This window comes from Hyalella azteca, unplaced genomic scaffold, assembly GCF_000764305.2.
Source record: "Hyalella azteca isolate HAZT.00-mixed unplaced genomic scaffold, Hazt_2.0.2 contig4954, whole genome shotgun sequence".
NCBI lineage: Eukaryota > Metazoa > Arthropoda > Malacostraca > Amphipoda > Hyalellidae > Hyalella > Hyalella azteca.
In genome coordinates this window covers 50,039-122,127 of record NW_025935162.1, presented here as the reverse complement: position 1 = coordinate 122,127, position 72,089 = coordinate 50,039, and positions in this window count along the sequence as shown.

Sequence of the window (72,089 nt, the reverse complement as noted above, 5' to 3'; positions counted from 1 at the left end):
AAGACGATGAGATATTTTTGCGATATGGAGATGCGTCTAGAGGGCAAGCCCCGAAGAATCTGTCGTCAACTCGTGAGTTCGAAAGCCGAGAAAATGTGACAACTGCAGTAAAAAATGTCAATGAATCAGACGAAGGCAATGATAAGTTAACGGGTAATTTAGTTCAAGAAGAAAATTTGTCTCAAAATCAACGAAGTCAATTTCACTCAATTCGTCAAAGCTTCGGTATTGAGAAAATTTCAAAGCAAACAGAAGCTACCTTTGATGCATTCGCCGCCGGGGATGAAATTTCCTATTCAGCTTCCAGAATTAGAGGCCCAACTGGAAGTCGTTTGTTCAGCGCAGGGAGTTCAGTGACGAGGAAGCGACGCACTGGAAGAGTTACGTCCAAAAATGGAGGAAAAAAATCCGATGCGCCATGGAGCCAAAAATCCATCGATACAGGATTACTGTTCGGATCTCGGACCAGTGAGCGTTCCTTGTCAAGCACGAGTCTTTTTCTAGATAACATGACACATCTTGCTCATCGTGACTTGCTTACTCACAAGCCGATTTTCCGTGACAAAAGATCTCAAAAGTACGATTCTCCGGTAAACAGAACTTTAGATTCCACCTTCAAGGTACTAGAAACTTTTGAACCAGCCTTTGAGGAAGTAGGGAGTCCTAACCCAAAAGTGTTCAACTCGGGAACTTCGTCCCAAGTTGCGGTCAAAGAAAATACCAAAAAGCGCCGGTCTCCCGCACCTCAATTGGGTCGGAGTCATTCACTTCGGCCAGACGAACGTCCCGGGAACGCCAGTCTTCTGCCGGTGCACAAGCGTACCTCGGTACAGTACTCGTCCCTCGTCGGCCCCTCGTTTGTTAACACCTCATATCATGAGAACGTGAGGGCACTAGCGGGACAAACTGCTCTTCTTGTTTGTGCCATTAAAAACCTTCATAACCACACGGTGAGCAAACGGCAACAATGTCCATTTAAGAATCCAGTTGCTCAATTTTTTCACGTTTGTGCTATTCCTCAGCCCTGTTTATTTTTATTTATTGCATCCTATATTTTCAGATGGAAATATTGTCTTTTTTATAAGTACAGAATATCATGGATATGAAATTTCACAAATTATGTTTATTTTAATATTTTGTAAGCGCCATGATGAGACAAAAAGTCAACAAGTATCCATATGTGCCTAGCGTAATATTCAGTTTTCCTCCGATTAATAATATTCAAAAATAATCTGATTGCTCCATCAGCCAATTTACAAATCAAATATTTTTACGAAAATATCTTCAGTCAATATTTCAGCAGCGGTTCGCAGGTTATGGTCACGATTACACAAAAAAGCAGCGCGGTTTTTTTATCTTTACGAAAATTTTTTTTTTATTTATAAGCCCGATGTCGAGAGCAGGATTTCTTCCTCGTTAATTATTCGGAGTTGTTGCTGGAAATAGAAACATAAATAGTCGTTAATCCTATTAAAGAAAGCTGCAGTTTACTTCATTCAAAGCTTTTATGAAATTAATTTTAAAAAAGTACTGATTCTGCCAATGAGACTGAAAAAAATTATAAATTGGACGAAAAAAACCTTATATCGGTGGAAACTGCTGATAAGAAGATATTTTTCTTTGATAACTGCGCAATTAAAGTTTCTTAAAACCTCAAACATTCAAATGAAACCTTATTTATAACGATATTAATTTCTAAATAATTGTAACTTATTTACGATGATAGTTCAATTTCTTATATTTTGAATGGATGATATATGCTGGAATTCCGCACAGAAAATACCCAACAGGTATCGTGGGTACGAGCAATAATTGACATTAACCTGTTATACCCAACAGGTATCGTGGGTACGAGCAAGTGACATTAACCTGTTATACCCAACAGGTATCGTGGGTACGAGCAATAATTGACATTAACCTGTTATACCCAACAGGTATCGTGGGTACGAGCAATAATTGAAATTAACCTGTTATACCAAAAGGTATCGTGGGTACGAGCAATAATTGACATTAACCTGTTATACCCAACAGGTATCGTGGGTACAAGCAAGTAATATTAACCTGTTTCGCCCAACAGGTATCGTGGGTACGAGCAAGTGACATTAACCTGTTAACTGCTGATGTCAACACCTACAGCTCCGACACTCGGTGAGTGACGTGTTTGGTACGTGTTTGGTATGTGTTGGTACGTGTTTGGTATGTGTTTAGTACGTGTTTGGTATGTGTTTGGTACGTGTTTGGTATGTGTTTGGTATGTGTTTGGTAAGTGTTTGGTGCGTTTTTGGTACGTGTTTGGTACGTGTTTGGTACGTGTATGATAAGTGTTATGTACGTGTTTGGTACGTGTTTGATTCGTGTTTGGGACGTGTATAATACGTGTTTGGTACGTAGCACATTTGAAACGTGTTTGGTACGTTTGGTACGTGTATAGTACTTTTGGTAAGTGTTTGGTACGTGTTTGGTTCGTTTGGTACGTGTTTGGTACGTGTTTGGCACGTGTTTGATACGTGTTGAGGATTACATCGTGTTTATTGTATGGTGATGAACAATTAATATGCAGCAATTGGGCCATGGTATTCAATCAACAAATCTGCAAAAAATGTGTATCAAATCATATAACTGCTTGTCAATGTTTGTTTATGTGTTTTAAGACTGACATCACAGATGTGGAGGAGCTAATTTTTTCCAGTCTCATCGCCTAGAAAGAATGCTGCCTTTGTTATACGTTTGGCAGTTACTTTGCAGACTGAACAAGAACTCGTTGCAGACTCGTTTCGAAACTGAACAAGTTAGAAGAACTATTTCTTAAGCATAGTTGTCGTGAAGCCATTTGAACTCAGTAATCTCGTATAAGCTGACGTTCATCGTCAGCCTTGAAGAAATAATGTCGCAATTATCTTTTTATCTTAGCACTGCAGCGCCGAGCCGGGACATCATTGAAGCTCAGTAATTAAGTTAGAGATGGGAACGTGAGCTCTTTTACGGCTCAAGATCTCCCTTCTTTGCTCAACTTAGCTGATTAAAAGTTAGTGAAGCACGGCGCTTAGCAGGGCAAGGAAGACTGCAGTCACAGATTTGGCACAGAACTAACGGAATTTTTATGGCAACGTTTCATGAAAAAAATTCCTTCAGGGAAACTATTACTGTTTGAGTTCATGAAGAGAAAGGCAACAGACAACTACTGCATTTTTTCGATCATTTCGATTATGATTTGTTGCCAATCATAAAGGGAAATCACAGATGTGAAGAATATTTATGGATAGTTAGTTAAGAGCGAGGTTTCATCCTAGTGAAGAACGGTGCAATTTGAAAAGATTAAAGACTTCCGTGCAGATTTGTAATGGATTTCCAGATTTAAACAGTAACGTGTGGAAGAAAATAGGTTTCGCTATTAATAGTAATTATAAATATTTTACTTACACATTTACTGTTACTATGCACCCTTAATGCTACACTCAGAACAATGAATGGGTCATATATCGTCTAAATAGTGACACACTTTCTCACCTACAACACGAGCAAAAAGCAGGCGCAGCACTGATATGCTGGGCCTAATACCCATGGACCATAGGATGCCCATAACGTGCATCATTATTTGGACAAAGTATGATTAATTTCTGTGAGTGATCATGCCATGGTTGTCATGTAACCAGGTTCGTGTCGAGCAACCCAGGCGGCGGGGTGCGGTGGCACCTCAAGATACACCACGTGAGGGCCTCAGACGCAGGGGTGTATCTGTGTCAGGTGTCTGCCACGCCACCCATCACCACACCCGTGCACCTCACCGTCACGGGTGAGTCACTACACCACACCCGTGCACCTCACCGTCACGGGTGAGTCACTACACCACACCCATGCACCTCACCGTCTCACCCGTGCACCTCACCGTCACGGGTGAGTCACTCCACCACACCCGTGCACCTCACCGTCACGGGTGAGTCCCTCCACCACACCCGTGCACCTCACCGTCACGGGTGAGCCCCTCACAACACCCGTGCACCTCACCGTCACGGGTGAGCGCATCACTATACTCGTGCACCTCACCGTGCACCTCGAAGGTTCAATTTCACCGTCATATTTTAAACATGTCACAACATTCACTTTCAAGCTACGATATTTCAAATGTCTCACATCCGTTTCTCCAGTTGAAAATACCAGTATTAGTAACCCTACTAATTCATTATTAATGTTAATAATAAATAAAAAAATGTCTTAATTAGTAGCATTACTGATCAGCTGACGGAAGTTTTCACTATGTATGACAGAGGCGACAGTGACCGTGGAGCCTGGCCCCGAGGTGTACGTGAAGGTTGGCAGTCCCGTGCTGCTCACCTGCACAGTGCACGGCTGCCCGGCGCCCGTCAGACCGATGTGGTACAAGGCCGGTCAGGTCAGCTCATGGTGATCAACATAATAAATAGCGTATAAAAATATAAATTTTAACGTTCTGGAACATTTAAACTAGACGGATAATCGAGAGACGGAACGTCGCCGCCAACTAGAGACGGAACGCGTTTCTAGACCGTGCACCGCGTTCCAAGAATGCCTTTTGAATGCTCGATCTAGAACGCCTTCTGGATGTACGGTCTACATCGCCTTCTGGGAGCACGGACTAGAAAGCCTTTTGAATGCTCGATGTAAAACGCATTCTGGATGTACGGTCTAGAAGGCATTCTTGTGGCACAATCTAGAACGTCTTGCAAGAGCGAACTCGGGAAAACTTTTTAGAGCATGCCCCGCCCCGTCTTCTAGGTCCTAGAACGCTTCTTCGGAGCGCATTCTAGAACACCTCCCAGAAGCATGCCCTAGAACGCCTTATAGGAGCCCACTCTGAAATGACTTCAAGGAGCGCATTTTTGTAACGCCTTCTAGCGACACGCTCTAGAACACCTTCTCAGCGGAGAATAGATTTTCCAGCGCTGCAGCTTGCATGGCCATGGCAATAATCCGATTTGTGTTTACTCCGACAACTGACGTTATGATGTCTTCAAGTTCCAAGGCGACCTTAAAGCAAGTGCTTTACAATTTATTTCCCTTAGGAAGATGAAGTTGGCAAGCGAGAAGGAACTTTGCTGGAATAATATAAGAATTAGAGGAGTGACGCCCCGAGATGCGCCTCAGGCTCGTTAAGTTTGCACTAAACCACGTGCTAAGAGTGATGCACGAAGCCACGAACTATTAACTATGCCGTTTACTCTCCATTTACCTGCAATGAATTAGAAAATAAAAAGTTCGTCGGTCATTCATATGCGATATTTTGCTCCATAAATAATATGTGAGTGATAAGAAATAAAATCTGCTACAAGACATATGAAGTTAAGAATTTAAAGTAGAAATTCGGAGAAAGAAACCTCTGACTAAGTCATTTAGCCCAGCTGAAGTATAAAGGTGTTTCCCAAATTTTCAGTTTTATTTGAATCAATAATAAGTGATCGCCTCAATGGATTTACTGATTAACCGATAATTCTTGATGTATAGATAACAATTAAAATTAAGTTATTACGCAACGCACTAGAATAAATAACATATCTAAGAAAAATTTAAGAAAATCTATCCTCCGCATCATTTTTTCTCTCAATACAATGAATGGGTTCTGTGTAGCCCATTTAGTGACATATTTTATGCACGTAGCACTGATGAGCCCTTTATTTGACCTGACCAAACTGGATCAGGAAGACCCACTCAAGAGGTAAGAAGTGTGTCACTATTCGGACAAAGTCTCACTCACTTCCCTGAGTGAACAGACACGGGAAACTTTCTCACTTGAAAATCAGCTTGATTTAACACGTTTGTTTAAGCAAATTCCTGGGACATCGAAACAAAAGCAGCTGCTGCCAGCCCTCCAGGCTCCTTTTTGTCCCGGCTTGCTCTCTCCAGGCAAATGACTTTGAAACAACGTTGATTACGAGTTGAAATTGTTGAAACGACGTTTATTCAACATCATTCCAACGTCAGATGCATGTTGGAGGAGCTACTCTATTGTGTTTCCTGACAGTTTCTGAGATGAGGCGACGGGGCGTTCATTCTAACCAGAAAATTGTATAAATTAATTAAGTTTAGAAGTGCATGTGAATAAACCAATATAGAAATTGCCCTTAAAATGAAAAAGTTCCAACCATAAAAATTGGTTTTACAATGAAATTCATAACATATAACTACGGACCACAGAAATCTATCTATAAATTAATTCTGTCTGCATTTGGCCATCGAGATGAAATTCATCAAACGAGAAATTATTTTAGGGCTTCCGCGAGTTCCCGCCACTCTAACTTCGCGAAGATTCTTCACCCCCGAGGCGACAGTCCCTCATAATTCAGGCAGGACTTCTTATCATGTTCATAAGTTCAATGTTCAGGTGGCGACGTTACACCAATCCTCGATATCATTGCCCCTTTCTATCATGAAAAAGTGCGAGTCGCTGATAAATGTCCCGATGCTCAATGTATCTCGCTGCTGCTATGGATGCAGCGTTGCAGCAACGCCTGGGGACCTAACACCTTAAGTCAAACGCAAGCCATTTTTCGCTGCCATTTAGTTTATGGCCATAATTCCCATTGGATTTCTATTCTTCATAGATAAAAGCATCGCCGTGCAATACAGAGGGAAAAATGATGAGGTCAATGTGCCAACAATCAAGATCAATAGGGGCAGACAAAAGCAATGTTTACACAGAGGGTATTGGGAACGCTCCAACTGAATAATTTGAATATTCATACGAGCTTGATCTGCAACCTTCAGAAATATTTAAAAAGTGCCGTCGATATTCGAGGGCGTTCACAATAATTACAATTTAAGATCGTTATAAATTTACCAATCATTCATTGTATATTGAATGAAATGACGCATACTCAACTATCCATAATATTCGAATATTTTATCAACTCGAGATGTCCATACAGCCAACACAGGAGCACTTGAGCTTGAAGAAGTCGATCTAGGACTTGGGACTTTTTTATGCAATGGTGATGAAAAGGTATAGGCTTATATAGTCACTGCGGCAGACTCGTCTTTACCTTTTATTGAAATACTCATGTCAAATTTCACAACAGCTGTGTTATCACAAGGGTATGATATTTGATCCTATTTTAAAAGAAATTAATTGTTGAAGCAACGTACTTGATCCATTCGTTGTAGCCTCGATACGTTAAATCGTTGTGGAAGGAAACTTAAAAATCACGAAACTAATTTATTCTCAGAATCGAATTAAGATCTCTCATCTTTATTGTGGTTTTTAGATTTAGTTCTTTTGCTGCTTTAGGCATAATAACTTCTATTTCATATATCATACAAGCCCTGTGTCTCCATTCCTCCACTTACTTTTGATAGGTTTAGAAACAGTAACTTATATTTCAGTTACAGTTATTTTAATAGGTTTTTAGCGCATTTTCTCATTTATGGAAAAAAGGCGCTATTGTGCTCGCCATTTCCGTACGTCTGTCCGTCCGTCTGTCTCTCTGTCCATCCATGACTTCACGTTTTTGTCGACGTGAAAATGCGCTCTCTATCCCTGACTGCAGTGAGTACTGAGTTATAATATTAGTATATATATTCACATATACATTTTAACCCTGGACCTCCAACCCCCCCAGTTACTAGACGGGGTTCGGGTGTTGGAGGAGACCCTGAGTCCCACCAACACCTCATCTGCGACGCCGTCAGCAGGCCCTCAAGGTCCCCACCACTCCCCTCGGGGCCCAGCCAGCCCCGGGGGCGGTGAGGGGGAGGAGGCTGGGGATCAGGAGTGCTCGGCGAGGAACTGGTTAGCATCATCAAATTTAAACATTAAAAGCTAGTTTACTTCTGGTGTCAAAGTGTAGCAATTATCGTTATTATAAGAGTTATTAAGAAATTAAAATGAATAATTCATTTATTAAATTTTCCTTCTATCATTACTTGAATATTTATTACATATATGATCCCAACATGCTCATAACACGATTTCAAGATGACCATAACATGACCATAACATGTTCACAACCTGAACACAAGATGACCATAACATGACCATAACATGTTCACAACATGAACACAAGATGACCATAACATGACCATAACATGTTCACAACATGAACTCAAGATGGCCATTGCATGATCACAACATGTTACCATATAAGCATGACATATTCATACCAGTGTCCTGCGTTCATTTAAAAAAATATTTCGAGAAGAAAGCAGGATATGAATCTCACAAGACCAAAAATCAACATTTATTTGTACTGAATTAATTCACTTTCGTCAGTTTCTCGGGTGATATTCACGAATCTTGTAGCTTAACTCAACATTGTAGTGTATTAATTTAGCAGGATAGTTTCCGCGTGCAAACCATAGAAGTGTCCTTAAATTTTCTTACTGACAACGATACCTGAATATGTTGAGTTATGAATACTTTCTTAGCAAAATCCAAGGTCGATCATAAGTAATTAATATAACCTGATTTCATTGTGCAGGGAATAGAAACTTCTCGACCTCGATTATGCTCAGTAAAATCGTCCATAAACAGCCGAATATTTTTGCCTGAGCTAATCCCAAGATCAATTGGATATAATTTTTTCAACAGTTGGCGTGCGACGACCGTTGTTTACGAGCGTTCTAAGGCGAGCACCAGCCACTCCGGCGTGTACACCTGTAGGAACACCTGTACAGCTCCACTGAACCTGACACTACATGTACTTCTAGGTGAGTACCGCTGGAAAATAGCTGGTGGATCTGTGAAAAGTGGTGAGTCCCATATTACAATGAGTGGGTACCAAATGCAATAGGTGGGTACTGCTAGAAAATTTGTGAGTACCTCTATAGAAAATAGGAGGGTACCACTGAAAAATTGTACTTGTACGCCCGCTTTTAACTTAACGCTACATGTACTTCTAGTTACACACCACTAGAACATAGATCTAGGCTTGTGTAATATGTATATATTGTGTAGCTATTGACCAGGCAAGGCCAGGTATCATGAGCAGGTAACATAGTTGAGCAGACTATACAGATGAGCAGACTATACAGATGAGCAGGCAACACAGATGAGCAGACTATACAGATGAGCAGGCAACACAGATGAGCAGACTATACAGATGAGTATTCAAGTATTCAAGGCGAGTCAGTGAGTTGTTCGTTCGCCAAGTTTAACAAGAAAACTTCCTCCAGCGCTCAAGTTTCCCGACAAGCCCGTCTTGCAACTTCAGCGAGATGACCGCTGACGTGAACTGATTATATTTTCCTGCACTGAAAATTAATGTCGCTAATGGAGAGCATTTTTCAGTATAATGAGCGCTACACTTCAATCAACTCATTTTTTGTGAATAATATCGAAATGTTTCGCGTAGTACTTTGCAATCCTAGAAAATTTGCTTATGAAACGTATTAAATTCAACTCAAAAAACTTAGAAAATGTGTAATACTGATTTTAATATAATTTATATAAAATAATGCTAATCGGACTGACGATAAATTTATGCATCAGAAAATTTATTTTCTGAATGAACCCAAAGTCGTTTTCATACAAAAAATTTAAAAATACTTACCTGGAATACTCAAATAAATTACGCTTCCAACTAAAAATAAGATTTCAGCTAATTCTCGTCACAGAGACGTTTCATCATTTAAAACAAGAATTCAATAAATAAATTTTTCACCATCACCTATATTTAACAGAAAATCTCAAAAACCCTTAAAACGCAAAGAAAACAAAGAACATACATTGTGCATCTGAGCACTCAACCAGCGAACTCGCATGCGAAGCCGGCGAAGTAATCCCAGCTTTATTTTTGTACACACAAATACACGGTCGCTTGCTATCCAGAAAAGTTCTCTTTAATAACTATATCCAGCACACTCCAATATCATGCCGTGCATGACTGTTCAATATCATGCAGTACATGGCTGGCCAATATCATGCAGTACATGACTGGTCAATATCATGCAGTACATGGCTGGTCAATATCATGAATTACATGGCTGGTCAATATCATGCAGTGCATGGCTGGTCAATATCATGCAGTGCATGGCTGGTCAATATCATGCAGTACGTGGCTGGTCAATATCATGCAGTACATGACTGGTCAATATCATGCAGTACATGGCTGGTCAATATCATGCAGTGCATGGCTGGTCAATATCATGCAGTACATTCCTGGCCAATATTATGCTGCACGGTTTGGAATAAATTCTTTCCTAATCTCAAAGCAATTCTGTAATTTGAGTTCAGGACTATCACCGAAATGATCAGTGTTCAGGGGTCGGCTGCAACTCAGTTCTTTACAATTTGCCTCCAACTTTGCATTCTCATCAGCTAAAGTTATATATTTTTGGAACACACATCATCTACCGGGGGTAATAATGCGTGGGAGTTAATCTCCTCTGACTGACATTCTTTCACATTCCGTTCCGCTTGGTTGGAATGTGTAACTGAGGAACATTCAGAGCATCACGCTACACCAATGGTAGTTGTTGAACGTGTTCAATCTATACAGGGTGTTTCAGAATTAAGTAACCCTTTTAATTTGTTAATAAATAAAAAACTAAGAACGTTATGAAGTTGAAACTTGTTTTATTTAAAAGAAGAACATTTTCATGGTAATATTGTATCATAGTTACGTCATTATCCTTTATAGCTTGCTAAATTTGTGTTTAATTATCAAGCCTTAAGTTTTCATCTGATTCGCTACAGCAAAGAAGAAAGAACAAAAATTATCGCTACAGTCAATAACGATGTCAATAACAGAAGTTCAACGTGATTACAGGATCCATTTCAAAACAAGGATCCTTCAAAAAACACATTTAAATATCTTTATCGAAAATTTGCGGATATCAAAAATTTGCACTCTCGTCAGAAACACTAATGAAGGTTATGAAAGCAACGAAGAGAAGAGCCCTATTTTGTCAAAACAATTGTGGTGGGCATTTAAAAGATATTATATTTAAAAACTAGGATACAATATTACCATAAAAATGTTCTTCTTTTAAATAAAACAAGTTTCAACTTCATAACGTTCATAGTTTTTTATTTATTAACAAATTAAAAGGGTTACTTAATTCTGAAACACCCTGTAGTACCATGTATTTAATCTTCAAGCTCATTCATATCGTCTTTACTTTGCCAGCTCCTTCAGAGAAAAATTTTTTACTCACACCCGTGAACTTGGATCGAACTTGCGAACTAAATTAATATATTGTCAGATGTGTCGCTCCAAAAAAATTATTCGGAAATGGTAGATTATTTTATAATTATCAAAAACAATCGACCGACCTGAGGTCAAGGAGCATGAAACACAACACAAGTGACAAGCAATGAATGGAGGAGGTCATGTTTAGTTCTGTTACAGCACTGTTGTAGGATGGGCTGAATTTATTATAACCTCATTTTGATCGCATTATCATAATACCTATTTTGAGTATAATCAATCAAACAATCGTTGTAATTTGAATTAACTCATGAATTTAAAGTAAAATATCTAGATTGCTCAAGAAACCTACATTCAAAATATTTTTCCCGACGCAATCCTGCACTTCCTTCAGGACCGTCAATATTTTTCCCTCAAAACAATCAACGAAATGGAGTTTCTGTCACTACAATGCCAGCACAACCAATACAACGTTGCTGCACCAATTCTCTGCTACAACATTATCATCACAACTTTATTGAGTTGATATATGTTGATAGTATTGAGATAAAACAATTGGTATTGCTTGTGACACTTTCCTGTCGACTGCAATCAAAAGAAATGTAAGGGAACTTTGAAGAAAAATACATGGTCTTGTGTTAGCGTTAAATACCGGCCGCATTTAATGAAGGAATGTGCTGGAAAAACTAATTATTTTTCCAATAAATAAATTATTTTTAGAGTGCGTCTGGTGGAACTCAATCTCTTACTTTCTTCGCTCTGCTCGAACGAATTTAATGCTTTATAAGTTTCACATATACTGTTTTATCTTTAAATAAAAGTATTTTTCATGCAGATTGCATTATTTTGCTTTTATTTGTATCATATGAATTTTTGAACGTATGATGGTGCTGGTCTCCGAATTCTTCAATTGAAGATAAAATGAATTTGCTTGACACTTTCCTTGCTTTTAAATTATTGGTAAACTTGAAATTTGAGCAGACTAATGATGTCACGGCTTATATTTATTTAATATCCATTACCATGATCAACCAATATTATTTTGATAAAATTTACGATGATATCATGAAATAATTCAAGTTTTTTTTGATGTTCGTACAGACGAGGAGACGGCGGCCATGCAGCACATCAACGCGGCGGCGGCCCTCGCTTGTGACGTCAAACTTTTAGTGATCATCCTCACCATCGCCGCCCTTCTTGTGAGGTGTGAGGCAGGGAACCTCACGAAACTTGACTTCCTCTCAAGCCGCAGCCTCATGAGCCTCTGCCTCTCAAATCGCAACCCTATAAGCCCCAGATGCACAAGCCCTAAAATTTCAAGCAACAGTTACGAAATTCAACCAAGTAACGGAAGTCAGCCAAGTAACGGAAGTCAACCAAATAACGGAAGTCAACCTAGTAACGGAAGTCAACCAAGTCACGGAAGTCAACCAAGTCACGGAAGTCAACCAAGTGACGGAAGTCAACCAAGTCACGGAAGTCAACGAAATAACGGAAGTCAACCAAATAACGGAAGTCAACCAAGTAACGGAAGTCAACCACGTAACGGAAGTCAACCAAGTAACGGAAGTCAACCACGTAACGGAAGTCAACCATGTCACGGTTGCACAAACTTTCAAAAACTGGTTTCCCTTATCTTCAGATCCAAAATGTTATTCATTAAATCCACTGTATTGCAAACTAGGCAACACTCGTAACTTACTTCGAAAGTCTACTGTGGAAATTTAAGTAGGTAGTTCTTTGATGTCGTAAGTTTCGCCCTGTAGTCTTCAAATTCGTGATATGAATATTTCTTATGTCATGTGGGAAAATAAAAAATGTGTCATCATTTATCATACTGCTGAATGTTCCGTTGATTACTTGATACGAACTCGGGTGTCTTTGAATTCCATATGATTTATCGCATTTATTCGATTAAATTAGGAGCTAATAATTATGCGACCAACCATCGTATGGCATGCAATTATGAGATAAATATACTTGTACATACACTTACTTGTACATATTTGTAAGAAATGTAAGACGTTAGTTGTGGGTGAACAATAAAAATGTTATCGCGTTGGCAAAGATGCTAAGACGAGCTTGCGATCGGGTTTTAAGGAATAATCATTCCACGAATAATAATATATACGAAATGTCGTTGTAAATAATGTAAAAAAACACACACAAAAGTAACCCCAATGTTTTAACTGTATACAGCATTCGAATGATTTCTACCACTAATATATGAGCGCTGCACTAGGAGAGATTTGACCAAGTTGTGATAAACTCTTTTGACAGAATTGTTATCATACAAGAAATTATCTGTCATTATAGGCAACAAATTGCGGAGAATTATATTTTTTGAATGCCTACTGATTATGGAATTTATGAATTATTGATCCGTGAAGTATTGATCCACATCATTAGGACCAATTTTAACAAATTTTGTTAAATTTTCTTACTCAACATTCGAAGACTTATTCATGAAGTAAGAAAATAATAAAGTTGATATTCAGCAGGATAACTCATTTATGTAAGCAAACAATGATTGTTTTACTTTCACTAAATACTAGAAATGACTATTTGACATTAATGTTAATTTATTATAAAATGACGTTAAAGTAAATTGAGTATCAAAATGCCAGAAACGTAAACGGAAAGTAGCTCCTTTTTTTATGTGAGTTGCGTGCCGTTGATTGCTCGTTAAGTTATGCACTAAAATCTTAGCTGAACATCAATTGAACGCAAATCAGTAAGTGCCAGACTTAACATTTCAGACATTGGTAGGAATAATACTCGTCATAGTAGGCAAAGAAGCTTTTAGCAGAGAATGAATTGAACGAGCCAAGCTTTACTACTATATCATGCCTCAATTGATTTATGTTCTGGTATAAATAGCATTGTGAATCTAAAAGAGACTGTGTGTTTTAGCAGTCAAATCCTAACGCAATTCTCTTTGCAAGCTGCGATGAAACGAAGGCTTCGAAGCCAATGGCTTCATTAGTACGCAGTCCGAACAATGGCTCAATGAGGTAGCAATCTGCCATTTTGGACGAGAAAGATTGAGAATTTCGTCGGGAATCGTAGAGAAAAATGGCTTGGTTGAGGTGCAGCTATAACGTTTTCTGTACGAGGAACTGGAAAAGAAAGATTAAACTGTTCCGATGATGGCGGCTGAATATAATTCATGCAACCATAAGAAAATTTGCTGAGTGAAATAAAGAAATAGCCAACGCACGCATATAGGCAGTGACCGCAATCAAAGTTCGCAATAGCGATCTTAATAGGAACCAGTATTTCTTATTTAGTTTAATAGAAAATTTATTTTTCGTTATTCATTTCAGGTAAACATTACTGTAAATTTAAATTTGTGTTAGAATACCTACATCATCACATGATTTCTAAAATTGTATAATCTGTACATATGACTTAAGTCTATCCCACTCGAACTGTATTGAGACATAATAATATTTAAAATAATATCGATAAATAATACTAAATAATACTGATAAAGAGAACAATATTTTCTTATCCTTCATTGTCCACAAACTTTATCGGTGTGGCATATATAACCGCCATGGCGAGTGTAGAACTGCCAGTCTCTGTCCACATCTTTGGTTTTTAATGAAATGTTCTACACGAATGTAGGAAATGCTTTCATCATTTTGCTTTATTGTTTTTATACTCTGAGTTTGTGACTTTCCTCTGACATGGAATTTGCTCTCTGAGCTCACCATATCGTGGTAGTGGGCTGGACAAGGCGCTGCATCATCACACAGCTCACCATATCGTGGTAGTGGGCTGGACAAGGCGCTGCACCCACTGCTCACCATATCGTGGTAGTGGGCTGGACAAGGCGCTGCATCACCACACTGGTAGTGGGCTGGACAAGGCGCTGCACCCACACACTGCTCACCATATCGTGGTAGTGGGCTGGACAAGGCGCTGCATCACCACACTGCTCACCATATCGTGGTAGTGGGCTGGACAAGGCGCTGCACCACCACACTGCTCACCATATCGTGGTAGTGGGCTGGACAAGGCGCTGCATCACCACACAGCTCACCATATCGTGGTAGTGGGCTGGACAAGGCGCTGCATCACCACACTGCTCACCATATCGCGGTAGTGGGCTGGACAAGGCGCTGCACCACCACACTGCTCACCATATCGCGGTAGTGGGCTGTATATGATGCCGTGTCATTACACTACTAAGCATTTTCAGCGCACCAAAAGACTACCGAACTTTTATTGCAGAATTGGTTTCGGAATTCCATTCAGGGTACGAGAAACGAGCGCCATTACGACGTCCTTACGACGGCCCTGTTGATTAGCTGCGTGCGAGCGGCAGCGTTGAAATCGCGCCAATTATTTTTATTGGCCCGATGCCTGAAGCCCTGAATTTTTTGCTATTTTTTTAGGGCTTTTGACCCAAGGGTCGCATTATTAGATATTTAATGATGTCTGTGGCGAGGATTAACGAGGATAATGAAGAAATATGAGTAGCTGCTTTCCCGGAACTCTCTTTTGTTTAGTGGTCAATATCATCACAACGCGATATATTGCTTGGCTGAATCAATGGAAAAAATGCACAAGCTTCGGTGCATTTAGACAGAAAAAATGACAAAATTTAAGTTTAGTTTGGATGGAGTTTAACTTCTTTTGGGAAAAATTAAAAACAATGCGAATAATTGTCAAAATTTTTATGACTAATAATAGATTGAGATTGATACCGTAACTTCAACCTAAAAAAAGTTTATCTATGGACGTGATCCTAAAAAATCTAACAAATTCCAAGGTATGAACTTCAGTGTTGAAATTCGATGGCTTCGTCGGCTTGCGACACCTGATTAGAATTCAGCCACTTAACCTGCTGAAGTTGAGCGCCTCTAAAAGATTTTCCGGTGAGTTTGTGATGAAAACTTCGAGTGTTGCTTTTTTTAGGTGAGTTTGTTGAACGACTTGAGCAGTGCGACGTTCGCCGTGAACTTCTACCGCTAACACCAAGTTAGGAGTCGGTGATGCCGGAGTTATGTAAGCCTCGCACGTTCGGAACGTATAGTGACATAAAAAATTTGTCCAGCCAATTCAATACTTTACGTTTCGGTTTACAACTGACTCAATCAGCTTATATTGTAGTCCATATTTTGTCCTGTTTTTTCAGTTCCTACTGGGTATTTCTGTAAGAAAATAAGTTCGAGCTTCATGCTAAAAGTTTGAAAAATTATGAGTCATCGCTGCTCATTCATGAAAACGATTAAACAATGCTGAAGAAGGGCTCTTGCTCTTCAAATAATTGATTTAATACTGCATGTAAAAAAAGTTTGATATTTAATAGCAACCATTTTCCTGCACCCGCGACGTTTACTTCCGTTTTATGCTTAGTGTGATGACCTGATGTCGCTGCGACATCGTGAGTTGTGGACGGCAGCGGCCCAAAGACGAGCGCTGAAACTGTCCGCGCTGGGCGCCGCGTATGGATATAAAGTGGATTATGCAGAACTACGCTCATTTTATGGGATCGATTTGGTAGTTCTTCAAACCAATTTGATAAAATTTTAATTGTGGAAGGAACTACGGAATCGAATAATTCCACGGCAATTGATATTAAAAGAAAAATTTCGTTTTCATTATTGACAAAAAAATACAGACTTTAAAATTCATATTAACTTCGGCCACTCTCTTAACTGAATCATTTAACACGAACTATCTCATAAAAGCTTAAAAATATTCACACATTCCTCGCTTCAAGTATGTAGTTGACTGCAATTTATTGAAATAGGCTGCGAAGCTGCGAAGTGACTACGTTGCCATCACAAAGAATCTAACTACTCGCTCCATGGCAAGATCTTGTCTGAATAATTCTGGCGCTACCAAAGAATTAAGTAGACCTGATGTGGTCTTTACCGTAAGAATTGAGATTTCTTAATGTCGAGACTCTCAAGAGTCTAAGTTGCAGTATTCTTGCCAACCATGCAGAGGTCTGAACTACTTCATTACAGCATCGTTGATGTCGGCATTTTTCGCAGCGAGGTCTTTTGTGTGTGCCTGAGTGAGAGCGGCAGCACAGTGCAAAAGGACGAACTTTTCAAGATAAATCATTTTAAGGCTCAGTTTTACGACCACCAAGCCTCTGCTTGTCTGCACAGGCTTCTATGGAATCTCTTTGCTGGATTGTTTGAACGAACGTTTACAAGGAAATGAGCAAAGACCTTCACTTAATTCTGAAAATCTCTTAATCACTTCCAGAATTCCTTTCAGTGACTATTGCAATCATTTCTATCATTAGTGAAAATGATATCGCACATCAAAATAAATGTCTCATATCATCAACTAGAATGTTTACAAATAATACGTATTAATTGAAGTTGTGTCTTTTCTATTTAAGTTCATTGATGCGACTGTAGCGGCCGCTTTATGACGCACAGGCAACAGAAAATGTTGCTTGAATAACAATAAGATTTAATGCAATTAATTTATATGAATGGTTCTGATCTTGCATTGTGAGCAACATTCAGTATAGAAAATTTTTTGTTGTAATGATGTTTTTCATCATTTTCAAAATAGTATAGACTACTGTTAAGATTGCTGCTGACAATGCTGAAATACATGTATACTGAAACTCAGAGGCTAGGGAGAGGCTGGAGTAAGGTGTGAGGCAAGTTTATTGTTTACAGGTGCAGGGCTGGTGATGAACTGACAAGGAGCAATACGGGACATTAACGGGTATGACAAAGTTAACACAAGAAATTTAAAAGCGAAGAAAACTCCACAAAAATTCTGCATTTCTCCATTGAAAACGTTTCGGAGACCAGCTCCATCGTCAGTTCGATAAATCTAGAACACAAATACAGTCAGAAAATTAATAAAGTTTGGAGTCATAAAAAAAACAACAGAAGTTAAAACCTAAATCTACAGGCAAAGGGCAGAATAATAAAGAAATACCTATCTATTCACAATTTCTAATGGATAAGAACTGTATGCAGCATTTAAACTAGGCTTCTCTTTAAAAATATACAATGATTCCAAAATACGCAGATCGAAAGCACCAGAACTATAAGCTAAAATCTTAAAGTCAGTGTCGGACACCGGAACGTTGCACTGTTCGGCGTGAGTGCGCACAGCCGAATGAGGAGGGTGCGATAGTAACCGCCCAGTCCTACCCTGTCAAAATTTTCGTGCCGATTAAGGTTGTTTTAGAGGAACTATATTCGGCTTAGGGGTGAATCAGGAGCAAGTCGGCCACGTAGGGTGTTTTGCTTCTATTTACCAGCCTCTTTTGGAAGTCAATTGCCCGGTAGGCCAAATCCTGTCTCTTATACACATCTAGATGTGTATAAGAGACAGATTAAAAGTTTTGTTTATGAAAATATAGGTTCGTTTTTTAGGTACAAAGATATCCTTCCTTCTCATATGCGATCGTCCCTAGTTTATAAATTTAGTTGTGCACGATGTGCATGTGCAACTGTACTTTGCTGTACGTTGGGATCGGCACGCAACTTTTACATTAGGGTCGCTGAGCATAGAGGGAGGAGTTATAGGACTGGGCAGTTACTATCGCGCTCTCCTCATTCGGCTGTGCGCACTCACGCCGAACAGTGCAAAGTTCCGGTGTCCGATACTGACTTTAAAATTTTAGCTTATAGTTCTGGTGCTTTCGATCTGCGCATTTTGGAATCATTGTATATTTTTAAAGAGAAACCTAGTTTAAATGCTACATACAGTTCTTATCCATTAGAAATTGTGAATAGATGGGTATTTCTTTATTATTCTGCCCTTTGCCTGTAAATTTAGGTTTTAACTTCTGCTGTTTTTATTTTTTTCTTATGACTCCAAACTATATTAATTTTCTGACTGTATTTGTGTTCTAGATTTATCGAACTGACGATGGAGCTGGTCTCCGAAACGTTTTCAATGGAGAAATGCTGAATTTTTGTGGAGTTTTCATCGCTTTGAAATTTCTAGTGAATCTGCGATTCAAGCAATCTAGTGACATTAAAGTTAACACAAGAATGAACTGTTTCTTGGGTGGTTTGATTCAAGAAGTCATGCGGGATGTTGCTACACTACCCTCCAGTGATTTGTTGCATTCGACTTTTTACCGACCTCCTCTGTTCCGAAGATAGAACACTCAGAAGAATGAATGAGTCACGTAGACCAAATAGAGACATATTTTCATACTCACAGTACAAGCAGCGAGCGGACGTCGGACTGATACGCCCTTCTTTAAGTGGGTCAGAATGCCCCACACAGCTTCAGAAAGTGCATCGCTATTCGGACCAAGTCTCACTCATATTTCTGAGTGAATAATGCAAGCGGCTCTCAGTGCCAGTTTTATTGACATTAATCCTCAGGTGAAGAGAATTGGAACAAACTCGGGAAATCATTCATATCCAAAATATGCTTTATATTCCTTCTCTGAAGGGCAAATTTTTTTTCTATTTTCATCCGGTTCAATATAATAAATAATTTATTAACTAGTTTTTCTATCTTAACAATAAATAATATAAGTTATGCCTTAAACGAGTGAGAACGCAAGGGAAAATATTTTGGAACACCTGCGTGGATTGGTTGCGCATTTACTGACATATTAACTTCACTAAATTGAATGCAAAGTTTTGCAGAGATCAACTTGTGGGAACAGTTGCCACAGGAACAGTTGTCGCAGGAACAGTTGCCGCAGGAACAGTTGCCGCAGGAACAGTTGCCATGGGTCAGAAAATTGTAGACAAGTCCTTGACATGAGCTTCCATTGAAGTTATAAGAGATCGAAATGAAAAGTTATTGTCATTAATTAATTAACTAAAATTGAAAACGTTCGATAAAATATTTATAGCATTATCACGCCAATGGTTTTCATGCCAAAGAACTGCAGTATGATGAAATTCCGACCAACTGGAGGTTAAAAAACTGCTTAAATTGCAACGAACAAACCATCCTCATTCATAAGGCCATTCGTTAATTCCCCCTCCAAATCTAACTTGCCAGGGATAACTTTAAAGAAATTATGATCATGTTTAAGAGCCAAGAATTGTTCGTGGTCAGTGATAAAGTCTTAGCAAATCTTATTGCCGATAATATCGACAATCGCTGTAACTTCTTGCTGGCGACGAGGCTGCCCAGTTAAAATTTTGAGCCGAGACCGGCGCCGGGTTTAGCCGGGCTGGTCGCGCTTTAGCAGGATGGAGCCGCGAAACTAAAACCGGCCATCTATCCCTAAAACTGCGCTGCGCCATGGCTGATATAGAGACAAAATTCTAGCTGCTCGGCAGGGACGGAACTGTGCGCTGTTTTAGCGCTGGTACTTGGGATTGCCCGGCAGGGAGCTGTACNTCCAGCACTACAAGCTCCACGGCTCCAGCACTACAAGCTCCACGGCTCCAGCACTACAAGCTCCACGGCTCCAGCACTACAAGCTCCACGGCTCCAGCACTACAAGCTCCACGGCTCCAGCACTACAAGCTCCACGGCTCCAGCACTACAAGCTCCACGGCTCCAGCACTACAAGCTCCACGGCTCCAGCACTACAAGCTCCACGGCTCCAGCACTACAAGCTCCACGGCTCCAGCACTACAAGCTCCACGGCTCCAGCACTACAAGCTCCACGGCTCCAGCACTACAAGCTCCACGGCTCCAGCACTACAAGCTCCACGGCTCCAGCACTACAAGCTCCACGGCTCCAGCACTACAAGCTCCACGGCTCCAGCACTACAAGCTCCACGGCTCCAGCACTACAAGCTCCACGGCTCCAGCACTACAAGCTCCACGGCTCCAGCACTACAAGCTCCACGGCTCCAGCACTACAAGCTCCACGGCTCCAGCACTACAAGCTCCACGGCTCCAGCACTACAAGCTCCACGGCTCCAGCACTACAAGCTCCATGGCTCCAGCACTACAAGCTCCACGGCTCCAGCACTACAAGCTCCATAGCGACATCTTACATAAATATAATTTAGAACAAATATTATACATATGATCTCCAGCGAAAATATAGGCTAAAAATGCATCAGCGTTGGCGGTAGCGCTCCATTTATAACGCGATGAATTGTTTATGTTTTGATCCGCTGAATGGATGTTATGTTTTCACTCAAATACTCAAATAAATGTGGGTCGCTATTCGAACAATATGATTCACTCAATTTTTGATTACAGAGTCGAACAACTTTTCATATTAGGTACAAAGCCCAACTTTGAAAATACTCCCTCGCCAGCTCATCAGATTCACAATCAACCATCATCATCATCAACCATCATCATCAACCATCATCATTATCAACCATCATCATCATCAACCATCATCATCATCAACCATCATCATCATCAACCATCATCATCATCAACCATCATCATCATCAACCATCATCATCATCAACCATCATAATTAACTGAGATTAATGGCTTAAGATGATGATTTAAGGAAGCAGCAATTAATGCTGTACCAATCAGGCTGGCATGAACCTGAAAGAAGACAATGTATTAGAAATACAAAGTATCTGGCTCTTTGTTCGGGGTATTGTTCGGAATGAAAACTCGTAGTTCATTGTAACGGTTTCTGAAAACAAAGAATGAACAATTTGAACACAAAGTTGAGGTTATTCGAAATTATAAAGAATTTAGAGGAAATAATCGAAGCAAACAAGCAGTAAAATGGTCATAACGTATTTAAATATAATAACGTACTAAATTGCTGAACAATCTAGGGCAAGTTAGGTTAGAAACTTAGTTTTGCCTAAGCTCGTCGACTCTGGTCCTATCTATAAGGTTCAAATCTTACGTGCATGGGAGAAGTATGCTCCGTAAAAGATTCTTTAAGAGAAATGTATAAAATAAAAAAATTCGCGTTGCTAACATCGATTTACCTAGCTGTATAAATTATAGTTTTAAAATAAATCGCAAAAGACATCTGGAGATATCAGAATGTTCGAGTATTCCCTGATATTCAATCAAAGCATTGAAGAGCCGGTTTCTTGGGGAAAATTGTGCATATTTTTTTTTGCTTAGTAATTTGTTCCATGTGTAATTATTTGTTAAACTTCTATTAATTAATATGAATTGCAAACTTATATATTGTAAACAATCAAAAAATTTCCTAATTCTTTTACGTTTCATATTATTGTTTACGAACTCTGCATTTCAAAGATTCATTTGGACCGAATAATAATAATACTCGAGGAGCAACAAATACATGAGTTATTCATGCAAAAACCGACTCCATTGCGCTGTTTTTTGAAAGCTTCATTGAAACCTAAAGGCTAAGACCATTTGTTCATTAATTCCGTATAATTAAATTACGAACAATTCGTTCTAGTTCGGTGCTCTAATTTTCTAGGAAATGTTGAATAATTGAAAAGCATAACTTTAATTTAGGTTCGCACATCACTCCGCTTACTGCGCGCCAATGAACAACGTTCATGCGATAACGAGTGAAAGGCTTCCGCATCGATGGTTCATTGTGCGATATCAGTGTTAGCACAGAGCGAATATTCAAATATTAATATAAGAGAAATAGTATTCACATTGCCATAAGGACGCATTAATTTAACAAATTTTTTAATTAATAAAACTTTTAAACTGACAGTTAATAACGTAACTCAAATATACTTAGGACACAATAATTAGTTTGAATTGTTGAGGAAATAAACTATGACAAGCAGAATGTCTCGAAGACGTTCGTAAAACGTATATGTCTTTTTAATTGTACTTGAATTAAATATATGAGACAATCTTCATCCTCCAATCATGTGACTTTTAGCTAAATAATCATTGATGGCTAAATTAGAGATGTTGTCAAGTAAGATTATTGAGTAATTATAATTCAACCAACTATGAATATCAACCATTGAAGTTATAAAAGAGCGCTGTGATCACACAGATGATCACTATAACTACTTCCATCAAACATTTCTCAAACAATATTGTTTTCTATGTTCCCTCTGCAATTGTATTTTGCTGGCTTCGTAGCGAGTCGTCGCTAAGTATACACTTAGCAAAATAAATTGATCATATTGTCGCAGCAATGATGCATTTTTTTACCCATAGCAAGAAACGGAAATTGATCTGCCCATTTACCCGGCTAAACTGGGTCAAAATGACCCACCAAAGGGAAAAACTTCATTGATAATGGGACAAAGCTCCACTCATTCCTCGTAGGCAGGGTCCTTTAATTGTCGACATTTCCCACCTGAGGCGGAGGGGCTTAATGTCATCAACCCATTTGCCGATTCCTACTCTTCTAATCTTAATCCTCAATCATCAATTCTCACTCCTCAATACTAACCACCTAATTATTCATACCCAATCCTAAATCATAATCAATAATCTTTCTATTCGTCCAGTCCTCGGCCCAGCGTCGCGGTTTGCCGCTTAAGTCTGGGACAGCCGCCAGGTGTCGCTAATTACCTCACGAGCCCTAAGCTGGTTCAAAATAAATTTACACGCCTCGTTTTTATTTCAGCAATGTTTTTTTCAATTTTATTCGTTATTTTTCACAATTAATTAGGACAGGCCTATCCTCGTAGCTGTTTCAGGGCACCTATCACCCCCACTGCTGATGAGGTGAAGTCTTGTACATCATATGGGCATATTTTATAATAAATAATATAATATAGCGGTTTCAGCGTTTACTAGGCCGTAAGCCTGTCGCCGATTTTAAACATTGCAGAACATCCACAGCATATTGCGGGCTTGAACTCGCAATTCACTGCTTCAAATTTGCTTTGCTTAACCGCCGGCCTCCTCGCCGATTCTGACCAGAAACTGGCGCACAGAGCTGGGATCGAACCCACACCTCTCTGCTCCACTCTTGGTACTCTGAACTGTAACCACTGGATTTTAGACTCTGCTTATGGACAAAACTTTGGGGAAGAACCTACTAAAAAATGAATTCGAGGGCAGATAAAACACGAGTCAAACCATGGCTTAAATTATCTTTTCTTTGATAAAAAATTTGCTTGATGGTACAAATGGCAATCAGCTCCAAGAATTTGCTTTCTGCTGCCGAGTTGCGATAGCGACTTCTCTTCACGGATCGTGAAGAGGCAAAGGAGTCGCCAACCCGTTCCCGCGAATGCCCAACCCTCAAATCCTGAAGTACTAAAAAAAATCCTTCGCTGGATCGCTGGTGTAGTGCTGATTTTTGGAGCTGGTCCACACTCGCGCAGAGGTAGGTTGCCGGTGCCAAAGAAATGATCGTAGCCAAAACGCCATGCATTAGTGCCACCGAGGTTGGCCGTTGTGCATTCGATATCCACTCTAGCACCTGCCCTCGTTCAAGGTTCCAACCGTGCTCAGGCTAGGCTTCCAACGAAGGCTCCATTACATAGCTGAACTGGTGCCGGAGATTCTTCAAAACTGGAACCTTATTACACTTGTAACGTCGAGAATTGTGGTGGAACAAGATCACACATGAATCTTCAAAGGGACCAAAAGAAGTGCTGCTACGAGACCAGGCATCGAACTGCTCGAAGATTCTTGCAAGAAGCTGGAAGTAAAGCAGGGGCGAGATTAAGGTTTTAAGTAAAATTTGTGTTATGAAACGTCACCCAAATCATATGAGGCACAGAGCAAGTTTTAAATTGAAATTTATGCCCGAACTTCGAGATTCGAAAACTAAATCTTAGTTTTTTTATCAGCGTATCACATTTGATACATATCGGCCAGGATCCTCCTAGCGATATTCTACCTATATGCTATATAAGAAAAGAATTTGAAAAGAATTAGAGTACACGGAGGATTTTTTCACTCGACGGGAAACCATTCGTTACTCACTCTTTCCAATGCTAATTTTAATTTCATCATCTGTTTCAAATGAAATTGGAATATATAGTTTAAAAACTAGCTTCACTTATTGTCCTCTATACGAACAAAGTATAGAAAATAAATAATCAGAGTATCGACTATAACACTAAAGGGATAATCCGCCTGATCCGGGCATCTCTTAGTTAGATAGTTACAAATCAAAAGTTGGTGCTCTCCCGCTACTATATTTTGCCCCTGCCTCCATCGACTCATCGCAGGATGCCATCTTGTCACATAATACTTGAATTAAAGGAGTATCCGTGCCATTTGCCTCGGGTGGCTCTCATAAAAAGTTTCTCCCATCCAAAGTCAAGATAGAGTTCATGCAACCGATACTATATTTTGTCATGTACGTAGGCGGTCAACCTGCCTGGTTATACTGCTGCCAGGGTTAACCTGCTGGTGAACTTTATCCTTAGAAAAAGCGTCGAAGGCTCTATGGTTCACTTGTGACAATTAAGCGAGTTCACTTCTACACATGTTAATTACTTGGGTTCACTTGAGTTATTTACATGAGTTCACTTGAGTCAATTACATAGGTTCGCTCTGGTCAATTACCTGGGTTCACTAGAGTTATTTACCTAGCTGGGTTCACTTGGGTCAATTATGTTCGCTCGGGTCAATTACTTGGGTTCAATTGAGTTATTTACTTGGGTTCACTTGGGTCAATTATATGGGTTCACTCGAATCAATTACTTGGGTTCACTTGAGGTCTATCTCTCGGTTTCTCAAGAATAAAATGAATTTGTCTCATATGCGATATTTGGTTCCAATTTCAATTTGTTTAACGCAGTTCAATGTCATTTTTGCATGTAAGTATTCCTATGCTGCAGCAGTCTCTGCTGCAAAAGTTGATGCTCCACTTCTTAAAACTCCTTAAAATTAACATCCTTTAAGTTCACAAAGTTATGATTATCTAAATCACACGGTTTCCAGCCGCGATGCCACACCAAATTATCGCTCCATGTGAATGCTCAATTCGAAGGAAATTATTTTCTGACCCTTTAACGAAACATTGTATAATAATAGCATGTATGAGAATTATTCCATGCATACCAAAAATTATATGCGATGCAAGAAATACTTAGTGTACCATATTGCTGCAATAAACTGTAATAATCATCTAAATATCTCCAGCATAACTTTTATTGTTTTATTGAACCAATAATGTGCCTCCCTTCTGCTCATCTCCCCACAAACGGGCAATGAAATTAACGCTGCATTGTTTAATAATTAATTCAGAGAATAATTAGCCGTCTGGGATTAAATTAGCATGGCATTAAATTAGCACGGCTCGAGTTCTTAGATGGCTTCCAATTTTCCTTTGCGAAGAATTCAGTTAACTTCCGCTCCGGCTACTAGAATTATTTTTGTTTGTGCTAATCATTGTTTGCTATTCTCTGTTTTAATAAAACTTATATTATTATTGATATATTGTTTGAGGAAGTCGCTCTGCAGTAGCATGGTGCTTGTATGCTCAACGTATTCCAATGTTTAACACTTCTAGCCATTGCATTCATTTCATTTATAGCATCTTTTAAGACTATCATTGATTTATTCTCTTCTGAAGATTCCGAATGAATTCACCGGATGAATAATAAGTGAACAGTTTTCTTACAAAGTAACGTGTTCCATAAAAACGTATTCCAGGTGACCGCACAGTAACTTAATGTTCCAACTTAGTAGCAGGAAACGAACTTAATAATTCCATTTTCTCTCGAGCGCTTCTATGACGGATTAATTTAATAAACATTGTGACATTGATGAGCTCATGAACTAAAAAGTTTTGGATGATCTTTTGTCAACTAACAAAACTTGTCGGCGTTTGCACAAATGACACGACGAGCCAATTATTTGTTTGGTCGAGCAAATGTCCTTTGTGCAAACTTAATGTGTGCGAACGTAATTTGTGCAGGTAACGTCTGCTCAAATGTGATCTGCGCAAACGACATCTATTCTAGTTATGTCTGCTCAAACGACATCTACACAATTGCTGTTTACTCAAATGAGATTCACTCGAATAGCACTTGCACAAATAGCGTCTTCTTAAATAACATTTGCAAAAACTCTGCTTGACCAAATAATGTTTCCACGTATGATGCCAGCTAAAAAACATTTCTACTAATAACATTTTCGCAAATGTTGTTTGCTCGAATAACGGTTATACAAGTGACGCTTGCTCAAATGATGTTTGCTCATGAACAAACTTTTGCGTCTTTTGATTTTTCAGCACGTGAATTTGCAAATCTCGTGCCTGACTTCCTGGACAGATGATGAATATTCAGGTCCTGCTGGGCAAATGCTAACCGACCAGGAGAAACAACTTCATTCTTCGTAAGAATGGAAGAAAATTATTAGTTAGTTAAACAGCCATTCTTTTTGGGTCTCAGTTCATGATTGAGTTCAGGTTTAGTCAACAAGTTTAAAATGAAACCTCCGGAATAGTAAGTGCGAAATCACGGCAAAAATCCCTTTGTTTTTACATGCGTTCTAAAGACAGAAGTTTTTCTGAGGAAAGAAGTTAATTTAATGGATTAGTCACATCTCAACTCTCACTAATAGTTATAATTTTCATCGTATGTGTAGTGGTGTTCAGCGGTAGCTCATATATCAATTGTCATCAATTTGAAAAGCAATTTCTTCCGATGTTAAACAATCCATCCAATTACTTTTATTTTGAAAGTTTCCGTAGTATTTTCTACCAAATGCTCATTTATGAAGTAAATTTGTTGGGAGGAGAAAATAGGAAATATAACAAATTTTTAAAGGAAAGCTGTTAAGATGAACACATAAAAAATGAAATTGAGCCGCCCGCATATCTGCGTTATTCTGCTAGGTTATTGTGTAGGTCAGTCCCTCAAGCCGAAGTGAAAGAAATACAACTGTTTCTCATATATACCATCATCAGCACGTTTCTAAAATGAAGTGTGTTTCTTCAGGAGGAGACCGAAGAAAATGTAGTTCCTAGATCGCAACTAGCGTGCAAGACGGCAAAAGTGAAAAAGATATGTGAGAAACTGGTCTGATAAAAGATCTGTGAGCAAAGAGTTTTGAGAACTGGACTGAGAACATTTCAAAGAATTCCCAGAGAACAGGTATGCGCAGTGAAATTTCAATATGGCCTTTCTAAGAAACACACGTCATTTCCCCAAAGTGAGATATATTGGGGTTCTCGATTTCACCTTGAGTATTATAATTTATAACCGCGAATGTGCTTTCATGCTTTTGCATGAAAGTACAGGACTGTTCTGCTAGGTCGCCACCGCGTTTTGCAAAAAGTTTAGAACGGATTTATTTAGGGTCGCGGCATTGCATATTGTAGAGGAAATTCATCAGGCATGGCAACAGCGGCCAATCTTCATTGGTCCGCTGCGCCACGTCAGCAGATACGTAGCCAATAAGTAAGCGTAGATAGCCTTAGTCATTAGCTCGTTGAAACTCGTGGGAGGTGGAACGCGAACTTCTCGTTTCCACTCTCGGGTAAGGTTTAGTTATGCTTAGTTCTAACTTCGATCTTAATTCACTTAGGCCAGATTAGTGTTGGTATTTTCCGACCCATTAAACTAGGGTCCCTTGTCTGTTCAAAATATGCTAACCTTGGCTCCTTATCACATGCTTGCCATTTGAATGCAAATAACCATAAGCCGGTGATTGTTGACCCCCGTGTTCCTTGCTACAGATAGACCTCCTGACAGGCCACCAACGGGCTACTCATCCACGGAGTAACACGTACTGGCTCCTTCTCCTTATTCATGCCCATATCCACATCCTCGTCCTCGTATTCCTGCCTTGGCGCTCTAAGCTTGGGACTCAGCTGCACCACTTGCATCTTGGTGGAACCTTGCACCTTGGTGGAACCTTGCACCTTGGTGGAACCTTGCATCTTGGTGGAACCTTGCATCTTGGTGGAACCTTGCATCTCGGTGGAACCTTGCATCTTGGTGGAACCTTGCATCTTGGTGGAACCTTGCATCTTGGTGGAACCTTGCATCTTGGTGGAACCTTGCATCTTGGTGGAACTGTGCATCCTGGTGGAACCGTGATACCCCGGCAATCTTACGCACGCTGTTCAAGGGCACCCGTAACCTGCCCTCCTTTACCTTTCCTGCTTTATTTCTATTGTTTATTAAATGTTGAGTAAGTTTCGCGTGTTTCGATTTGCATCCCTTGGCGAGGTCTGGTTGCGGTAGATTCCTTGGCTGAGCTAACCCTGGACCGTAATTGGGATTTTCCAGCTTCTCTGGACTACGGTTGTGGTAGCGCTCCGGAATTCCTTTACACATATTGACCCTATTTCTACGTAAGATTTCATTTGAATTTTGGGATTTTGAAGACTTCAATATGGACTTTTGGAATTTTGACTTTCGACTTTTGGGATTTTGAAGACATAGAATAGGGAAAATAGCGAGGCATAAAGGCTCCTGAAACTGTAAAGAAAAACGTCGAAGGGAAAGCCACCAGGAAGACATCACGATTTTAAATAATTTTAAAATCTCAATATAGGATATGGCATAAACAAGTTGATGCATGAAATGCCATATAGAAACATGCGTGTGACCTGACATACAAAAGCATTCAGTGATCATTTGAAGGAGTGAAAACCATTCCACCTTACAAAAAACTTCGTCCAAAACTCCCAAACGTAAAAAATCGTCAAGTCTATCACGATGTAATGTGGGGAAGCCACCAGTCTTGTGGAGGTTATTGAAATTAATTTTTTTACTTGACTTGAACCTGCATCAGTTCAGCCGTTCAACAATAGCATTAAAAGCACCACATGTAACAACATTTCCCAACATACATCCGCGCACTACAGTATTTCTTCACCCTTACTCAATTATCTCTCGTACGCCATCTTTCATATCGCTTTATATATTAACCTCAGACGGCGATATTATTCCTTATTTTCATGCCAATATTATTGCATAAGAGAATATTTTCAATTGTCAATAATATATTAAGTTTGCCGTACGATCAATATGGCAGTCACTGACGTCAATATTTTTAATGTTTATTCTCTGATTGGACAAAGAATATTCTCGACGATCTATAATCAAATTTTCGCAGATGAAATTATTCCTGCGTTGTCATCTGTTGAAAACAAGGCTCTGTGTTATTCATTATACATAAAATGAGCATACGTAAATGAATTAGCATTAAAGGACCTACAGAGATTCTCTCATTGTGGCTCAAAGGCTCCGGACATTTTGCTTTTATTTCCGAATTTGAAAAACAAGCAAAAAATGACGGTTTAATTTCAGACTAAATTTAAAACTAGCATAATAACAAAGAAACGTTTGTACTGTCAGAATGGAGGCTCTTATATTTAAAGAAATCAGTTTTCTGATAGGTATTCTTTAGGCAAATAAATTTACATGATTTTAATCGGTACTTCGATCATGGAGGAATCGTAAATTATCTGTGCGGTAAAATTTATTCAACTACAAGTTTTAATTCTTCCACAATTCAAAATAAACCTTTTGTTTTTTCCAAACTAAAGTTTGTTCAGCCATGTTGCGGTCTTGTTTGTTTTTAAATGTAATTTTACTGAAACATGAATGAATTTCCAGGCATGGAGAAATTCTGCAAGTTATTGCATCCAGTTTTTTCAATTCAAAATAACTTGGTAAGAACCTCAGACCTTATCATAGAAGATACTTGAGATAAAGATGCTTGACATAATATTATCTTAGATTCCCCCTTCAAGATAAAGTTCAAGCTTGCTCAAAAGTCTTGTGATCAAATGAATAGCCGGAAAAGGTTAACAAATTTTAGCCGTCGCTCTAAACTTGAAGTTTGTTGCATTGTTATCTCGGTCTATTGTGGTTAAAGAGTAAATACATGATAATTAATTGTACGATACAAACGTTACATATAGCAAGGAATGGGTTGATGTGAGTTTTTCATTAAAATAAATGTGAAAACATTGTGAAAAATTTCGCATCAGTCGATCATGATTTCAAAGTCGATAGCCGTCGATGGTTCCATCTGATGAAGCAAATATTTTAGCCATTGCTTAGTATGAACAAACTTCGTATATTCAAATAAACGATTTCACGTGAATAATTTGTATTAGATACTAGAAGTATTGGTGTTCGTTGCAAATAGTTAATATTATCAAAGTCCTATTCGAAACATTTTCTGTGCATTCAGTATGATGATATTGCTCAAGATGATGACATCGTTCCGGATGATGATATGATATCATAAATAAAACACTTTATCGCACCACTCTTCAAATAACAAATTTAATAATAACATGCTGTAAAATATTACGAATAAACACTCAAACGTTAACACTTAAGTGCGTGGCTTCCATTTTCTTGGGCTTGAGGTTTGGTCTTCACGTTTGAAATTCAGTCTTGGCATTTAAGGCTTCCCTAAAAGAACCGAATAACAAAGATGAATGATGAATTGTAAACTTAATCTAATAAACAACCCGTTAACATATTCATTTACGGGCATGAAATCAAAATATTCACAAAAAAATTACATTCCATATTTACACGTTCACATATTCACATCGGATCTTAACTTCGAACATACCTCCGCTCTGGCTCGCCACGGCACACTAATCATAAAACATCAGCATTCCGCCCAATCCTCCTGAAAGCTCTAAAATTAAAATTAAAAACAATATTTCAACTGATGAACAATATCTTAACAAATATTACGGCTCGAGTTGTATTAAAAATTATGTACTCTTTCAATTTTTTACAATATGATTGTCAATATCAAGATGAGGTCGATTTGTGCTATGTAATTCACCGTTCTTACTAACAATCAACCTTCGGTCTCTATACAGGGACAGTACTATCAAAAATTGTAAGTCCGTTAGCCAATAAATGATGGCTTTGAAGCTAAACTCACCAACCACACAAGATAAATCGGCCGCTACGTGTACTTAGGTGACAACGTGTACGTAGGCGGCAACGTGTACATTGGCCGCTATGTGTAATTAAGCCGATACATGTACTTAGGCCGCTACGTACGGTATGGCACCAGACCATAACTTAAGAACAATGCAGTTCAGCTGTGCGAGTTCATCTCTGTTGTACAGCAGCTTAACGTTTAGACCTAAGCTTTAATTACGAGCCTAATGTTCTCTGGTATCCATCAAAGACTGGCAATTGCAATGTTATGAAGCCTTGACTCGACGAGACGCTCAATGAATGGCACTTTATATAGTGCAGCGCATGTCGTTGGAAGGCTTTAAGCTGCGCTGCGATCTGTCCTCGCATGTTCAAGGTTGTGCAGCGCAATAACATGCTAATTAGTTCTCCTTTCAAGCACCTGAGCTCGTAAATGAGGAATCTCTTGAAGAACTCACGAATTTTTCCTTCGTATTTCCCCTCACAAGATGAGGGAATAAAATTACGACGTTGCAGAGGTGTAGGAATAATGGGAATACAAATTAGTACAAATGTTACAGGAATACAACTTAATAAAAAATATATAAATACTGTCCAGAATTCACAATGAGCAAGAAAATCATGATTGTGGAGCATTAGGTTTACAAAAAAATATCATCAACGAATGCATCTGAATAAATTCAGAACGTCACAATAAAAGAGTCGATATCAATTTTATATATGGCTTAATACTCAAATAAAAGTTAATTGAATGTTTTGCCTGCTTAATAACAGTAAACCAATCGCACTTAAAAGGCAATGAAGTGCTGAGAACCTCTCACATCAATCACAGCTCGCTCATTGATCCGGTGATCAATCAAACTCTTTGAATTTTGAAGAAAGTCCTGTTGATACGATGGCCAAATCTCCCCTCAAATTCTTCCCCTCTAAATCTTGCCCAGTCGTGACGCCGCCTGCAGCCTCTGCCCAACTTTAGCCTGATTGGCCGAAGAAATGATTGGTTGCCTGTCAAGTTGGGAGCAGCAAGAATAGGACATTAAATCAAAATACGCTGTCAGAATAGAACAAGTTAAGATGAGCCAATAAAATAATTTCAATTTGGAGTTAATTGTCCTGTGCAACAATATTTCTTTTTTTTACTTTCATTAGCATTCAGTTCTCTATATTTATGTGTCGAAGACACATTGGCAAGACTCTTAGAATCGTTCAATTATCCGCCACATCTTACAGGTGAGTCATTCATGCTAACGGCACCCGCGTCGACATGTCTACATTGCGCTATCTGTTTCAGTCACCCCAATTTCTTACTCTGAAACATTAGCTCGACGTTCACCATGACCTCTGTTATAAGTGTAGTCATATTTATGTTCATTTATTTTGTCTTTATCATACGCAGACCAAACTCAATTTTTCAATGAACTTGCACGCTCAAAGCACACAGGAAACGCTGGTACCTATATTTCACACGTCAGCATTTAGAGAAGTGGGAAAAATCCCTTTCATATGTCATCTTCCGGTGATCCATTTTTTTATGTAGTCATAAATGAAATATTGCTATTTACTAACCATAATATTCCATAGTCAAATCAATAATATCTTTGAACTATTATTTTTAGTTCCAATGTTTGAGTGTTGAAGCCATAAATGGAGGCGCTTCTTAATCCCTATACGCTGTCTAAGCTAACAGCCTATGCCAGGGTTTAATAATAAAGAAAAAATAACAAAAGAAACTCAATTACCGATAATTAGAGTGTATTCACCGTCATGTTGGAAGAAGCACAAATAATAATTAAAATCAAATGCTCTGTTAGAGCAAAAAAGACGTTGGCGAATAAAATTGCTCGTCCAATAGGAGATTTAAAAAAACATAATAGGCAAAGAAATTCAATTACCGGTAATTAAATTCTTTCGCAATATTTTGAAGGATTGCAAAGTACTTATGATCAATTAACGACTCAAAAATTAAATTTTAAATGGAAAATTTTCTTGTCCTACAAAAGATATGGAGTATACATCATCGACCCAGTAAAGCATTCTTTAGTGTCACAGCGAATCCATCAAAGAGAAGACCACTAACTGGTGAGACCAATCAGAGGAGACAATCTAAAAAGTGATGTTTATGGCTCTATGTTACCTAGTATTTTGGGGCGATATGGTTCTTTATGGACTGATTTGCAGAGAACTAATTGCAGTGAAGTACTGCAAGCTCAGAATGTCGAAGTTTGCAACCAAACATCGTCCTGGAAACGTTGTTGTATCTGATAATTTCAATTGTCAGGACTTGCTTATTACGTGCAACAACAGTTTGTGTTTGTCACATTGAAATATATTGTACGTTAATGTGATGTTCACTATAGCATATATCATATATATTATAAATTCACGGTAGAGTCCATGCAAATCTTCGTTGTGCGCCCCTTTGACTTTTGCGCAAATCGAAAAAAGTGTGACGAAAAATTAAAAGCTCTACGGAACTGAAATTCAGAGTAACCATATCGCTACAATCAGTTTGCCTTATCACTCATTGAAATTAGCTCACATATTCCATGTTCTTGGACACAATCATACTTACGGTGAATAAGCTTTAGTGAAATTTCCACAACCACCCAATTAGTAATAATACACTAAAATTCACGCCGTGCTACTCACACGAATGATGCTTACGGGTCTGGAAAAGTCATTTTCGTTGTTCTTTTACATGTTAACAGTTTTTCCGAAATTTTCGTTCCCAATAGTGAAATTTAGACTGGGAACCATCGGCAGGCAATCATGGATGTTATTTTCCATTTTGGCCTATTCCAGTTCGAAGTATTTACCCAGGGGCCACATCAGATGGCACTGAGGGCACTGAGGGCACTGAGGACTCTGAGGGCACTGAGGGCACTGAGGGCCCTGAGGGCACTGAGGGCTTTGAGAGCACTGAGGCCACTGCGGGCACTGAGGGCTCTGAGGGCACTGAGGCCACTGCGGGCACTGAGGGCTCTGTGAGCACTGAGGCCACTGCGGGCACTGAGGGCTCTGAGGGCACTGAAGGCTCTCAGAACACTGATGGCACTAAGGGCACTGAGGGCACTAAAGGCTCTGAGAACACTGATGGCAATGAGGGCACTGAGGGCTCTGANACGAATACCTAGTCCACTACGAATACTTAGTCCGCAACCTATAGTCTGTCTCTTATACACATCTAGATGTGTATAAGAGACAGCACTGAGGGCACTGAGGTCACTGAGGGCACTGAAGGCTCTGAGAACACTGATGGCAATGAGGTCACTGAGGGCAGAAGCATTTTATTCCTGACCCGCTTAGGAGCCCCGCCAGTGCCACTCAGCGGTCTCATTTGCGCTGAAGTTCAGCGCCTTCATTAACGAACTAATAAATCGTTGAGCCTCGTGACGCTGTGCTTCATACCGTGAAGCGCTATGCTTCGACATCAATATCGTCATGGAATAAAGAATATTTTTATAATTGAAACCAAGAAGAACGGAATGCACTCCACGCTCTTATATCTGTCCGCATAATGAAAGTGATATTGCACATGGATAATGTGATAGTTACTTGCACATGCATAATGTGATAGTTACTTGCACATGCATAATGTGATAGATAGTACGATGGGTTAATGGCCAGAGAATTCGTCAATTTAAATTTTCAGGGTCGAACAATATTCTTCAGATGACATTAGTTGATCAAAATGCAGGTACAAGGGAGTAATATCAATTTATTAACGACGTTTCGAATGTAACAACATTCATTCTCAAGTTACAGGAAGCATTGAATACAGAAATTTTGATGGAAATAAGTACATGATACAAGTAAATAGGATACAACACGAAAATTGGGAACCGTGAAAATAATTCCGAACAATCTCAAAGCTTAAAAAATCAGGTAGTTATGAGATGGATAGATGGAGTCCAATCCGCAGAAAAGGGCTTCAGCTATCGTCGGTCGGATTATGTCGGGCCACCGCAAGATGACGATGCTGGTGGGTTCCTCCAGCACAGTGCAGTCTCGTTGAGATTGACGTTGTCGAGAGTGTCACGGGGCCAATTGATTTCATCGCGGATCTTGAGATGAAGTTGCTCGATTGTGATGCTTTGAGACTAGGTCAATCAATTTTAACTATAAAACACCGACTGTTGTTAGAATGAAAGTTTAATCTGTAAACGGTTGAATTTTTCAGCTTTCGAATCAGTTAATTATTGGTCAACCGCAATGCTTTAAGAATGAATATTCTACGGTTTATTGAATGAATATTTATGGCTCATAGAAAATATATGCAATTGTATATAAAATGAATTTTCTATATAGGTCAAAAAGTATTGTAGTCCAAGTATTGTACAAATATAAATCCAAGCAAAATATTCATTATATAATGATACAAAACTAACGAAGTATACACCTGTCTCCATAATGTCTTCGTTTATGGTGCAAGTCGTGGCAATTGTATCACTTTATTTCCTTATTTCTGTCTCTTCCAGAAAAGTTGTCTCTCCGAATGAACAAATTCTATCAGAAGAGAACTCTCCGTCTCCCTCGAACTCTTCCAACTTCCTACATTTACGCCAACAAAGACAGAGGATTGTCGGACAGCCGAGAAAAAATTAGCTTGCATGTCTTCCAAATTATGAAATATCCGAGGAGAAACGAAGCTTTTTTACGTTTCGAGTGGCAAGCAAAGAAAAATATAACTTTTTTGTCTGTCGTTCATTTTAGAATACTTTTTGATATCAACCTCATGAACCACTTGATGATAATGTAAATCTTAGAGTGAACTAAATATCTCCATCACACATCTATCATAATTCACTAAAACTTTAGAGTCCTCATCAAAAACTGGGGCTCTTTGAATATTTAAAACGACACCGTCGACCCACATGCTCCAGAAGGAAGGAAGGAACACCACACATTTTTCTTCTTTTAGAAAAGGCTCGGAATCTAAACACGTTTGAGACATAAATTCTTTACAGGCAACCAACTCTGAGGATGTTAGGCTGAAACGATAACATAGGAATCAATTTTCTCCATTCTTTAATTAAAGCATATTTAAATACTGAATGTAAATAAGTGTTATGTGGGAATTTCATTCATGTAATTTTCCCAATTTTAGTAAAAGCCTTTAATTTGTCGCTTAATGCAATTTAATCAATAAAGTAAACGATCATGAAGTGCAATCAGCTTTTTCAGCGCAAACAGACAATTTCTTTCGAGCTCAACATATACATACCTGCAAACAAACAACTTTTTCTCAGGTTTCAAAATTTTCACATTTCAAGTACTGTACAGCAAAAAAGGCTGAACGTGTCCAAAATACATTTAAAATTTAAACCAGTATTCTTTCATTGCGACCGACCAGCTCGAAATACATTTTGAGTTCCTTTGATCGGACACTGAAACTTCGATTACCGCGACTATGTATAATTAGTAGAGATAATTGGGCTCTCGCGCTGGGTAGGACCGGCGCAGGCAACCTAAATTGGTGGTCGTTGACTGAGAGAACGCTGACGAAAGGCCTCTCATATCTCGAGCGTAATATCAAAAAGATTAACAAATTTGTTATTCTAAAAACCAATCATTGACGGTTCTTCAAGTTAAGCTCGCCAGTCACAGACGAAAAATCGGCCTCTGCGTGTACTTAGCCGCCACGGATACCTGGTCCGCTACGAATACTTAGTCCGCTACGAATACTTAGTACGCTAAGTTTAAGAATAAAGGCTAAAACTAAAAAAGTTGCATGAAACATTTTACTGAATAGAAGTCCTAGATAAACAAAATAGAACGTTTCGGGCTATGCCCATCATCAGCTAGTAAAATACATCTGGAAATACATGGAAATCAATTTTAGTAAATAAATTTAGAAAATGATAAGGAAAGAAAGAAAAAAAACACAACTATTGACCTAGAATCGAAAGAGGAAAAGAGCTGGATTGGTTATTCAATTTAGGTTTAAGTTTATGGATGTAATGAGACTCTAAAATTCGTAAATCGGTTTGGCTGCTTGCGTTACAAAGAATTTTAAATTGATCGATGGACACGGGAGGAGCGAGTGAGCACTGTTCTGTATGAAGTCTGACTGATGCATGAGGCGGCTGAGCAAGTGGTCGCCCAGTACGGAAACTTCTTCCAGCATGTTCGGCAACTCTGGTGAAAAGTGCTCGTGCGGTCATACCGACGTAGCTAGATGCACATTGTGCACAACTGAAAGAATATACCAGAGAAGACCTAGATGCTAAAGGAAGTCTATCTTTGTTATTGAAAATAGAACCTATTGTAAATTTATTTACCAAAATAATATTGAACTCTATACCGATGAAATATTCCGAGAGAAGCCTTTGGATATCAATTTTCATACGTTCGGATTGGTGGCCGAAATAAGGAAAGGACAGGTAAATTTTTCTGAGGGACGGGCCAAATGTGATGGATGGTGGGTCGTACCTTTTAGATAAAATATTTGAAATGAGTTTGTCAATAAGAAGGGATGAATAGCCGTTGTTGCGAAAAAACTCTTTGAGAAATACAAATTCGTCATGTAAAAACACATAGCTTGAACAAACTCTAAAAGCTCGGGACAGCAATGTCTTCACAGAATTTATTTTAAACCTAGAGGTACAGAAACTACGCTACCCATACTTAGTCCGCTACGAATACCTAGTCCACTACGAATACTTAGTCCGCAACCTATAGTTAGTCCGCTACGAATACTTAGTCCACTGCCTATAGTTAGTCCGCTACGAATACTTAGTCCGCTACCTTTAGTTAGTCCACTACCTATAGTTAGTCCGCTACGAATACTTAGTCCGCAACCTATAGTTAGTCTGCTACGAATACTTAGTCCGCTACCTTTAGTTTGTCCGCTACGAATACTTAGTCCGCTACGAATACTTAGTCCGCTACGAATACCTAGTCCACTACGAATACTTAGTACGCTATCCATAGGTAGTCCGTTACGAATACTTAGTCTACTACCTATAGTTAGTCCGCTACGAATACTTAGTACGCTCTCCATAGTTAGTCCGCTACGAATACTTAGTCCGCAACCTATAGTTAGTCCGCTACGAATACTTAGTCCGATACCTATAGTTAGTCCGCTACGAATACTTAGTCCGCTACCAATAGTTTGTCCGCTACGAATACTTAGTCCGCTACCTTTAGTTAGTCCGCTACCTATAGTTAGTCCGCTACCTATAGTTAGTCCGCTACGAATACTTAGTCTGCTACCAATAGTTTGTCCGCTACGAATACTTAGTCTGCTACCAATAGTTTGTCCGCTACGAATACTTAGTCCGCTACCAATAGTTTGTCCGCTACGAATACTTAGTCCGCTACCTATAGATAGTCCACTACCTATAGTTAGTCCGCTACGAATACTTAGTCCTCTACCTATAGTTAGTCCGTTAAGGATACTTAGTCCGCTACCTATAGTTAGTCAGCTACGTATACTTAGGCCCCTGCGTGTACTTTATAACGTTAGCGATCACTAGATCAAGAGTACGCATCAATAAGTCTTAAACTCGACTGAAAAATGAACAGTAGTGAATTGCGTTGTGGTCTTAGAACACAGGTATACATCCATTGTGTGAAAAATTACCCCAAAAAAGTAAAAGTTCCCCTACAATGCTAGTATTCCTTCTGTAAGAGTGTAATATTCCCTCAAATAAATGAAAATGTTGGAAAGGGAAATAGAAATATTCTTTGTTTTGGCTCATTAACATTGGAGTGAACTCTCCATCCGAAAAAAAACACATTCAAATCTTTGTTATTATTAAAGATCTTTTATGGAGAGCGGAGTCTGTCAAATGTTTTGTGAAGTCATATTTAAATACGTAAACACGAGCAGAATTGATTGAATTAAACTCGTTAAATTACTTAGTCTTAAAAAACTACATCGCGCACGGAGACCTACAATCGTTAAAAGGCCCATTAGCTTCTCTTATTAAAATAGCATGGCTCATGAGGCTGAAAAATACATATTTGTGCTTATATGACCTAGAGTTTATGTTTAGAAGATAACATAGAGAACATTTGCGTGTTGAATGTCTCCTGGAATAACGAAACTTTTGGAGGTCGTCGGGTGGACCGCTGCGCGATAAAATATTTTATACCAAAAATATGTTTAAAATACAAAGCGGATTTACAAATTAACCAGGGTTCCGATTAGAATATACACCAATGAATATATATACTAGAATATAAAGAATATTCACCACCAATATATGCTATATGTTAATATATCCATCATTGCGTATAAATTAGAGAATGTCATGGAGTAACGTTATGCTAACAAGCGCGTATTCCCCAATCAATTTTATCTGTGAAGCGTCAAAACCTAACTCAGAGGGAATGTGGGCTTATGATGCAGGTTCTTGTACACATGGACACATCAAATACTGACCGCCCCTATCTACCGCGCTATTAGCCTCGTGTAAAGACACGTGGCCACGGAATGACCCAATAACTCTTAACATGAGGCCAGTAGCATCATTAGCATGATAATTATATAGTAACAGTAAGCTGCTGAAAGTAATACTGGCCACCACTACTGGCTCCATGTACAAGTTCCTTAATATTCAACTTCATATTACATGATAAGATCTGCAAAGCGAGCTTTGCTCCGCTGCTATATTTCAATAAACTATCTGAAGTCAACACGGACGCGATATAGGATGTTCGACCTGACTTGAAATTGAAGCAAACTGCGAAATATTGTGGGTAAAAATTCTCCCTGTTACAATTGGATTGTACTAAAATGTACGGTCGTAAATTTCGTTAATGGGTACTTTCCCGCTTATAGCACAGCTAGGGTTAGTACGCTCTAACATTTTAAATAAATTGTATTGAAGATGTACGCCGTTGTTTTAAATTTTCTACACAAGTTAACACAAATGTATTTTCTTTTAAAGAGTAAAGAATTTGCTTCATGTGTTAATTTCCTTACCTCGCGTTTCGCATCTAAAAGAAAATTGTTCCGTTCTCTCTTTCCTGTTTTTCAATTAACTCGCATCTCCACGTTTAAATTCACCGCTATTATTGCTTTCCCTGGCTTTGCCTGGCTGTTGTTTGATCAGGTCTCTTCGATCTCTACCCTCGTGTCAGCATAACAATTGTATTCTGACTAATAAAAAATCACTCATTCCTGTAAAAAATTCTTTATATTCTTCATCGATCAAATCTCATTTATATGAGATGCTCTATATGCTTTTCCCTAAAACGTTACATTAAATTATGCCTCAATACTCTCACATCTCGGCCAAGCTTAACCTTGAAACTCTTTAAATAACATATCAAATTTTTTCCGCAATTTGTGCAGCGAAAAAAGACGATGTACTCAAAGCTTTGCAGAAGCCGAAGCCCTTCGGTTTGCACTGAATTGGCGACACGGCTTCGTCGCAGGTTGATAAGATGACCTTTGTTCTTTGATGGGCCGACGTTATCGGATCCTGTCGCTGAGTCACCATTCTTGCTTCTGTTAACAGAGGACCGAATTCCTGGACTCTTTTGGCATTAACTGAGGCTACAGCGGAGGGTGCGATTCTACGCTGTGCATTCAGTTCCCAGTTCATTTAGTCTCAAGTAACATCCGTACTATAATCTTTTGCTCTTTTCCTTTATCAATTATTAAAAACATTTTGATAATCTTTTGATATTCGTCATGAAAATTGCAGAAAGTTATTACGAGACGATCTAAATGATAAAAATTGCAGAAAGAAAATCTAAATGAAAATTGCAGAAAGTAATTTGTGACGATCTAAATGATAAAGGTAATTCGTGCTTTCTCATGAAGCCAGCGCTTCGGTTTTGAATCCACGCGGCAGTGATGCGGCAAGAGATACGCTACGAACGAGGCTCATTAATTAACAGCTTTGCCGGTAATGAAGCTTCCATATCACCGACCTCAGTTAGTGAACAACCGCATGAACCGTACATTAGAAACGGCTTTGGCTTCGATAACTGAGAGACAAACATCATTTAAGACCAAAATTAAATTAATTGTCAAGGCTTAAGTTAGTCTAATCTTATACTTTAGAAATACAATTACCGATACTTTAATTGCAGTTTAGGTTGGTTAATGTCTCAACTTGTACAGAATCGTCTTGTAGTAAGGAAGCGTCTTAAGACAAAATGAATTGTAGTGAGAAATCCAGCCGACAATCTGATTGTATGAATTTCTCCGTATATTTTCCTGTAATTTTGATATTATGCTTAAAAAAAATAGACGTTTTATCGTGCCTGGTATACGATTCATACAAATCATTATATTTAACTGGTGAACAAAGGAAATTTGTGATTTGAATAACAGTTTTCTTTAGTTTACGATTCATGAAAATGATTTCTTAAAGAAAAGAAAAAATCATAAAAAGTAAATTAATTTATGTAGAGCGGTCAGTTGTCGATTATTATTACAACAAATTTAGAATCATCTCTACGTCATCACTTTAATTTTCTGCGGTACTGTAGCAGAGAGTTCAGCGAATGAATATTTTTGTAGAATCCCGTTATTTTCGACTCCAATCATTGCGAACGATTACTGATTGTTATTTGCGTCCTGCAAATAGCAAGCGACGCTTTCGCGGGAGTTCCTAATTTTTTTTTTCTCAGAGGACAAGGTGACAGTTCTGGTGTAAAGGAATCCTTGAGGTTTAGCGAGGCTGGGCTTGTGTCAGTTCATCTGTTAAATGTCAATTCGTGTTTTGAGTCAATAAATTGATTCAGGTAAATCATTGCTAATATAATTATTCATGTTATGAATCAATTCTAATCAATCAAGTCAATCCTATGCTTGAGGCAATCCTATGCTTAAGTCAATCCTATGCTTGAGTCAATCCTAGGCTTGACTCAATCTTATGCTTGAGTCAATCCTATGCTTGAGTCAATCCTATGCTTGAGTCAATCCTGTGCTTGAGTCAATCCTATGCTTGAGTCAATCCTATGCTTGAGTCAGTCCTATGCTTGAGTCAATCCTATGCTTGAGTCAATCCAATTGTTTACAACCCTTGCTTGTAGGCTCACGGTGTCATGCGTGGCTTCAAGGGCGCGTGGTTTGCTAGGTCACACTTGAGTAATAAGGAGGCGAGCGTCTCGGAAATTGGAAGAGCTTTTGATGGGGCAATTCATTAGGCCAGGTTAATTAGGTGCTACCGAGAGCAGCGTTTACTCCGCGGCACACGCTTGCTGAACCACGTTCTGAGGGAGGCGTTTACTCTGGTAAGGTTATGGAAAGATTTATCTATTTTAAAACCGCATGAAATTATTTCCAACCTGGGTATTCGAAATTACTTTAAATTGGTAATTTTAAATCGCTTTGTGGATGATTCGAACGCGACTGAAAAACTGTTACGACACTAAGTTCGAGAAAAAAAATTCGATTTTTCGAGGATAAAAAATCGAAAATTCGAGGAGTGGATAAAATGCGAGGAAAAAAGTAAGATTTACCCATTTTTATATTGCATGAAATTATTTCCAACCTGACGATTGGAAATTACTTTAAATTGTTAATTTAAAATCGCTTCGTGGATGCTTCGAACTCGACTGAAAAACTGTTAAGAGACCAATTTTGAGAAAAAAGTTCGAACCGTGAGGAAATGTTAAGCTATTCTAAAATTCGCAAATCAGTAACACCGGAAGTGGAAGCTAAAACCTTTAAGTCTCTATCAGAAATTGGAACATCGCACTGCTCGGCGTGAGCGCGCACAGCCGATTGAGGGAGGCGCGACAGTAAGTGACCAATTCTACAACTCCTGCCCCTATATGTTCTGCGACCCTAGAATAAAGATTGCGAAACGTCATACCGACGTAGAGAGATGCACATCGTACACAATTGTATATTTAAAGTAGGGGTCGATCGCATATGCATAGGGAGGGTATCTTTGTACCTAAAAAAAGCGATTGTAAAATTTTTCAGCAATAAAACACGAAGATTTACATTTGTGAAAACATTGAGAACAAAAGTTTTAGCTCCCTTGACATAGTTTCGGACCAAAGAGCAATCAACAACATTCCTTCTGTTGGGAGCAACCTCATTATACCGCTTGGACATGAATTGCTTTATTTGGGTAAAAACCAGATTAGTCGGATATCCATTAAGCGAGAATATATTTCGTGCCAATTCGAATGCAGCGTGCAGAGCGTGGTAAGAAGAAAAAAAAGCCCCCATGTAAAAGTATTTTAAGCCCATTAAAGTGTAGAAGCCCCTCGAAACGAGAATAAGCTAAAAAAAGCGGTGTTTGCGATTTGCGCGTTTAAGAATCATTGTAAATTTTTAAACAGAGGCCTAGTTTAAATTCTACATTTAGCTCCTACCCACTGGAAATGGGAAGTAGATCTGCGTTCCAGAATTTTCGAAATGTCGAAGGAGCTGGACTCCGAAACCTTTTCTATTAAGATAGTATGAATTTTTTATGATGTTTTCTTTGCGTTTATATTTTTAGTGAATTTGCGATTCAAGGAAACGAGTGACATTATTACTTATAGCTCGTCTTGTAATAAATTCTTTTGAATTTTATTAAGCTGACGTCATATATTGAAATGAATAATAAATTTTTAACAAAAATATGAAGTTGGTAAAAATTTTAAATTCATTACATTATGAAATGCAGGTGTGTCGTTAAAATCCAATTCACACCGATAAAATTCAAATGAGTTATAAGATGCATTGGAATATCAAAAAAGTAAAATTTATTTATTAATCGATGCAACGAAACTCACATAAAAATGTGAAGTTTATAAAGTAAATGAAAATGAATGAGTATTCTTAAATAAGACAAGTCCCGTGCTACCATGAAGGAGCTCCTACAAGTCCCGTGCTACCATCGCACTCCCACGTTTTGATATGCTTGCAAATATAAGAACTTAAATGTAGCAGTTGATTCAGAACTGAGAGTTACAACTGATAATATATGGCAAACTAAGAAATATCAATAATTTTCCTATAACCTACACGCCAATACTCTTACTGTCATGCAAATGAGACCTGCGAGTGAAAGCTTACACTCAAAAATATAATGGGCATGACTGTCTACATAACGGCACTCATACGTACCCACCAAACGGGCATAGAGCGGACGTTGCACAGATATACGCCATTTTGCATAGCCAAACTGGGTCTGGATGACCCACTTAGGTGCGAAAGTGCGCCGGTACCTAAACACTGTCTCACTCATTTATCTGAGCGTGAGTAGCTTATGCAGGCAAGTCGGTATCTTATTCAAGGACAGGATCTGTGTTGCAGCGGCTGCCGCAACTGCAACACTCAAAATAAATCCTTACCTTAGGACCTTAGGATGGGTCGCGATAACGACTAAGCATCTAAGACTGAGAAATATCCTAATCTTATCTGTAGTTTGAATATCAAGTTTTGGGCAAACGCTGAATGTTTCCATAACAGTGAACGTTGCTTTACTTCCTATTTGAAATCCTTAAACAACAATGTAACTTACTCGCTAAAGATTAAGCATATATGAAGATTGCTTCGGCACACACGGTTATTGTAATCATATAAGTAATTTCACCTAATGTGATTGTCGCAATAAAGATTGCTTCTACTCGCAGGACTGCTACATCTCTGATGTAAGAAGGAAATCTCATCTCTTCTTTTTTTTTAATTTCCACTCGCTGACTTCTTCCTCCTGATGTGCTGGGCAATGACTAGACAGACAGTCATTATTTCTCCGTAATCGAAAATTAATTTACTTATTCTTCATCAAATATAATAATTATTTTAATAGTTTTATTCGTTGGCATACAATCCTTCACTTCCACGCGGCTTACCTTTGTGCCCAAACATCAGCTATTTAAAATACAATAATTCATAAATAAATGACATATATACAGGACGAATTTGCTTCATCATTTGCTATTTTTTGTGCCTTGAATGCTAAGGAAATTTTAGTGTTAGTTTTCTTATATCAAGAAGAAAATATCACGAATAACAGAATTTATGTAACGAACAATGATAAACGTATTTGCGTTGTCAGAAAATTGTTTAAATGGAAACAAACGCAATGAACACATTGAAAAGCGAGCAATATTGGTCTTTCGGACAACTGTCCAAGGAAATATACAAGTGGATAAAACTATTCCAACTCGATGGTCACAAAATGCACTACTGTGCATTAACTTCTTATAATAACCTCATATTTCCAGCCAAGCTTTGCATCCACGCAGAATTTTTACAGCCGCGTTGCTTTGTTGGCGGTAATTTAATGAGGTCTTTTTGAACGCGCTAATCGATGCGCTGCAAATGTGAGCAAAGAAAAGATAATTGATCGCTACAATCAAAAAAATAATGGCATCATTCCCCTCAGCAATAAAAGCAGTAGCAATTATTGTTGCTGTGGATATTCTTGCAACTCAGCAATCAATTTTCGCCAGCGAAATCCTAAAATATTACGCAGTCGTTTCAATTTACTGAGTGGGGCAGAAGCCATCGTTGCCGGTGAAATCGAATGACGCGGTTTTTATTGCAGGAACCAAAGAAATTAATAAAAAAAAAATATAATAGTCGTCAGGCGAAAGGATTCTTCATTCATGCAGATATTTTCATGTTGTTTTACCTAAGTAAGATAATTATAAGTGTACTAAGTATAGCTATAGTAAGATAAACTGTATACAGTTTTGATTATAAAGTGTACATAGACTGCAACGTATGCTCAGGCCGCTACGTGTACTTAAGCCGCTACGTATGCTTAGGCCGCTACGTGTACTTTGGCCGCTTCGTGCTCTTAGGCTGCTACGTGTACTTAGACCGCTACTTGCATTTAGACTGCTCCATGCATTCGTCCGCTACATGCACTTATATAAGCTTGTTAAGACATTACCGTCCTTGGTTTTACCGTGCGTCTAACCGTAATGTTTCTGAGTATATTGATGAAAATGCAAAGGTTGTGCTAGCGTAAATGAATGAAATAGTTAACCAGTACTCAATTTAACATAAATAATTAATATCTACAAAGTAATTCAATATACAAATTGTAATTTTCTCAAATGTTTTTTGCAAATTTGGTTTTAACAAGCTTTAATATAGCTCCTAGATGATGCATCAACAGTTATCCATGGCAAGACGATCTACCACAAATATTTCATCCTGCCTTGTCAGTTTAATTGCATCATAATCATGGCCTGAAATTATATAGTTTGGTAGACTTGAGTATTAATAATGACCACCTTAGATATGGCACTTAAACATTCCAATTTGCTGTGAAAATTTGAACATATTTTATCAATTGCTGTAGTGCATGTGGTGCAGAAAGAAATCTTAATGCAGTTCAGTTAACATAAGCGCTGGCGCTGCAATGCTCATATGAATATATTTCACAGTTGGGTATTGTGTTGAAAACAGAAAATATTTTGAAGCGATGCGAAGAACATTTATGGTTCTTTGAGTCATTAAGGGCTAAGAATGAAAAAGCTTATTTATGCCATAATAGAGTAGCACCAAAATGCCATCAATGGTAAGTGGATCAACGATTCTGCTCTTGATGGTTAGCCACGAGTCAAATTTTTTGACGACAGAATGTGGTCCATAACACGTCAAGAATCTTGAGGAACCGCACCGCTCCTCGGAGAAACGTCTAAAGCGCCTATGTTGAGCTGACAGTTACGGCAATTTTGGGTCCTGCGACAAAAATTTTCGAACGAAAATTAAATTTAAATGAATTTCACTAAATATTTTGAGGCAGATTTGGGTCACTGGGTCGCTCTGTAATGACCTCACAAAGTTCAGTCGTAATTTCCCACTTTATTTTATCATTTATTTCACTCTGCCTTTGTATTTCTTCTAATTCGTTGTCCCACGTAAAATTCAAGACTAAATTAAAATGAAGCTATACATATTCTTATTATACACAACCGTTCCTAAAGTAAAAGAATTCATCACAATTCAATTTTCACCCAAGGAATTCAGGGACATTATTCAAAGTAAAATAATTACTGATAATTATGGAATAACAACTCGGATGGACAAAATTTCCAGCAAGTTTCCTCCAAAAATATTCTAATAAATATCCGTTTACCCGCAATTTTCAGCACGTAACTTTAGCCTAAATTATCGTGCGCTTGCGGCCTCGATACCACGTTTTTTGCGTCATTGTGGCCGCAAACAGAATGCGGCAAAAGTGGCATTGTGGCTAATTTCCAAATGCAAAACAAACCAATTCAGTAATTCCACGGGAAAGTTTAAACAGCATCTCATCGGCGCATGAAGCCAGCTCATTACATTTACTCCGGCCAAACACTCTTAATCATTGCACCTGATGACTTCACCTGAGCAATGCACGCAGCAGGATCAGCGATTGGAGGGTAACCATTGTAATTTAAATGATTGAAATTGTGGGGACCATTTAATAAATAAGCTCTCAGTGACCCCAGAAATTTGTTCAATGATCGTAAATAAAGGATGGACAAAAATTTGTGAAGAAGAACCATAATGATAAGTGAACGATACATACAAGAAATGAAAATATTAACCATGTATCTTGCCATAGCTTGGTCTATTGACAGTACACGTAACCTAGCTATTAATGAAATTATTATTGAAAGGCGTTCCCTACAACATCAAATTAAATCTATGAAATATCGGGCAAATTTAATCCTTCATTAATTAATTGATTATGATTTCCTAGTGTGCGTTTTGTTTGGATTTATTATATAAAAATTAGAATTTTGTTTAGCTAACGAATGAAACTCGTCGATATTAAGTGCAAATATTTAGGTTTATTTTTCGAGTTTTTTGTATGAATTTGCGTCCCTGATGTGTAATTGACTTTATTGACTTAGCCAGGCAGCTCTATTATCTCAAATATTATTCATCACTGAAGAAGCAAACTTTTTTCAATATATTTCATGTCAGTGAATACTTAAAGTCAATCTCGCTTCAATTTTCAACCGTTCCTGATGCTTCAGGAAGTACACTAATGTTCTGAGGCTTGTTGCGTATGTTTTCTTTTCTAGGCATCATTTCCATGAAATGATTGCCAGCGAAATTATCAAATGATATTACCCACAATCAGACAAGCGTAGTTCTGATGCTGGCACAGCGGAAGTTTTACTTTTCGGAACCAAATAGGTTCGTGTAGAAATTCTCGCGCTACTGCGAATACTGTGGCAGCGTCGCGCCGCGAGCGCCTGCTCATTTGCCGCGTGAGCAGCGAACGCAGTTTCGTGGCTATGAGATGAGACAGGCAAAAATTACCTGTTGGGAGATTTGTTCTTGCAAAAATAAATCTCTCTCGTACGTACTAAATCTCATTCGCTGCAATTATTGCCGCGTGAGTGAGAAATATATATGAATTGGAAGCAACATATAGAAGTATCAATCAATACAGCAAATTTGAAATATTGCTTTTATTCACAAAAATTTGGAACCTAAGCGAAAATTTCTTGATTTGGCTAAATTACTGTTAATTTATAATGCATGCCACGTGAAAATATTAACCTGCTTATTACCTAATGTTGCAATAACGTATTTAGACTAACAAAAGGAAAGACTTCAATAAAATCGTTTCACATTCTCCAAATGCAGGAATATTTGTCAAGTGATACCAGACGTTCGCTGTCTTACTCTGCGTGGCATCGATTGAGCAAAATGAGAGCAGCAAAAGATGAGGAACTAGGAAACTGAAAGCGTTCCATCGCAGCTGTTATTCGTCCAGTCTTCATGGAGATTCAATTAAACCATTCGTTTAGTGGGGGAATCCCGCGGAGCTGATGACATTAAGATTGTTCTGCATAACAACCGACCGAGCTGGCCGAGGCGACATTAGATTGCATACGTTATACGGCATATACTGGCCGTCGCCACACAAATTTGTTGCTCATCGATTTATAAGAAGGATTGGTATATTTCGATACTAACTCATCCAAAAAAAGGTCATTAATTGGACCATGGCTGTTGGTAGATAATAATCCTATTATTGTCGATGTAATTACCTTAAATTCGGAGCCTATGGCAGAGATTAGGCTCAGTGATGAGGAGATTGTGAGTAGGTCGGCCCCGCGAGAACAACAAGCTTGTCTGCTCCTAAATTGTTATCTCTCAAGATTGTACTCGAAAGGACATAAGCTAATTTTACCGATTTTGGTATGAATTCGATTAGTTAGCTCTTCAGGTTTATACTGCTGAAGGTGGGTTAATTAAAATAAATATTTTGATAGTATAATGTGGATTCTATTGATATACTTTCTTAAGAATTTCGGATCATGAATCATTGCAGAGTATTTCTGGCGAATAGATCTATGTTTTCCAAAATAAATAAATTTGATATGTTAATGTTATTCATCAACTTTTTAATGATGCTGCTTTATGCGGGTGTTTCAATATACATTTGTCAATTTACAAATTTTCTTTGGCCAAATTTAGATCATACTATCTAATCGATTAACTTATCTTAAACATCTATGTAGCATTAATAAACTAAGTTGGAAAGAAGCAATCCACACAAACTTGAGTATCCTTATTTCAATACTAAACCATGAATCAAATGCATCAAAGTACGATATCGGGAAGAGGTTTACCTGATGAATCTGAATACTGTCACTTACATGCTTCCTTCCATGCATGCTTCCATCCTTTACTTGCATGCTTCCATACTTTCCTTCCATCCTAAACAACAAAAAGAAGCAAGTAATATAAGCTTGCCGGTGTAAAAAGTACGTAAATAGACGATCACTATGCAGTCGAGATTTTTCAAAGCTGCATCTTTTGATGAAAAAACGAGTTTAGAAAAAAAAGCTGATCGATTGGGTTCCCTTCAAATGCAAAGTTCGGCAGCTTTTTCACGTCGGAGAACTCAAATGTAGTCCAGTATAGCGCACTGGAGCCGTACTATGAAAAATAGTTCCCAACTTGTATCTCCATCAGCCAATCACTGACCTCATTTCAAGCTAAACCCATCAATCACAGGCGAGAAATCTGCCGCTACCGCTACGTGTACTTAGACCACTATGTTTACTTGTACCGCTAAGTGTACTCAGGCCGCAACGTGCACTTAGGCCGCTACGCGCACTTCGGCCGCTACGCTCTTAGGCCGCTACGTGCACTTAGACTTAGGCCGCTACGTGTACCTAGGCCGCTATCTGTACTTAGGCCGTAACGTGCACTTAAGCCGTTCCGTGTGCTTAAAATAGCTTTGCGTAGGTATAAGAACGCTAAAGGGCATAACAGCCTATGAAGTCAAGTGCTTAAAGCCATACCGCCAGCTGTTTACAGCCACAAAATAAGTTTGCTAAAGGTAAGCATGGCCATACTGCATCTAGCCAAACCTCTTCCGGCCTAACTTTCTCAAGTTGCAACATTTCTCCACCCAAAAAAAAACCTGTGCCGACCTAACCTAACCTCATTGGCTGCAGGAATTTAGGAAGGCGGTCCAAGTGTGCGGGTAGAGCAAGTCATTGGCTGCAAGAAGATTGTGAGCTGGGATAGCGTGAATAGCTTAGGCCGGATGAGTTTAGGCCGGAGTAGGTACAGCCGGACGAGGAACTGCCAGCTTATGAGCGAGCATTCTTAAGCATTGGCTGAAGACCTACGGTGCTATTATCTTCCGGCGGTGTGTCGCTTATCTGGATTGCGGAGTACAAGCGCGGTCTGCGGCTTCCAGCTCTGAGGCTGAGTAAAGATAATGCATCAAATTTGTGGTCTACGTCTGCGCTCCCACAAATTTTACTCTTAAATAAGCTCTGGAAGCAATGCCCAGCTACACCATGCATTAAATAACTTAACTCAGCCTCAGAGCTAGAAGCCGCAGACTACCTACGCTTGAAATCCGTAATCCAGACCAGCGACGCACTGTCGAAAGATAATAGCCCCGTAGGTCTTCAGCCATTGCTTAAGCATGCTCGCTCATAAGCAGGCAGTTCCTCATCCGGCTGTACCTACTCCGGCCCAACCTCTTCTGGCCTAACCTATTCACGCTGTCCCGGCACACAACCTTGCAGCCAATGAGTGGATCTACCAGCACACTTGGACCGCCTTTCCAACTTCCTGCAGCCAATGAGGTTAGGTTAGGTCCGCTCAGGCTTGTTTTGGGTGGAGAAATGTTGCATCTAGTGTAGGTTAGGCCTGAAGAGGTTAGACCGGAAGAGGTTTGACCAGATGCAGTGTGGCCATGCTTACCATTAGCAAGCTTATTTTGTGGCTGTGGACATCCGGCGCTATGGCTTTGAGCACTTGACTTCATAGACTGTTATGCCCTCTAGCGTTCTTACCTATGGAAAGAAATATGAACTATAGGTGTGAAGTTTGGCAAAGCTGGCCTCCGGCCCCCTTTGAAAGTATGGTCCCAGTGGGGCAAAATGAAACAACTTCCAGAACAATAGTCAGAATCTGCACGAAATTGCGTCGCCCATTAATATAAAGATGGCAGTATCTTGCACGAGTTTCTTGCGACCCCTTTAAAAATAAATTTCATGGTATTGAAACTAATCTTTCATGTCAAAAGCAAAAAATCCATTAAAATCAGTCTGATTGACATTCCCAACTGCAAACTTTATCGTCCGTATGAATTACCGCTAAAAAATTTAAAATTGTTTATTTATCCATCTAGTGAAAACACTTTTTGGAAAAAAATAATAGCTGATAAATTTCATATACTAAGATGTTTTCTTAATTCACAAACTTGTGGGACTCGCGTTCCCAGTTTCAGCACAGCGTTTATTTCAACTCGTTTACTTCAACGCGTATAAAGTCCACGTCATATCGAAACAAATCAGCCGGTGTGGAAATTCTGGTCCAGTTCTAAAATTTTAGGGCCGGTTTCGACGCCTCTGTTACATGTGAATCGAAACAAGAAAGTAACGCACTTTTAAAGGCCGTGTAAAATTTGCAACGCATTTCCAAAGCCTTATCGGGCGAGCAGGTGCACCGTCTCCTATTTTATAGCGAATAAACTCATGAATAAATGAGTTTATGCATGAATACTCAGCATGGCGAATAACAGCGCCCGTACCGCACGGCGCTGCAATAAGGAACTTTTGTTGACAGCGGCCAGCCCTCACCGTGACCGGCGCGTGGGCTGTTTATACCAGAGGTATAATTTATACCACCCGCTGCCAGGTCTCCCCGTGACCGGCGGGGGCTGTTTATACCAGAGGTATAAATTATGCCACCCGCTGCCAGGTCTCCCCGTGACCGGCGGGGGCTGTTTATACCAGAGGTATAAATTATGCCACCCGCTGCCAGGTCTCCCCGTGACCGGCGGGGGCTGTTTATACCAGAGGTATAAATTATGCCACCCGCTGCCAGGTCTCCCCGTGNCTGTCTCTTATACACATCTAGATGTGTATAAGAGACAGGTTTATACCAGAGGTATAAATTATGCCACCCGCGGCCAGGCCGTACCGTGACTGGCGCGTGTGCTGTTTATACCCAAGGCATAATTTATACCGGATTGGCCTTCCATTGTAATGACGTCACGCACAAATATCTTGGTAATTAAATTTCCAGGAACCAATTTTAATATTTATACATGTATATTTTCGAGAAGAATACTTATTTATATCTAAATTATTTATTTCAATATATTTATTGAAAAATTTTGTACGTAATCGTTTAAATATTAAAGATATATACAATTTCTTCACGTAAATGAAATTATTTTCATTTGATGTGTCGCCTAACTCTGGAAGTTCATTGTTTGTGGCCCCGGGCATTCGCTCAGCAAATATTCAAAATATCTTCCTATCTACTTCAGTTAAATTTGCCTTTGATAAAATTTAGTAAAACTGACGATATTGAACGGCCAATCTGAGTTTCCTTGCCAGCACTGAATAACACAACAGTTACTAAGAGGATTGTGCTCTGTCCTGGGACTTTGGCCTGAGATAATACGGAATATTGTCTTGAAATATACAGCGTAAACAACGGAAAACTTTACGTCGTAAATAACAGCGGTTGTGCCACGCATTTAAATGTGTGGCACATAAATGTGCCAGAGGTGATCGCGATACGAAATCGAAAATGGGAATATTTTCTTGAAATCGTGAGGCACTCAATATGCATGAGTGTTTCCGTTGCACTATCGAGCGTTGCAAGGAATATTATAAATATTTGTTAGTAAAATATTTTTCTAGTGTGATCTGGAACTTAACTTTTAATTCGTGGAATCCACAAAAAAAAATTTCATCAGTGCAACCTCTGACTTAATTTACAGATATAAAAGCGTAGCTTTTATATTTAATTACAATAGTAATTATAAAGATCGCTCTATTACTCAGAATAGATAAGAAAATTGCAAGGATATTTATTATGTGAATAACTGGCGTTATAATAGATTATACATGTGAAAGAAATTCTCATCCAACGATGGAATTGAATTGTCATGTGATTTTATTTGCTATTTCTAGGTGTTCAATTCTAGTTTCAGAACAAATAAAAACCTTAAATACTTGCTAACTGAACTGAAAATAATTACTGATAATAAATAATGATCACACATTTCATTCATTGAAATCTTCATTCAATAATCGACCCCACATATCATTCATTACAAGGTTCCATTCCCTGCCCGAACATTCAATTTCTTGTTAAATTGTTATAAGGTTTCCTCTCTAAATTTCATTCAAGTAATAACAGACTTTGTAATTTACACAAAGATGCATAATTTTCTTGCTGAAGCATTTCTTGGGCTGGATTTGAGTTACCAAAATTCTTAGATACCGTGACATTTTTTCGTAAGTGAGACGGACGTGAATCAAGTCTGTCCAGACTTTAAGGGTAATGCTCGACGTTAAGAGTGAGTGTAAGCCATGAAGAAGTCGCCACAACAAGTCACTGCCAGAAGCACCACGACTAAAAGCCAGCAAATGTCTATAGCATTTCTGCTGCAGTCTTTATTAAAGACATTTTAGCTGCTCATGGCCTCGGCGACAGAGAAGCCTAAATTTAACTGCAGCCTGACACGCTAGTCTCCAAAACACTGCGTACTGAATTCTATATTCATGAAGTTTTTACGTGCCAAATCCTTCGAGAATTTCAAATTTAAATGATTCATATTAATAGAAACTTGTGTTTTGGTGACGAACCAATGGAAAAAACTCAAGTAAATCCAATCGTTTCTTTCTGACAAAAATTCTCATTCAGTTTATTCAAGATTCACTCGTTGGGTGTTGTGCCCCGCTGTGAACGCAGCCTAATGCTCGAGCTGGGTCTCTACATGGCTTGCGGCTCTCATTAGCATCAATAATTCACAGTCAATTATGATTAATGGTCAAACTTTGAAGTGATGAAGAGACTTGCTTCATAACAGGAACTTATTTTAGACGCAAACCTCAGAAATAAGTAATGGACTAGACCACGACTCTCCAGATATCATTCATTAAAACTTTACCAGTCGCACTAGTAATGTTTGCTCCTGGCAATGAGGACTTATCGCACTAAAGTGCCATTAGTTTTAGTTAAAAGATTTATTGAAGATAATAACTGAATGTATGATTTTACGAATCAATGAAAGAATGTTATAGTTAAGATTAGAACAAAATTCTCTTTGATAATAATTTTTTAATTGATTAGTTTGAGTGTTTTAGCGGGTCTATTTATCGCAGTTATATATTCATACTACGTATCCTTCTCCAATTATAACCATTTCCTTTTTTATTTAAATTTCAGGCTTCTATTTATACAGCTACTCAAATATACGCATTTTCTCCAGTGTTTTTACAAAGTCACGGCATCGGTAGGAGGCGCTAGATGGTTTCAAGGGTCGATTGTAATGATAGATTGTGCCGATTTTTGTCATTTTAACTGTTCCACATGAACGCTTACTTAACTAATTGATTCCCACCTTCATTAATGACAAAGCGCTATAGTCATCCATCAACAATTACCTAGGCTGATGCCCCTCGACCCATTGGTGAAGCCACCTCCTCCGAAGTCTGCACAAGGGGCCATACTATCAAAAATATTTAAGAGTTTGTAGCTCCATATCAGCCAATCACTGATGGCTCTTCAAGCTAAATCAGCCAATCACAGACGATATATGCGCCGCTTCGCGTACATATAGGTCAGTGTTGATAGTACGGCCCCTGGCAGGTAGGTTTTTCACATTACCGGAAATTAAATAGCTCAAAATTTCTCACCCAGTAATCCGACTGCGGAGATCTGAGAAATGCGAGTCAAATTTGTGGAAATTTGTAGTCCAATATAGTCCTTACTTCCACCAGGTACCTACCTAGCTTACATGTAGACTGTAGAATACTATTTTTTATTATTTTAATCAACGAAACAATAATGAACATTTATTTTAAATAACTGTAGAGGCCATGTTTCTTATACAGTTCCACTATAAGAAGTTAAGGCCGGTACTCCCACCCTTATCTCAGAACCTCGGATAGCGTGGACACGAAGGCGTCCTGTGATTAAATTCCTCATTACACTGCAACATAAAATGCTGCGTATATACTAATTGTATATAAATATCAATACTTTTACCAACGCCTTTCATGGCATGCACTTTAATAAATACTCAATGAAAAATTTATACTTTTTATTATAAAATAATAACTTTTAAGCTTTTCTGCCGAGATATGTCAACTGAAGTCAGTAACTGTTCTCAAATCAATAATATTCTTGATATGTCGATATATTCAAAGAAAATTGGGCATTTATGAAGACAACTAAAAACCTTCCCGCCATCATTGATCGGTTCAATGAATAACCAACACCCATGCAAAGACCCACAGCTAGACGACGCTTGTGTGTCCAAGAATTGCATGCATTCTGACCGCATAATAACGTTAGGAAAGCTCAGTTATTTTAGCTCTTAATGGAATAAAAGTAATACTGTGGTAATGCTGTCAAATAATTAATTGCAAAACTACTTAGACGATTAACCAATATTGTTCCCACGCTACTTATCACTGATGCTTGTAGAAAGTTTTAAAAATAATTTCACACAATACACAATACACAATAATTTGAGAAATTATTTTCACAAAAAAATTCTCCAAAAAAAATAAACTATTTTATTTATCTCGACATAGCGTTGTATAGGGAGTAATCGCAAGCAACAGCGCTGCCAGACCGTCCACCGATGCGTGAAGAGGATAAAATAGGATTTAGAGGACAAATCCTACGCCCATGGATTTAGTTCGAAGGCTCTCGGCCTTATGGTTAATATTAATAATTATACTATCTAGTTGAGAATTGTGTTAGACGGTGGTTATGAGCGAAGGACAGACAAAGTTATAAGATTCTTGCATGTTAGCACCGGCGTCGCCCGCGGTGATAATCACTGCAACTTTAAAATCCCATTGTTCCGGATCTCTGCTTTCCCTTGACCTACTTTGCACCTTTGAATTTAAACTATAAATGTGAATTACAAAATCAGATTTCACATTTTTAATCCAATCATATCCTATTCTCCCTCTACGGAAGATATTTCAAGTCCAGGCAATATCCCTACACGCGGTAAGTATCCTGCAGCATGGATACGCGCACCAGCAGCAATCATTACAGTGACACGATCCTGACACTAGAAAATGGACAAATAAATATAAGATTTACTTACATGTTTGTGTAAGTCAATGGTTTATGTTCGTTATTTATTACTTTTAGTTAATTGTTAGTGTTATTTAATTGTTGGTGTTCTTATTGCTAGTGTCGGTTAAAAGCTCGAATCTAAAGTTAAAGTGCAGAGTTGTTTTGCAGTGTACGTAAAGATCGAATTATTAGCCTGGAAATTCTCCTTCATGGAGCCAGAAGGCAACAGACGAGTTACTCATCGATAACTAGTCCAGGTTACCAGCTGATAAATGATAATATTTAGCCTCAAATTAGAAGGTATTGGACGGAATGAGATACAAATTTACGTGATGTTTATTCCACAAAATTAATCTACTTATTATGGAAAAAATTGCAAATAATGCAGTTAATCCGAGCAATTTTAGTAAATCGTTTGCATGAACTTAAAGTTCGTTAAGTAGACGTTAGCCTCATTAAGCACCCCGACGTGAACTTATTAGCGCTCAAACCTTTCACTATTCACAGCTGCATCACATGACTGCTTGTCGCCGGCGCTGTTCTTTCACAATTCAAGTGTCACGAATGCAATTATAGCATCGGTAAAAGTCCTAAAATATCGCTCTCATATGGTCACGACAAGTGTTAGGGTTTTAATTAGAGACATTTTATTTCTGTAAATTTTAGGTTTAGAGACAGCCTTACTGTTGACGTGCGCACTCTAGGAACGCTGCATTAATTATTGTTTGGTGCGGAGTCGTGACGGAGGAAAGTTTAGGGCAGGAACTTTGAACATTAAGTAAGGAATACAATTGGACTTTGAATTCCCCTCAAAACACGAACAAGGATTGGATATGGATTATGAATATGAGCCGCACTGATCACGTTGCCTAGGCCAAGTTGGCTTCTTGAGTGAGCCCACAGCACAGGTTATAAAATCTATTTCAGATACTCCTGCATTTTAATTCAGTAAAATATGTAATAAATTTTAAATCAATTTAATGAAAGTTTTGCATTTGTTGAAATTAAATTTCATACAGTTAATTTTATACCACAGCAGTAGAAAATAATCGTTGAAATTACTGAATTCTTCAACTCCCACGATGTTCATTTCCTCGATGTCTCGCAGGATGTCAAGTTCATCTTTCCTTTTTAGCGCATTTTCTCATTTATGAAAAAAATGCACTATTGTGCTCGCCATGTCCATCTGTCCGTCTGTCTGTCCGTCTGTCTGTCCGTCTGTCTGTCCGTCTGTCTGTCTGTCTGTCCGTCTGTCTGTCCGTCTGTCTGTCCGTATGTCTGTCCGTATGTCTGTCCGTCTGTCTGTCCGTCCGTGACTTCATGTTTTCGTCGACGAGAAAATGCGCTCTCTGTCACTCACTGCCTCATACTGAGTTATATTTTTTAACGATGTTGCCGAAGCGCAAGTCTTGTACGCTAAGCTCGAATACCGTCGGCTGCTCTGCAATGCTGCCGGCAGAGTATCGATGAGCAGAACTTCTGCTGCTCTGCAATGCTGCAGGCAGAGTATCGATGAGCAGAACTTCTGCTGCTCTGCAATGCTGCAGGCAGAGTATCGATGAGCAGAACTACTGCTGCTCTGCACTGCCGCAGGCAGAGTATCGATGAGCAGAACTACTGCTGCTCAGCACTGCCGTTGGCGATCGCCCCAGAAACTCGATCTCAGCACTACAAGCGCTACACGTGTTTTTCTTGAAGATCATTGCTCTATTTTTTCCTTAAGAATTGTGTAGTTTGCTTGTGGCCACAACTGCTTGGTATTCATAAGCAAGGCCACATTATTGCCTCGTATTCAAGCGGACGTCGCGTCCTATGATCTGCAGAACCCTTAGAGGCTGGGAATAATCTGGGCATAAGTGGACTGTCATGCAAGAAAAACGCGTGGTGCGTGTCAAGAAGCATGTAGAAAAGTGTTCGAATTCAGCGTACGATGAAAAATATTGCATATTATTTGCCTGTTTTCATTCGGGACATCTTTTTCAAAGGAAATTCTTGTTAGCGAAAAAATAACGTTCACACGCATAGTGGGTGCGAGGACTGTGTTTCCGGTGTTTTGCTGAATTCTTGGATGGAAAAATGCTTCTGCGCAAGAGAATTCCATTGAAATATTTTTCCTTTAGAAAAAGAAACGCTTGCTGACTCCGGAAGTTAAATTATTAAGCCAGTTGAAATTATATAAATTTTCAACTCAGCCAGGCTGAGCCATAACGCAGTGTTTCAAAACGAACACGAATGAGGGCGCGATGTGAGGTCATGTCAAAGTTTTTCATTAGAATTGATAAGTAATTTGAGTAACTGATGTGGTCAGAATGATCTTTTGTCACTATGTTGACATCCAGCTGTAATTTTATCATTCACCATCAGATCTCCTGGTCATATAATGAAAAAGTCTTTATCGTACACTCTTTTTTGACTGTCAAAAATCACAATGCCATTGCTCCACTTTGTGGTAGTGAACTAAAAATGTAAGTATTGACAATATTAACAATTCAACATTATTACCGTTAACATTAGTATACATACATCTGATGTTAATACTTTTCAAGGAACTAAATGATCCGCAGCCTGTACTGCAGAAATAAGAAACCATATATAAATAAATAAAAAAATTTCATTGTTGTATTGTTCTCTTCATCATTTTAATTCCGTTAATAAATTTTGATGAAAGATTGGAAAATGAAATTATATATGTAATATACCGTAATCGTCCGTCTGTTATGTTCGAATTCAAGTTCGAATTCAATAGTTCAAAACTCGGTTGTATTCATCGCTTGAATTGGCATTTGTAATTCCCTAAAACTTTAATAGAAATCTGAATCCTATTCGGAAATATTTTTTGATTTATGGCACTTCAACGATTCAAAATAAAAATTTTATTCCCTTTGCCTGACTGCCTCCGACAAAGGCATCTATACGTGTGCGTTGAACATCTCAGGCGTCACAAGACGATAGATCGGCTTTTACAAATTGAATTTCAATATCTGAATAACTGACAACGTTAAATTTCTGGTTTTGGTTGGATACGCATAAGAGGATACTTCTATATTCTTCAATACTTCTATAAGAGGAGGGTAGTAGTGACTTTCAAAGTGTAATAATTTGCTTCTAACCATCGGACTTTACGTCTGGATATTTTTAACACGCTCACACGCAAGGGGTGGAAACGTTGAACACGGTTCATACGCAGAACGCAAAACGTTGAACACATTCACACACTAGGCGTTAAAATGTTGAAAACTTTCACATGCAAGACGTGGATACGTCGAAGCATTTATCCCCTTATCTCAACCTATGTTATTTCAACACGTTTGCCATTCCCGCATCACTGTGTGTCAGCTTCTGAAATCATCACGTCAACATAGTCCTTACTACCATCATCACGTCAACATAGTCCTCACTACCATCATCACGTCAACATAGTCCTTACTACCATCATCACGTCAACATAGTCCTTACTACCATCATCGCGTCAACATAGTCCTTACTACCATCATCGCGTCAACATAGTCCTTACTACCATCATCGCGTCAACATAGTCCTTACTACCATCATCCCGTCAACATAGTCCTTACTACCATTATTAAGACTAAATTAATTAAATTAAAATTAACACTAAATTAAAATTTACACTAAATTAAAATTAACACTAAATTACCACAATCAACACCATCAAATAATACCAAATGAACCTTGTCGCATCATAAAGAAATGATGAAAGCCTATCTACCAATTTATTACTAAACCATTACCATTGTGTTAATTGATGAAAATCAAATATTTGATTATACTCATATTTCCAAGATTTTACTGGTAGTTACGCATCCGCGAAATAAAAAGCTTGGATGCTCTCGCGCTGAATTCAAAATTTCAAAAAGTTGCTCGAATCCTCTTATGTTCAGAAAAAATATCAAAAACTTCGGCGTTGCAAAAAAATGTCTGCAAGAAACTTCATCAAAATAACATAATTTAAGATTAAGTCATAAAATTAAGTCTTTTTCGAGGACGTTTGCAACCAGCGCTTTGTTTAACGTGACACGCGATGTGCTTTGCTGAGCTGATAACCAGACACGCATCGTACAGTCACATTAGCACATTCCCGTATGAATTGCAATGGATAAAGTTTTGTACAGTTTTTTTAAATGAAACGTTTTGTACAGTCACATTACTTAGCACATTCCTGTATGAATTTTAACTGACGAATGTGACGTGGTGTACAGTCAGATTTCTTAGCACATACCCGCATGAATTGCTGCATATGAGCGAGACTTTTTCACGGTCACATTTCTTGGCACATTCTGGCATGAATTGCAACTGACGAAACGAGGTGTTTTCTACTTTCGCATTCTAAGCTCATTCGTGCATGAATTCGAAATTTCTTTCAAACAATAAATCTAGAGTATGCATCGGTCACCAGCAAACATATTACAAAATTTGTGCGTGTTATCTTGATATTAACACATGAAAACTAACTATAATATTTTCTTCAGGTATTTGCGAGACAATTTTTATTCGATGAGCTCAATATGGATATTCATTTCCCGAATGTGCGCCTCGTGCAGATCAGGGCCTCGCGGCCAATTCTGCCAGACGTCAGAGAAATGGAGTCGTAAAGTTTGATTTTTGGCGCCCAGGCACATTCTGGCCTCGCGATTTGCTCCATATTCGGGCCTCACGATTTGCTTCATATTCGAACCTCGTCATACGCCTCATTTTCTGGCCTCACGGTCTGCTGTATATTCGGGCCTCGTCATACGCCTCATTTTCTGGCCTCACGGTCTGCTGTATATTCGGGCCTCGTCATACGCCTCATTTTCTGGCCTCACGATCTGCTTCATGTTCGAGCCTCGTCAACCGCCTCATATTCTGGCCTCACGATCTGCTTCACGTTCGGGCCTCGTCATGGGCCTCATATTCTGGCCTCACGATCTGCTTCAAATTCGAACCTCGTCATACGCCTCATATTCTGGCCTCACGATCTGCTTCATATTCTCTGGCGGCGAAAAGCATCTGGGGACAGCCCGGAATTTGGCCGGCATATTCTGGTGTTTCTCTGGCCGCAAAGTGGCATAAAATGGACTTATAGCGCCAGATGTTTCCCCTTATTAGGATATTGGCGGCCGCTGGTGGTCGGCGATTGGCCACCTATAATTCTGATGTGATTTGCATGGAAGTACACTGCATCGCGAACGGTAATGAAATTCACAAATATCGCCGCAACCTTTAGCTTATGCGACGACCTTGTTAATAGATTTGTACTAACACAGTCAATGCTATTACTAATGATATTTAGACATTAATTACATCGCTCTCTTATATATAATAGTATTACTATTAATGCGAGATCAGTACTACAACTATTTTATGTATCTATAATTACTCATAAATTGATTTATCTGCTGCCTTTTATCGACTTTCAAATCGATTTAATTATCCATTCAAGATTTTTGACGATAAGAAAAGAAATAATTTATTAGAAATACTGCTAAATATTTTTGAGGAAGAGCTTCAATTTTATGGTTTATACGTGGTATCGTTGCACATAAAATAGTTTATTTTTACTATGAAAATGCTCATGCTTCATTCGGAATGTTTTCACACGGCAATATCAAATTTTAAAATTTTCCACGGAGCAAACAAACGAAATGAAAAATAAATAAAATTAACTACCAAAAAGAGTGAACAATATTAAGTAAAAAAATATCGTTTAAGTCATCCTTGGAAGAAACCCACATTTTACATTCTATTGATATTATCATCAACGTAAGAATTTACCAGTGACTGAAATGCTTTCAAGCTTTCAGACCTTCTCCCTATTGACATCATTTAACTCCAATATAAATTTTTAAGTTATTACCTCAAATGAAACCTCTTTCATCCATTCATGTTTGGCGCCCACTGTAAAACTAAAGCTGAATCGCTCGCTTTTATATTTTCGGTAGCATCCATTGACCTCTTGAACAAAGTAAAAATACCCCAAACATTATGCTCTCTCGGGGTATAAAAAATATAAAGCTTTTTACTGGGCAAAAGTCGTGAGACTAAAGCCTTTAATATTATAAACGACTCGCCCTGTCGGGACATTTATCACATCGCTTCATAAATACCCTAATTCGTCAGGGCAAAATCCACACAGCGGGATGCGTGAATCAAAATTTTTAATGAACCTTGGTTCATTCGAGATTTTTCTATGGAAATTCCTGTTTTCGTATTCGGTAATGTTAGTAATGGTCAATAATAACACGTTAATTCGGCATGCGGGACAGCGTGGGCCCAAGCGTGTTGTTATTGACAGACCCTCTTGAAAATCCCTCTTTTAGCTGCTCCCCTGTGAGTGGTTGAATAAACTGGAATTGCATTAAAAAATACTGACAAATATGAACGATTACTTTAAAATATACGAGTAAAAATGACTCGTGAACGGTAATGAACGGCCCTTATGATTCCCATCCTGAAAAACATCTGAAAAGTTTTTTTTATGAAATACTGTTCATAAAAATCTTGATCCAGTCAATATTAAAATCAAATATTCATGCTCTTCTGTTGAATTTTTTGTACTGAAGCACCCCGTGTATATTTATACCAAAGCGACCGGTATATAGTTATACTAAAACGACCCGTAAGTATTTATACTAAAACGTCCCGTGTATAGTTAAATTAAAGAGATTCGTACATAGCAATACATACTATAACAAAGCGACTCTATGTATAGTAATTAATGTAAATTATGCAACGTTCAGCTTGATATCCCCGCATCAAATACAAAAAGTATTTTAAAGACAAGCTGTTAAATAATTTGAAGATTAATTTATTAAATTAATATCAGATTAAACCTGAATTTTTATATAATTCAAAAATGAATCTTTATCAGAAATTTCATTGTAGATCAGGTATTTTTGAGTCCGACTAACAGGTTAGGAATTTAAATATCACGTTTTTACAGTTATCTTATCATTATTCAGTTCTATATTTTCCCTTTAACATTTGTTTCATTAAAGATTTGATTATATGAAAATCTTGAAAAAGGTAACTTCTAACTCAGAGTGAAATTATAAAATTTTCCAGATACAGAAACTTTCGTAACTAATTGGCGAAAATTAACGGAGTTTATCTCTAACGCTTAAATAAAAATGAAATGCAATATCCAATTGAATCGCAGACTCCAGTTGTATTTGTAGAACGTAAATTAACTATAAAACACATGATTAGGGTAGAGATGTAGATCAATTATTATCATCTATGTGAGGTGAAGTAAGCGAAATTTGTTTTTCACTTGCGTTGTTGAAAATATTCGCGAGCAATATACTTGCTCCAATTTCGATGCAATTTACTTATTCCGTTTATTTTTTTTGCAATTTTGCATCTCAGATTTTTCCTATTTTCTCCATGTTAAATGAAGCTTGCTGAAGTAATCCTCTTAAAAAAACACTGTTCAAAAGCTATCTTTTCATAAAACATTTTATCGTTATACCCTAACATTGCCAGAACATTTCACATGCTTTTCTTACCTTATGTCCTGGTAAAAATGATTACTCTCACCGGACAAATGGCTAAGAAATGCTGAACGGGCAAATTAAAGTTCTGTAAGGTACGTGATATTCGCCGCAAGTCAACTCATTATAACAATATACTCATAACAGTTACGCGCTTTCCATTCAATTCCGTCAAGAGCGCTGTAAAATTTACGCATACTTTATTGTGTTAATTAATTCCACACCATAACGCATAAGTTCTCATTGAACCTCTAGCCCAAATCATTTAAATACAGAGCGGGACTGTAAACGAGTTCCTTGCGAGCCTGCTGGCCTGAACCCAATGCCAGCTCTGCAATATTAATGCATTAAGTGGCAATATATTACACGTGGGTTGAGTCCGCTTCTCACCAACGAATTCTAACGACTCGTTTAGCCGTTACCGAGGGTCTAAATTGACCTCGAGTTCTTAGCGGCTATTCGTTTATATTGGCCGCCTCCTAATGCCCATGCAATGAATTCCAGATCATGAGTTTTTTGCAGTCCAGAATGAATTCCAGATCATGAGTTTTTTGCAGTCCGCAATTTGCCTGAATTGCGGAACCACGAGTCCACTCCGTTAAATTAGAAGAGAATAATATGTGCTGGTCATCAGAACGCAGTGTGTTTATTACCGACCCTATAAGTGTTATTTTTTTACTATATTCTGTTATACCTTTAGTACATATATAAACGATCGTAATGATTTCAATCATTTTATTATTTAATTTAAGGATTTAATGACTATTGAATTATTGTCTGTGAATTGGATAAATAAGCACTTCTTATAAGTTTTCTTATTACAAAGTCAGGAAATTCACAGATTCTCCATTTAAATTATGACAATTTTAGTGATCATTAAGTTAGTGTGAAGCGCAGGTGTTCAACGTTGCCTAGCCGAGCTCTGCTCATCTTGTTGCCATGGGGCGTTTGCCAGTTGCCACATGCCATTCTCTCGCTGCTATAGGGCGTTCTCTCATTGCCATAGGCCTTTCTTTCGTTGCCATCGAACGTTCTCTGATTGTCATGGCCATTCTCTCGTTGCCACTTGCCATTCTCTCGTCGCCATAAGGATTTTTCTCGTTGCCATAGGAATTTATTTCGTTGCCATAGGAATTTATTTCGTTGCCATAGACCCTTCTCTCACTTCCATAAGCCATTCTCTCGCTGCCATTGGGAGTTCTCTCGTTGTCGCAGGCCATTCTGTCGTTGCATACGGGCGATATCTCGTTCCACAGAGCGTTCTCTCGTTGCCACCGGGCGTTCTCTCGTTGCCATCTCTCCTTAATTTTTTGCACAAAAAATCTTCATGTCAAATTTGATTCCTGGATATATATATAGATATGTATGTTTCAAAGATATAACATTTTAATGTTATAATCCCAGCAAAAAACACTGGTGCCCCTAAGATGCACTGTAGTAATTGGGAGTATGTTTTGCAATTGCCCCTCGCTCTCTCTATTCATTGACAACGATAAACACGCTCGGACGTAAACATCTTCCTTGTTTTGGCAGGACTTTATTGAAAACCTGAGCAGCCGTCAAATGAACTCCTCCTTTACATACCAATCCCTAGAAATTATCCATTCTTCGGTAGTTTTAAAATTTAATATTTAATTTTAGTTGAAAAACAACGAGATTTGAAGATGCCTTGATAATGGGGGTATTGAAGCCAATGGTATTTCAGTAGTATATGGGTATTTCAGTATTAAATTCTTCTGTAAATACGTGAGATAATACAAAATATTCGTTAATGATTCAAGAGTTACAGTCAGTTAACCGTACCCATGATACGAGTATGTGAAATATAATCAGAGTAACAATTAAATGCTGGATGGAAGTGATAAATAATTTGCAGTTCTGAAGTCTGAAGAATATTCGAACGATTTAAGTAATTCGTTACTATAGGTAACCGGCAAGGCCTGCAGCGAACTGTTTGATGCTGAATATCTCTGCCACGGCAGTTGGAATGTCGTTATGGGGTAAATGATGGGAATTTTTTCACCACTTGTGAATTGAGAATGTCATACGATAAAACTGAAAATTTGTGAAAAAATCAAGACCGCAACCAATAGACGCAATCTTAAATTTGAAAAGTAGAGCTAAAAATTGCCTATTGCCTATTATGCAAACATCTACCAACAGGCATGTATTTCGATGTTTCGACAAACCTTACGTCTCGTCGCAGTTTACGTAACAGGTTGATAAACTCGTATTATTTGAACGCGTGATACACAAAAAACTGAGTATGTAAGTATGTTAAAGTATTTGTACCTATGAACATGTTCAAGAACATGTTGTTAGGGTTTTATAGAGCAGATTTTAATTCATCAAGTATTTTTATATTTGACAAGTATTTTTAGGTTTAGAGAAATCTATTTATTACGTGCACGGGTTAGGAATAGCAGGCTTGTCATTGTTGTGCGGAACCGTGAAGGAGGGAAGCCTCGAGACTTAAGAATTACACCTTTTAACTAAGAACTCTCGTATGACTTGAGCCCTGGGAGAAGGGGACAAAGGGGGTTGAAGGACGACACGAGCCATATAAATGATCAAGAGTGTTTGGGCCTAGCTGGCTTAAGGATTGAGCCCACAACAATGTTCATGCCCAAATATACAAGATAAAAATATGACATCAGTGCTGGGCATCGGAATTCATCCAACCCAGACATTCTCTCCACTCCTAATTCACCACAAAAGTCCAAACGCACCTCTCCCCTGAGCACACGAGCCAACGTTGCTTTCAAGTAGAGATTCTGGTGATCAGACACTACAAAAAAATACACAAATTTCCTACATATTTTCCTGCCGTGCACAACAGAATTGAATTCTTGTAGCGAGGCCAGCCTTTTGCTGTGGTTGCGTCACGACGAAACCTAACGAACCGCTCGCTGCAAAGGCGCCGCGGAAGCGAGGGCGACGCAACAGCTCTCGCTTTAAATATATATTTTTGTTACACAAAGTTGCTTCGTCCTGACAATTTTAACGCAGATAAATGCCCCGAAAACGCAGATGAAAACTGTAGCATAAATACAAACATAGAAGCGAGCAACTAGAGTTTTTTATATTTTCCTGACTTTCGATGCTTCAGACCCGTTTCAAGAGGTAAGTTTTGTAGGTATTTTTTATCTACAAAACATTTGTTTCTGAGAAGCTTCAATTTGATGGTCAATTAAGTCAATACAATCAACAGCAGTTTCTGATTATCGACACTATGAACATTCAGTGATTAATAATGCAATACAAATCTGCTTATTTATAAAACATGTAACTATTACTATGGTATAGGCACCTCGTCAAAGCATCTACAAACCATCAATGTCGAACCAAACTATTGTAGTGTAGGCGTGTTATCAAAAACTATCTAAAATTCCTGTCTTACACGAATCTTTTTGTTCTAGAAACTGCCGAGTCAGGCCCTACAATTTACGTCGAGAGACTCGAGCGCAGAAGACGAAAACGAATGCTCTGAACTTGACAAAATTCTCTTTATTGAGCAGTTCAGGAGCGCCAAGTGAGTTCATGGCTTAGCTTAATTGCCGTCTTAAGGTTGTCTGCAGTTTAGTTTTATCTAACTGCTCCACTTGACCTTGAAATGTGTTAAATTGATTGAACTGTGACCGATGACTTTGTTTACACAAAGCTTTCTAAATCAACAAACTGGGAACGATGCCATTTGTTTACAAGAAGCTTTCTAAATCAGAAACGTGGTTACTCAAAGAAAAAATCTTAGTATTAATATTACTGTATTCAAAAAATATCTTGCATTAATGTTTTCAAATACCCATTTGCTTGTTTACTCACGGTAATTTTTTTCTCGTTATGTATCAAGACAATACAGATTCAAACCTTTCTTCTTTAATTAATTAGTTCCTGCTAGTATCAGAAAAGGGATAATATAATATTATAATTTGCAATCCTTTCAGCTACTTCTAGTTTGTAAATAACCTGTTTTAAGGATTTTTTTAGAAAATTCCTTTAGTCGATGATAAATGAGACCTACTGTGAGTTTGAGTCATTTCTTCTCGGCCTTTATAGCAGTTTTTTGACGGAACTGCAACCGTTTCAGAGGACAAAGTGTTCGACTCTGAAAAAATCGTCCCATTACACCACCTGAAGAAGACTAATCGGTGCGCGGATCTCCAACACGATCTTCGCTTGGGCATAGTTCAGGAATAAGAAAAATTGAGCGACTACTTTCGAAGATCAACCTTTAGGATATTAATCTGGATTTGGGGTTTAAGATCCTATGAAGTCGTGTCGCTAGCGATGTATGTAGAGGTGGAAGGTTTAAGTAGGAGATTAACTTGTATAAATTTTCGAAGGATGGGAGGAGTGCCCACGTAATTTGTGTTGCTCACAGCAGATGATAAAAAAAACATGAAGCCTGGGAACAACTGCGACAAATGCATGATCTTCTCCAAGCGCGATTAGAAAATACAGTATCTATAGGGCATACAGTCATCGTGAATAATGCAATTTGCAATGGAATACGAGGAAACTGCTTGATGAAACTTGTCAAAAAAATAAAATGAATGAGAAAAATACGATGAAACAAGTGAGGAAATGATTTGCCCGTGTTACTGTACATAATAAGTTATAAAAAAGCGTCTGGCTATGCCTGAAAAGTGTTTTTTTTTTTCTTCGGCGTATCGTCTCAGGAAGCCTTGATGTGGATTCCAATAACGAATTCCAGTTAAATAATCGGAAACTTGTGAGATAATCAAAGCGATGAACACGAAATGGAGCGACGAGCGAACATCGATTGCTCACTTCCTCTATGATCAGCATCGGAGGGCCAGCGGGCCAGCGAAAATACAGCCTTATAATTAAGTAGGAGAGTCCTCCTCCCAGACATGATGTATCCCTTGCCCTGAAAAATGATTAATCCCTTTCTCCCTGAATCAATATAACCCAGAACCCTCAGAAGTACAGAACATTTTTCCCCGTGACGGACTAAAGTCCGAACTCTCAACATGACAGAACCCGTTTAACCCAAATGGATATAATTTTAACCCTCAAAGGGAGAGAACCATTTTCCTTGAAATTGATACAATCCACATCCATCAAAGCGGAAGAAGATGTTTCCCTTAGAAGGATATTATCTATTCAACCTTCCGGCGTGAATAACTCCAGGGCACTGACTTGTTCGCATACAAGATAATTATTTGTTATTATTATTTAATAAAGTTATTATTTGGGTGAGATAGTTCATACTTTCGCGGCCAAGGTATGTTGTTGCTAAACTTTTTAGAATTTATTCAAGGGCACTTCATCAATTTATACTTTTTAACAATTAAGTTAGAAGCATCAATGCTGTATTGCAAGAACATAATTTGATTTAAAGTTAGACCTGAGGCATTGAAAAAGGACATGACAGGTTGTAATCGATTGACTTATTTGATTTAATTTTTAATGCTATATATTTTCAGTGTTTATTAATTATGTTTTTAATCTATAGTTGATTATATTATATATATAACATGAGTTTTTACCTGTCTCGAGATGGATTAATTTGTTCCGTAAAATTGCATTGAACTTGCTGGAATCATTTCACGAAGACCGAATTTATATTTTACGTTTTTTCCAAGGGAAATTTTGTAATTTCAATTAAAAATGTTTACAAGCTTGAATCTGTTACTATGAAAAATTAGATACTACAATTTTCAAATTAAAGTCTTATATGAATGTGAAAGATAATGATGAAAGATAATGATAATGAATGTGATAATCGTGAAAAATCAACAAAAATTAACATATTCATTAAAGCTAACTACAGATAAACAAATATAATTCGTAAATTTCAAGAGTTTGCCTCCGATCCACATTAGTAATTTTAATTTTTTTTTAATTTCTTAGTAATTCTTAAATTTTTCGCGAGTTCTCAGCTGGACCGTATTTTCTAGGCATTCTTTCCACCCAGAAAAAACCAATGGATTCTTCTTAAATTCAGACTCATTGCATCACAGAAAACGAGCAGTTTTCTCTTAGATTCATTGCGACGCGTGAGTTTCGAGTGAGAAAAGACCCAGCCAAGCGGATTCGTCCAAACGATAGAAGCGCCTTCGAGTCAAGAGGCTCTATTCACAGCCTACTCAAGGGCCTAAAAAAGCTTCGGCTTTGTCGACAGCCATGATGAATGGAGGGAAAGAAAGGCTCGAGGGAAGGTTTGTTCTTATCGTGGAATGAACTTTGAAGAAAATTGAGTTATTGGCTGACTTTTCAATGCCGCTTTTAAGTGGGCATAAGTATAGGATGAAATATTATTATATTTTAAAGAGTTTGCACTCATTGCAATGTCTTTCGATGTCCTCACTAAATCTTGATGAGATGCAGTGAAAAGGATGGTGAGATTAGACTATTCTCCTTATTGTCTTACATTGAGAGATATAATTATAATAAATATAATAATAATAAATGCAATGGAGCTTCCATGCAGATATGATATTTTTGAGGCAGCAGTTGTGTGTGCGCCGTCTATAAGTTTTTATGAATGGGGGAAAATCAAATGATATGAAATATTGAGCACAAAAGCAAAAGAAAATAAACAAGGTTATAAAAGATAGTGAATAACTTCTACGTCTGAAAAACACACAGATGTTTCATATTGATCAAGTCTCTGAATTCTAATTTGTAATACATCATTCACTGCGCCTAAACTTATATTGATTCCAATACTGCATCAGCAGTTCAGAACTGCAATCTTTAGACAAAAAATTCTTAGTAAGGAACCTACCGGTGCGAAACCTATTATCTACTAAACCGTAACTGAACACACAACCCTGGTCGCAACAACGCAACTCGGCAAACAACACAATTGAATATCCCTTCATTGCAACATGTAGACGATTGACTCTAGCACCGGAAAAATAAACGGGCTTAAGCTCTTCTATAGGTTTAGGCTAGGCAGTAGGCACGAGAGAAATATCCATTTGCAAATAATTTTTTTATTATATAGCTATTGTACCTTAGAAATAAAAATATATATTATCCTTTCCTGCTAGTATGCTTAGGAGTATATTTTTCCGAGCAAGAAACTATACTAACACTTCGAGCATCGTGTGTGATTTCAGTTTTCCAAAATTTTAGATGCCGCAACCGTTGTCCTGGCATAATGTGTCTATTTATGTAAATAATGTCTCTGCATCAGAATAGACTGAACTTGAAGTGTTTCCAAGCCTTATTTCCATAAGAGGAGCTTGGACTTAACCCTGTTTGTTGCTCATTTGCTTGAGCTAACTTTAGCTGGGAGGCTTGGACGTACCTTGCTTGCTGGAAGCATAGAGCTTCTTTTCTTAGCTTTATTTAGGAACAAAGATTTTTTTAGTTTCTTTTAAGAATAAAGCTTCTT